Source organism: Rhinolophus sinicus, chromosome 8 (assembly GCF_057876585.1).
Source record: "Rhinolophus sinicus isolate RSI-liver-muscle chromosome 8, RSI-T2T, whole genome shotgun sequence".
NCBI classification, from domain to species: domain Eukaryota; kingdom Metazoa; phylum Chordata; class Mammalia; order Chiroptera; family Rhinolophidae; genus Rhinolophus; species Rhinolophus sinicus.
Genome location: NC_142508.1, coordinates 13,127,990 through 13,200,078, shown reverse-complemented (window position 1 = coordinate 13,200,078; position 72,089 = coordinate 13,127,990). Strand labels below are relative to the sequence as shown.

The window sequence follows — 72,089 nt, the reverse complement described above, 5'->3', positions numbered from 1 at the left end:
ACCTGCAAAAAAAAAAAAAAATTCTGTATGCCTTAATTCTCTCAATCAATTTCTTTTGTGAGTCTCTGAATAGTATCTTTTTTATGTTGGTTATTCTTAGCTTTTAGACATGCAATTTCATTTTTTCCCATAGCTGTTAATGATTTTTCCAGCTGCTTCCTGCTCTGAAATATCAGATGACAAAATCTGCCTGGATCTCTGCATTGCTAAGTGCCCAGTGATTTTTGGAGATATCCAACTGGAATCGTGCTCTTGAAATTTCAGTGTGTCCATTTATATAACTTTAGTGTATACCCTAGGGAATTGAAATATTCTATCCTTCTGCTTTTGAAAAGATTGTAGAGTTCCATTTGACTGTGACCAACATGGTATCAACTGCATCTCTCAAAGGGAACTAATTAATGTAATTTTTCATGGTTCTTGACTAGCTTTAGCAGTATGAAGGCTAAAGAGTATCAGATATTTTTTATTTTACCCTTTCCTGACTCTGATTATGTACTGCTTGTCGTTAGAAATATTTTGAACAACTTTTATCATCTTTCTCGTTTTACTACGTGCTGTTTGCAGGAGGAAAATATTGAGCAGTTATAGGTAAGGCTGATCGTCAACTGGCATGTGCTAGTAAGACTGTCCAGGTTGATAAAACATGGAAACACATCCACGTGGATTGGTAAATGGTCTCTTCTCTGAATCCTCTATGCAAGATGACTCATGGGAACAGAAGCCTTCACAAACTACTGTACTAACTATTAAATATTTTAAATATAAAAACCCTCTAATGATTTCCCTTTTAAAAATATCAAATACCCCTGCCCCCCGTTTAATAACTCCTTTTCTCGTAACTCAGTTTTGAATGTAACGTGATGTGCCATTGGCCTCTCTCTTCCACCTAGCCCTATTCTCAACAGGAGGTCGTTAAAGTTTGTCTTTTCTCAGGTTTCGTGGGAGGGGGACAAGGCTGAACAGGAAAAGGGAGGCAATCCTCTCTGGAAAATTGGGGAGGCAGAGAGTGGTCTCTGTGCCCTCAGACCCTTAAAGAATAGTTTCACTTTCACTAGCGTCATCTCATCTTTTAAAAAGTTATTTTTAAAAATGTTAGACACACTAGAAGATATAAAAATAATAGTTACAATTTCAGGCAACGTGGAGGAGATGCACTTTTCCCTATTTCTCCCACTAAGGACAGCTAAAATCCTAGAAAGTATCTATAAAGCAAGCATAAGAAGACTGAGAGGTGAAAGGAAGAAGGCAGACCAACTGGGGACCTTAGAACCTGAGTGATGGCACAGTGGTGAGTTTCCTGGGTTTCTTGGTTGCCTCCAATATCCTGAACTGGAGAAGCTCCAACCCCAAAACGCTAATGGTATAGACCACAAAAGCGTCAACAAAAAGCCCACTCTCTCTAGCTGGAGGACTAGGAAAGGAGCAGCTGAGCAAGCCAGAGACCTTGCAGACAGTAACTGACAGACTGCAGCCAAATACCATGAATAAAACTGTGGCCCCACCCTTATCCCTAACCCTGACAGCAAATCTTCCACTGTTTATTGGCTGGAATAATATTCCCCTTCTCCTCCCTGCTGGAATAATGTCAGAGAAATTCTTGTGGAGAGCCGGACTTTCATCACCACTCAGTATGAATAAGAACCTTCTCCCACAGTGGCACTGAGGCCACGTAGAGACCTGGACATCCATTGCCCACCTAGTAGTAATGAAGCCCCTCTTCCTCTGCCCACCAGGGAGGTATCAGAGAAGGTCTTGTGGAGATCCAGGATTCTTATCACTGACCCATCTCCTTGTGGAGGTAACCAGTGGAGGCCATGTGGGGGGGGCAGCGCGGTCTCAGTGGAAGTCTAGTGGGGACTCAACTTCCACCCTCACCCAGCATTAATAAGGTATTGTTTCCCCCTTTCCTACCCTGTAAAAAAAAGTGTCAAAATCAGCCAAGATTTGGAAAAATTCAACAACATCCTCGACCGATAGGATTTAATTGACTTTTATAGAACATTCTATCTAGTAACCGCCCAATAAACGTTTTTTTTCAAGTGCTCATGGGACATTTACCAAGGCAGACCATGTCCTGGGCCATGAAAGAAACCTTAACAAATTTAAAAGAATTGAAATCATACAAAGTATGTTCTCTGACCAAAATGTAATCAAACTAGAATAGCAGAAAGATAACAGGAAAGTCCCAAAACATATGGAAACTAAACAACACACTCCTGAATAATCCATGGGCCTGTGAAGAAGTCTCAAGGGAATTAAAAAATATATCGAACGGAACAAAAATGAAAATATACCATATCAAAATTTGTGGGATGCAGCTAGAACGGTACTGAAAGCGAAAGTTATAGCACTAAATGCATACATTAGAAGAGAAGGATCTTAACCTCCTCACTCAAGAACCTAGAAAAAGAGCAAAATAAACCCAAAACAAGCAGAAGAAATTAATAAAGATGAGAGAGAAAAATCCAATAAAAATGAAAACAAAAATAATAGAGAAAAATCAATAAAACAAAAAGGTAGTTCTTTGAAACGATCAATAAAATTGACTTCTCTTTGGTAAGCTGATAAAAAAAAACAAAAAGAAAAAACACAATTACCAATGTTAGAAATGAAGTAATGAATGAAACTACCTACTCTACAGACATCAAAAGGATAATCAGAGACTACTACTAATAATTCTACATACATAAATTTGACAACTTAGATTAAATGGACCAATTCCTCAAAAACACACTCTACCACAACTCACCCAATATGGGACAGGTAACAACCCTATAAATATATTAAAGAAATTAAAGAATTAAGTTGAATTAAAGAATTAATAATTGAATTCTGAAGAACAAATCTCCAGGCCCAGATGCTTTCACTGGAGAGGTCTATCAAATGTTTACAGAAGAATTCACATCAGTTCTATGTAGTCTCTTCCAGAAAATAGCAGAAGGAATACTTCCCTAATTATTTTATGAGGCCAATATTATCCTGATACCAAAATCAGACTTTCTTTCCAAAGAAAGAAAACTGCAGAATACTATTACTCATGAGTATAGAAGCAAAAATTCTTAACAAATATAAGCAAATAAAATTCAGCAATATGTAAGAAGAATTATACTCCATGGCCAAGTGGGGTTTAACCCAAGGATGCAAGGTTGGTTCAGTAGTTTAAATCAGTCGATGTTATCCACCATAATAACATGCCAAACAAGAAAAATCGATCATATCAATCGATGCAGAAAAAGCATTTGACAAAGTCCAACATCCATTTATGGTAAAAATTTAGGAATAGAGGATACCTTCCTCAACTTGATAAAGACTTTGATGCATATGCCTCTATCCCTAAACAATATATACTTTCGTTCACCATGATTTTCAACTTCATAGTATACAGATCTCCTCAACCTAGGATGGGGTTGCATCCTGATAAACCCATTTTAAGTTGAAAACATCGCAAGTTGAAAATGCATTTTTTAGTACCCCTGTCCTACAGAACATCATAGCTTAGCCTAGACAGTTTCTACAGGATGCATGTCACTTTCGCACCATCGTAAGATTGAAAAATTGTAAGTCAAAAAACCGTGGTAAGTCGGGGACCATCTGTACTGTATATATTCAGCAATTAACTTTAATATTGTATTTGTGGGATTAATCCGTGTAGAATGTGCTGTTTCGTTTTAGATTTATCCCTGCTGTATAATATGCTACTATAATACTATACCACAATTTATCCACTTTCCTGTTAATGAATGCTAAATTTGTTTTTCTTTTTTTTTTTTTTTTTTTTTTGCTACTACGAAGGATACAGCTAAAAACATTCTTGTGTAGGAGTTGAATTGCTGTGTTATAAGTACACAAATCTTAACTGTGCCGATATTGCTACATTGGTTACTCTAATATGCCCTCACCAACATTTTTCCGCATCTTCACCAACAAGTGGAATTGGCAATCTTTTTATTGCTAATCCAATCACTATTGACGTAAATTCATTGTAGTGTTTAACTTGAATTTCTCCAATTACTAGTAAAGTTGAATAATTTTTTATAAGATTATTGGCCACTTATGTCTTGCCTATTTATGTTTTACCTCATTTTAAATCAGATTTTTTTTATCAATTTGCAGAATTTATTTGTATATTCTGGTTATTAATTCTTTGTTAACTATGTGTATTGCAGATGTCTTTTCCAAGGCTGTGTCTTATCTTTTCACCTTTTAAAATATTATCTGTTAATGAATAAAAGTTTTTAATATGGCCAAATTTGTCAGTCTTTTCCTTTACGGTTTGTACTTTTTATGTCCTATGAATCATAAATATAGTGTCCTAGATATTTTTCTAAATGCTTTCTTTAAAAATAGTTATACTTTTCTAATTTAGGTCTATACAATACCTGGAATGGACTTTTCTGTATGGTGTGAGGTAGGAGTAAAACGTTTTCCTAGTTGTCTCATCCCTTTTCCCTCTAATCTATAAGACCATTCCTCTCATATATTGTTTCCATAAATGGTTGGCTCTACTTCTGGGCTATGTTACTGTTTTATTTACAATCCACTTATTATAAGTCTCAAGGGAATTTAAAAATATATCAAACTGAACAAAAATGAAAATATACCGTATCGAAATTTGTGGGATGCAGCTAAAACGATGCTGAAAGTGAAACTTATATCACTACATGCATACCTTAGAAGAGAAGAATCTTAACCTCCTCACTCTTGCAAGAACCTAGAAAAAGAACAAAACAATCCCAAAACAAGCAGAAGGAATTAATAAAGATGAGAGAAAAAATCCAATAAAAATGAAAACAGAAAAATAATAGAGAAAAATCAATAAAACAGAAAGGTAGTTCTTTGAAAAGATCAATAAAATTGACAACTTCTCTGGTAAACTGACAAAAACAACAAAACAAAACAAACAAAACGAAAAAACAAGACACAATTACCAATGTTAGAAACGAAGTAATGGATGAAACTACAGACTCTGCAGACGTCGAATGTGGTAAGACAAGTATGCATTTTGATATTCTTTAAAATTATCTTGGCTATTCTTCACATTTTGCTTTTTCAAGTAATTTTAGAATTTATTTATCAAACTTTATAAATCTCTTACTTGTGGTTGGTTAGAATTAAAATTTAATTCATACTTTTGGGGAAGCATGTCTTCTTTTTGATACTGGATCTCCCTTATCTATAAACACGCTTCATTTGTAACGATTTTCTTTAATTCCTTTAATAAAGTGGTATACTTTTCTCTATGAAGGACATCTGAATCTTTAGTGAGATTTATGCCTAGGTGCCTTTTATTTTGGTTATTGTAAATGGAATATTCTTTAAGATGATATTTTCTGGGATTGGCATATAAAATGCAATTCATTTCTCTAGCTACCATGTGTGTTAATTCTAACAATATATTTGTAGCTTATTTCAGGATTACCGTCCAGATAGTATCATCAAAAATGACAATATTTTTACTTTCTTTCCATTACTATTATTATTCTTTTATTTTATTTCATTTTTGTTGTTGTTGTTTTCAAAACCTGCCCTGAAAAGAACCTCCAATACAATGTAGAATAGAAGCAATAATAGTGGGCCTCTTTATTCTCTTCTCATTTTAAAAAGAATATTTCTTATGCTTTCCTATGAAGTGTGCAGTTTGCTGTAGATTTTTAGCAGATAAACTATGGAAAAAGAAGCTTCATTTAATTCCTGGTTTACAGTGAGTTTTACCATGAATAAGTATAGAAAAGAAGGTGTTTTCTTTGTAGGGTTACAGAAATTTGAGGTATGTATTAATTCTATTAATTGTATCAGTCAAGCCATTTTCATTTTAGTTGTTTGTTTGTTTTTTCCAACTTGTACTAACATGTTAAAAAAAACCTCCCACAGTGATTGGGTTTCTGTTCCTTCCTCTCCAGCTCTGTTTCTCTTCCTCTCTCCCTCCCTGTATTATCTGCTGACTGTAGAAAAGGTAGTGATACATAACAGAAATGCTTCTAGAAACCTCAAGTGTAGCATCACACAAATAAAAAACCAAGTAGCAATATTAGAATCAAAGTAAGAGGTCAAGACAAAAATCATTGAATGATACTTAAAATACCCTTTTACATAAAGCCAGGTGCATCCCTTTACTACTAAGATAGAGTAGTCACAAACCCTTATAGATTTTTTTAATTTGGCAATTATTTTATTTTTAATTTTTTTTTTAAATTGTAGTAACATTGGTTAATAACATTATATAATTTTCAGGTGTACAGCATTATCATTTGTTATCTGTATACACTAGAGGTGCTCACCACCAAAAGTCTAGTTTCCATCCGTCACCATACATTTGACCCTCTTTACCCATTTCACCTTCCCCCCTCTACACTTCCCCTTTGGTAACTACCAATCTGTTGTCTGTATCTATGAGTTTAAACTCTTATGAACTGAGTCATGTAACATCAAAGTATATAAAGCAAAAGGTGTCAGAAATGTAAATTACTTTCTATCTGAAAAAGCGTTAGAAAATGTAAATTACTTTCTAAATCAAAGCACTCTCATCCATCAAATTGGGATTCTAACCAGAGTACCTGTAAGGTGTCATGTGATGATTAAGCTAGATAATGCGTGTGTAGTGAGGAAGAATACCTCCTACCATAAACTCTTAATTGCAAGCTCAAAGGAGAAGAAACTTAATCTTATTGTCAGTCAATTCAGTGCAATCTCAATCAGTTCCGTTTCTCCTCTCTTGCTTTTTACCTGGGATTGCATCCAACTTCCAGGGGGGTTACAGAGTTCCACGACATCAGGAGGAGCCATCTGGTTCCTGCGTTAATGAGAAAGTCTTGGATCTTGCCTGCTCTCCAGGGTCCATGCCTGTAGCTGCTGCTGCATCCCCATCATTCTGACCACTCCAGGTAGGTCAACCCTCCTTTTTATGTAACTGGTTCTTTTCAATGAAAGCAGATGATAAACCAGCTGCTCCCTTGTGCCATTCTGGGTCCCAGGGTGTGTCTGAGCCCCTCTCTACCTTCATCCCTGCAGTTTTCTTTCCCTGATGAGTCCCCACCACGTGTTATACTGGAAACCTGGTGAACAGGCTGCCAGGTAGAGCTCTATATGGGAACCAATGCCCTTGCTCTGCCAGTCCCACACTCAGATGGGATTTCTGTTGTACCCCAGACCCTGAAGTTACATAGCGGTTCTCAGCCTGGTCTGCACATTGGAATCCCCATAAGCTTGGCAATGCCAAAGTCCGGGCTCCATGCCAAGTCAATTAAGTAAGGATCTGTGGAGCCGGGGGCTCAGGCATTGTATTGTTTTAAAGTTCCCCGAGTGAATCCATGTGTAGCCAGACTTGGGAACCACTGCTAGACAGGTAGGTGGGAGCAATCCAGAATGATTTTCTCAAGTTTTTATTATTTGCCTTCAGCGGTTTATAAGTGACCATCTCACCACACTCTCATTAGCGTGAAGCATGTTATAATACGTTATCACTGATTTGATAGTGGAAAAATATTTTCTATTGATTAGGTTGAACGTTTTTCACCTGCTGATTTTCTGTTAGTATTTCCTTCTTATGAATTGGGGGTTCATGTCTTTGTTATATATTTGTCCTGGGATATCAGTGTTCTATATTTTTGTGAGAGCCGTGTGTATTAAACATTAACTATTTGGTCTCCATGTGTGATCATGAATTCTATTTCCTAAAAGCAGCTCTGCCCAATAGATGATGGAAATCCATAGAAATATCTGCATTGTCCACTTGGCGGTCACCAGTTCCACATGGCTATTGAATGCTTCAAATGTGGCTCGTGTGATTGAGGAACCGAGTTTTCCATTTTAATTTAGTTAGAGTAAATAACCACATGTGGCTTGGGGCTACCATATGGGACAGTGCAAATCTAAGGGGTTTATCATCATAGTTGGGGCGTTTTATTGGCCCGACAGTTGTTTTCATAGTTTTTTCTTATAAATTCTAGGTTTGATGGATTATAATGAAGAAATGAAAATATGGTTTATATAATTATACTTCATAAGCTTTATTAATGTTCTTTATGCCTTGGCAGATGTTCAATTTTAAAAAAAAACTCATCAGTGGAATTGAAAGTCTATGGTAGAAAAATTTGATACATCTACTAATTCAATTTTCCTAAACTAGGGTATACCTAGATATATCCTCTTATTTTTGTCAACTTGTTCTGTCATAGATGAGATTGGTATTTTAGTATCTCACTATGGTTGTGTTTCTGTGTCTTTCTTTTTACATAGCAAATGGTTTTTCTGCTGTGTAAATGTTGATGTCATATTAATCAGCTCATAAATGTTCAGGACTATTATAATTGTGGATTTTACTTTGTTTCCGTATAGAAAAGTCCTTTTTGTTTTATGGATTCCTTTTTGCTTTGAACTTTAATGTGATAATATCAGTGCCACCTCTGCTTATTTTTGTTTGCCTGCTATATTTTGTTCTATCCTTTTTATCTTATTCGTTCTGTGTAATTTGATTTTGGTCTCAGTGTTGTAAGAAACGTAGTTGGATAGTCTTGAATTCAATCCAAATCTCTGCCTTCTATTTCAGTTGTGGAGCAAAACTATTTTTATTTCTCTTTCATACTGATGAGTTTAGTCCTATTTCTGTCATTTTGTCTTATATTTTGTGGTGAGTTTGAGACCGTAAAACACAGCCGTTTCACTTACTGGTTTATGTGTTTTGCTGTATATGTTGCTCTTTTCATTTATAGTGACTTGGAAGGTATATTTTTCCCTATTCTGATGTATATCATGAAATTTTCAATGTTTTTATTTCTCCCTGACTTTCCCGTTCCCAAAATTATAAATTTAATTAGGCATTATAGAATCAGTTCGTAGAATCTCACGCCCCCCCCCTTTTTTTTTTCCAAATAAATCTTCAGGGACTGTTTTGGCTTTACATTCAGTAGCTCTGTTATTTCTCAGTAGTTTCAATGTTTCCTACCAATTATTTTATATGATTACTTTCTCGTTGTCAAATTGGGAATCTAAAAACCTGGAGGGAATGGGAGCCCTTCAGAAAATAGCTCGACAGTAATGGAGGAATCTGTTTGATTTCTCTATTCTGGCAAGAGAGATAAAAGGTGAGAGGTAACTGAACTTTTTAATATTTTTAACATATATTCTGCTATTTTCAGGATATATTTTCTTTCTGCTCTCCCCAGGATGCCGTGCTCAGTGGATATACCAAGATTTGGCATCTGGACTTCACTTTAGATTTTATTTCTAGTGCCAGTTATTTTTGTTGTTTTCTTTGGATTTTATAAAGCGGGGGGAGTGCCTTTCATAATTCATTGAATGGGAAGTTGGGACATCTGCATTTAAGTTTCTAGAAAGCACTAACGTTTCAGAAGTTCATAAAGGTATATTCCAGGGTGCCAAAACAATGTATACACAGGACTTGTATTCATCTTTTGTTATCGGTATATATTGAGTACTACAATTTTAATACAGTTTTTTCCTTTCTTAAAATGTGTATACGTTTCTTTGGCACCCTCTGCATATAATATATATAAAATACCTCTCCATTCCAAAAGGTTCAAGGACACTTACAGTGGCGCATTCAATTCAATCAGATAAAACATGAAGAAGTAAGGATATTGGGGCAAAGACCATGTTTAATCTATGAGTTGCAAGCCCTAATTGTTAGAGGTGAGTCACAAAATTAAGCTTCCCAGTAGTCACAGTAAAGAAGGAAACATGATCAGTTCCACAGTTTCAAGATTCATGGTGACTTTCAGATAAACTCAAACAGTGGCCCAGGAGGAGCACAGCTTTTCTTGATGGAGACTTTTGGGGACATTTCTTTCCCAGTTCTCCTAAAGGGGGCGCTGTACGAACGTGTGGACCAGTACCTTACAGGCAATATATACAGTCCTGAGTTTGATACAGTCATTTCTTGAAATATCCTTCAACGTAGATTATATAAGATCATAATGTTTATCTCATTCTTAAAATTGTTTTTGAGGGGTACTGTCTAAATATATTTAGGGAAATGTTAGAAAATAATGATTAACTGTGTGAGACTGCTGTGAGAATTTCTGAGTTCAAATCCTGATTTAGCCACTTGCCAGGAGGCTGACCTTAGGAAATTTACTCACCTCTTTCTTACTTCAGCTGCGAGGTTCAGTCATGAAGGAACTGAGGGAGATGTTGGTTCACAGACCTGAGAGTGGGGAGTGGGGTGGGTGGGGGTATGTCATGAATCAGGTTGAACAGTAGCTGGCAGGTCTCCAGCCTCAAATCTCCAACCCCCAATGGTGGGTCTTGGGAGAAAATTAATAAGTGGTGGAAATTTTAAGGGAAAAAAGAAAGTATTTTATCAATTCTAAGAGTCACATTTTAATATCTTTAAAATCAGGGCACATTTAAAAATTGATGGCATGCCATAGTTGAATTGGCAGCATTGTTTTTCTTTCTTGGTGGAATATAAAATGAGGGTGTACATTTCAATTTATAACATCTTAGCGTCAGTAACACACTGTAGTGATAATTATTCTAAGAGACCGGCTTTTCCTCAGGGGCAGCCAACATCTGTTTGGTGAGATAGAATGGATCCCACTAAAGTTGTGGTAATCTAAGGGGGCCGTGGCTGTCGGGTTTGAGTTCTGTGTAACTGGTTAGAGTTCTTTTTAAAAAGCCCGTCTCAGGCAAACAGTCCTCTCTTCCAGGCCCCTCATAATGAGGGGAAAGAATTGCTTGTGCCAAGAAACTCCTTTGTCAATGAGGCAGGAGTTAAACCACAAACAAACATAAGAATACTCAGAGGGAGATAAAGGGTAAATGGATAGCCTGCGGTCCATTCCAGTGCTACTTCCTCATGATTATGTACTTTTTCACCACGTCAGCCAGGACTATGGAGAAATCATTGCTAGTAGACACTCCCTCTGACTTTTCCCTCTTGTGTGGCAGCGCGTTGTTGGCAAGACTGGCTCAAGGTCAAAATGGCTCAGCTCAGGTCATTACTATCACACTTGCTTGCATTTAAGAAGGAGAAAGTCCTGCAGTTTTATATTTTATCTTATTTATTAACACATGAAAAGCCCCAGGGATATTTTGTTAACACAGGTAGTTGTTTGCATGAGAGTTGAGTTTAGTAATTTGATGAAGTGAATTCCACCACATGTTAAATTAGAATCCGCAACACTAAAGCCCCAAATCTCATTTTCGTCTTAATTTATAAGATTCTCTTGAAAATTCTGTTATCCTAATGCACGCTTCTAATTGTGTAACTCCAACAGGAAATAATACTTTCTACCTATTGTAAAGTAAAAAATGTTCTCAGTTGCCACTGTGCAATATTTAAATTTGGTATTTACAGGCTCGTTGAGCTTTGGAACAGAGGTACAGTCTATTTTTCCTGAAATTGTGATGCTTGAAATTATAGCCAAATTCCTGATCTAACTAGAAATTCTGCCAAATAAAGAATTTGCTTGGGCCACTACATTTACCTAAATAATAACTCCACTTGCTTGTACTTGGGGCAAGTCTTTGAAAACCCAATTCATATATGATTCAGAAAGTCAGATGAAAGAAGGAAAAAGAAAAACAAATGCAAGGTAACTTGAAGTTGAAGGATGTTGGTTGGTCCCAATGCACCAGCATTATTAAGGTGACTTTCACATACGAAATTAAGCTACAGTGAGAGTATGTCCACTTGCTATAACTCTGTCCCAGACACTCTGGCCCCTAGATAACACATGGCTCACTTCCTCACCTTTCCAGGGCTTTGCTTTCCATCACTCTCGCAGGTCTTCCCTAATCATCCTATTTAAAATCTGTCTAGAGACCCATCGCACTCTACCCAATACTCATCCCCTTTCCCTGCTTCATTGGTCTCCAGAGCACATTTCACCATCTAGCATTTATTTTAAGTATTTGCCCTGCTCACTGTGTATTTCCCTTTATTAAAATGGAAGCCCAGGGAGGGCAGGGATCAACGCAATTCTGAATTTTCAGTTTGCCATTACCGTGTGTGTTTTCAGTAGTACATTATTATTTGATGGTGACCATTTTTGAGCTTTATGAAAATGCTGTCATTCTGTTTGTTGTCTTCTGAGACTTAGTTTTTACACTCAGCAAGAGGGTTTTTGAGATGCGTCTTTGTTGACAGGTGACGCTATAGTTCATTCCTTGCTTCTCCATTTTTCTATTTTCTTGTCAACGGCAGTTTTGATCGTTTCCATTTTTTGTTTTTCCCAAAGCAAGCAGCACTCTATGAACAGTCTTGGGTATGTCGGCTGCCACACATGGACAAGAGTTGCTCTTTGGGTTTAGCCAGGAGTGGGGTTTCTGGTCGCAGGATAGGTACGTTTTCAGCTTTAAAAGATAATGTCCAATTATCATCCAAATCGGCTGTATTAGTTTGCACCCCAGAAAGGTATTTTTTAAAAGTTCCTGTTCATACCGTCCTTGTGCTGCACGCTTGCTGTTTTCTGAGTTTTTACGTTGGCCTAGCTGATGCATGTAACATGATGCATCACTGTGGTTTTAGCATTCATTTCCTGAATTATTAATGAGATTGTGCATTCTTCATGTCTCATAGCTGTTGGGTGGTTTTTATTATGTGAAATACCGTTCATGTCTTTTTTGCCTGTTCTAGTCAGTCGTTTATATTTTCCTGATTGATTTTAGGAGTTCTTTATAAAAGCTGGATATTAATTCTTTATCAGGATATTAAAATACATTCTCCTAGTTTGTAGCTTAATTTTTCTCCTTTGGTCTTCCTTCCTCCCTCCCTCCCTAGGATATCTATGGGTTTGGAACAGGATGGGGACCCATCCATCCTCAGCCCAACCTATCATCACATTACTGTACAGAAATTCCCAATCAACTCTTCCTCATACTTTTTCCCATTTCTAGCATTTTTGGCATTTTTTTCCTAGGTAAGTTTTTGGGGGAAAAAAGTAGGCAACTGCTTTGACATTTGAGTTGTTTATTTTTAAGTTATGGAAATAAGACAATTATTTTGTTTTATTTTTCCCTCTGAGTACCATTTGGAGTTAAACCAATTTCTAATATTTCTCCATAACCTTAACTAACTGAACATATAATTGATGGATAATTGCATAATTTATGGGTACTTTGACAGCTGCTGTAATGCTTAGCAAATTTTAATACCATTTTTTGGAATTATTCGTTTAAATGATATTCTGAGAGTCAAAGTCTTCATTTTATTTTTCCCCCCTCCAAGCTCTTAACTCTGCATGAAATTTAACATTAAATCTACAAAGATTCCCCTTCTCAGGTTAGATCTAGATTCTCTTTTAGTCGACCACAACTTCTGTAAAAATAGAGACCTTGTCGATTTTGCTCACCACTATACCTAATGCTGGAGCACCATACTCAGTACAACGTAGCTTGCCTAATGAATTGAAATATTTGCCTAATGAATGAAAAAATACTTTCCTAATGAATTGTGTGAAGTATAGATCCACAAAAATTGGTCATATATCTTTAAGGATCTAAAACTGTTCATAGCCTATGGACCAATAAATCTACTTCTTGGGATGTATTCTAAGAAAGAAATCTGATCAACGTAGACAGGTTTATATGCAAGGATCACTGTTTATAATAAAGTAAGTTTGGAAACATTCAATGTTAAATGTTTAGCGATAATGAATTTGTGCAAACAATTATTGAACATCCACAGAATAGAATGTCATGAAGTCATTAAAACTCACGTTTTCAAAGAATATAAGAAATGCATACAAAGCAGTGTTCAGTAAATAAAACAGAACATGGAACTGTATATTTAGCCTGATCCTAATTTTGGTATACAGTTTGTAGGCATCAAGAAAACTGGAAAGAAATACACCAAGATTTTTCAGTAGTTGTCTTTGGGTGGTAGGAATCACCAATGAATATGATTACCACATTAAACTGTAAGTACCTTGAAATTGGTACCAAGATTTTTCAGCTTGATATGTGTATAGTTTAGCTCAGTGCTTATGAATTGTAATACTCAATGATTAATTAGAATTAATTTAAAAATACTTAAAAATAGTAAGAATTCTAATCCTTCATAGCCTGTTATCAACAACTTGTTATTGATCATGTACTCTAAAAGTTCATTTATCATCATATATTCCTGCTCACAAAACAGGTGGTTGGCACCCCACACCAGCCACAACTGCCAAAGGCATTCTGGGTACTGGAAATGGCAGAGGCACATATGATACTTTTCACCAGTACCTTTGAATGCCTGAAGCCCGTCACAATGAAATGTACTTGTGGAATCTATGCCTTAGATGTGTGAAATGAACTCAATATGCAGTGTCTACAGCAGAGTGTCTATGTTTGATTTGAAACATTTTTATTCACTCTTGGTGGGAGTGGTCAAGTACAAAGCACTAAGCATTGCAGAGCTTCGAATGTCTTCCATAAATGACCTATGGTTGTTACGTTTTGGCTAATTAAGGATGATTCACCATTTTGTTGTCTGTACTTCTGAATTTATTTTTTGATTGTTTTGTTTGTTCATTTGTTGCTGTTTTATATCCCATATATGAGTGAAATCATATGGTTCTTGTCCTTTTCTGTCTGACTTATTTCACTTAGCATGATATTCTGAAGATCCATCCATGTTGTCACAAATGAGAATATGTTTTATGGCTGAGTGGCATTCCATTGTATATATGTAGCACATCTTCTTTATCCAATCATTTGTTTAAGAATACTTAAATTGTTTCCATGTCTCAGCTACTGTGAATAATGCTGCAGCGAACATAGGGGTACATGTACCTTTATGAATAAGTGTTTTCAACATTTGGGGGTAGATACTCCCAGAAGAGGGGTAACTAGGTCATGTGGTAATTCTATTCTTAATTGTTTGCAGAACCTCCATACTGTTTTCCATAATGGCTGCACCAGTTTACATCCCCAACAGCAGTGTTTCAGGGTTCTGTTTTCTCTGCAACCTCATCAACACTTGTTATTACTTGTCTTATTGATAACAACCATTCTAACAGGTCTGAGGTGGTATCTCATTGTGGTTTTGATTTGCATTTCCCTTATAACAGTGATGTTGAGCATCTTTTCATATATCTGTTGGCCATCTGTATGTTTTCCTTGAAAAAGTATCTATTCAGGTCCTCTGCCCAATTTTTTTTATCAGATTTCTATTGTTGAATTATATGAACTCTTTATATATCTTGGATGTGAGCTTTGTTACCAGAGAGGAAAGGGGGAGGGGAAGGATGAAAGGGTCAAGTACATGGTGACGGAAGGAGAGTAGACTTTGGGTGGTGAGCACACAATAGAGTATACAGATGCCATATTATAAAGTTGTACACCTGAAATTTATATAGTGTTATTAACCAATGTTACCCCAATAAATTTAATAAAACTATTTAAACAAAGAAAATAGAATAATCCCATCTGAAGATAAAAAAGATTTTTTTTAAAAGGATGATTCGGGAATTTGGGACATGTTTTCATGAAGAACTATTCTGAGCTTGTCCTATCACCTAGTGACTGCCAAGATCTGATCTTGTATGTAAAGGGTGTGACTGGTGGTGGGAACAGTGGGGCCTGGTCTTCCTGGCTTCCTGGGCTGTTCAGTTATAGGATCATAGCCCTTCTGAGGGGATCTGAAACAAGGGTGATGGCTCTCAGACAAGATCTTCTGAGATTGCCTGAAATTCCTGTGACAACGCATGAGGGAGCAGTCCTCCTTCAGGGTCTAGAGTGACAGAATGGGCGTAGATGCAGCCGCAGAGGCCAGGGCGCCCCTCAGACCACACTGAGCACCTCTGAAGTCTCCCCGTGATGGAGGTGATGGGGGTGTTACGTCCTCCTGGAAGCTAGAAGAATACGAGGCAGGCAGGAGGCTCTAATCCAAGCCCCCAGTCCTTCCTCCCCCCCCCCCCCCAAGGCAGGAGAAACGAGATCTACAGCTTCACTGAGCAGGGATCAGCCTCTTCTTTCTCATCATTAAAAGCCTTTGCCTGGATTTAAGTCTCCTCCCCCGCCGCCACCCACCACCGCCCCAGGCCCTCTGTGCTCCCGACCCTGAGCTAAGCCAGGCACTTGGACCCAGGGAAATGCTAAGACTAACATACCAAAGAGGAAACCAAGACAGTGTTTCCAGGGCAGACACTGGAGCTGCAGGGTCACCAGGCTTCAGGAACCCCAATAACCAAGAATGGACAAAAAAGCAGAACCCCTCATTCATTTTCTAAACATCACATACGACTCCTGGATCTTTGTTTGACCCCAGGGCAAGGCAGGAGTGGTGGCAAAGACAGAGCTTGAGAGCCCCAGCAGGTGGGGGCTGGGAATCAGTCCTTTAAATCATGTTTGTTTTTAAATCCGTTATATGTGACATTCCTTTCACAATCCAGTTCGTGGTCTAAAAGTCATACCCATTACACGCACACCCTCTGAGGTGTGGGGGGTATGGTTTTAGAGCACTGATAAGAAAGTTGGGCTCCCCAAAGACATTAGGGGAAAAAATTCAGATCATATCAACAAATATTTGATGCCCATAAAGCAAGAATTTGTCTTCCAGCACATGACAGCAAAGTGCTAATCTTAGCGCTGGCGAAATACCTTCTGGCACTGGCAGCTGCCTCAGTTTTCTGTTGCCCCCAAATGCCAGTCATGGTTGTATATTCTACCAAGTACACCCCTCCTTACATAATTACCAACCTTCTGCAGTGGTTAATGGATGAGGAAAAAGCTCTCTAAGGAGTAGATCTTAATTTATCCTGTGTTTCCTGCAGGAAGACACGTGCTTCTGTGCCAGAAGTAGACATGGCATGATGGGGCATTTACACACGGCCCTTATGGGGTAATTTCCTGGCAAACTTGGGTGTGTATTATTATAAACTGCTGTATATCATGTGATTACAAGATTAAGAAAGAAGAAGTGAATTGCTAATCTTGTCAGTCCAACTGTTTTCTTCCTCAGTAACATTTGTGTTATTCCACTTTGGGTGATGAAAGGTTGTAATTGGCTGTTGACACTGATTGAAGGAAGGAAATGTAGCTTTTTCTGTGTGTATGTTTTTTTGTTTTTTGTTTTTTTCATAAAAAAGAATGAATTAGCTTGTCGAGGGCGGTAACAATTCAAATCTGCGTCCCTCACAGCTGCAAAACAGAAGTGAGCTGTCAAAGAGGGCTTTCATCTCTTTTCCCCCACCTGTTTTTCTCCTTTTGATGACATCTTTCCCTAGATTTAACACATTTAAAATTGGCCCATTAAAGAACGAGAGTGGAGGCAGCAGGAACTAGGGGGCCTTCAAAAGAAAAAAAAAAAAAGAAGGAGCTTTCAGTGTTTATACCAGAAATACAGCAAATGTGTGTGTGTGTTTTGCTTGCATGTGTGTCAGGAAGACGGAAGAGATACATGAAGCTGGGCCAACTCTTCGTGTTTCACATTGGTCTAAACCAGTAACAAACCCCTGAGAAGTGGCTGCTTGTGTGGCAGCCAGAAATAAAGGATCTGGGGAAATGGACACAGTCGCCATGCACTGGAAAAGCAGCTAAAATCTGCTGTCCTACAAGATGCAGGACCTGTTTGAACCAGCAACCAATGCACAGTCCCTTTTCACCGACAGCCAGAAAATAGGGGGCCAAGAATTCGGAGGTACATGTGAAGTGATTCATACCATTAACCCTAAAGCCCAATTGCCAAAATTTTGTTCCTAGTTCCTACAACTGTAAATGCTGCTGGTCTAGAAGTGTTAGATTCCAGGGGAGGAAGGCTTTCACCAAGGAATGCAACAAAAGTTCAGCGGAGGAGGAAGCTGAGACAGCCACCTGGTCACTTTTGACTCCTTGTGCCACTGAAGCAATAGGCCAAGAAAAGGATCGCTGCTTCTGCTGTCGTGCGGGGATCTGATCCTGATTATCAGGGAGAAACGGGGATCCTGCCACGCTGAGGGGCCGAGGAGTGTGTGAAACTCAGTCTTCCCTCGGAACATTTCTCAGTAGTCACATGTCCACAGGTCCAAGTGAGTGGAAGACACAGCACCAGTGCAGGCAGGAATAGGCTCAGGCACTTCAGGAATGAAGGTTTGGGTCATCCCGCAAGGTAAAGAACCCTGACCAGCCAAGTGGCTGGCAGCGGGCAAAGGGAACATAGCATGAGGAGTGAGTAAGCAAGTTATCAGTACCAACTGTGGCCTCATGAACAGCCCCTAAAATGAGGGCTACAAGAAGCCTACATATTTTGCTCCTTGCATTGTTATGAATGTATTAGTGTATTAACATTAGCAAATTAATTTGATTATCAGCAACAAATCCCCCCCGCCCCCAGCCCTTTTCATTTTATATAAGATGTGTGGTAGTTAACTTTTCATTTTTGGCTTCAGGTTACAGGATATCGAAGGGGAATTGCCATTGAACTTGGGATGGATATGGTGACTTAAGGGGAAAGAATGGTAGCATGTTCATTTACATGACGAACAGTCACATCACATGGTATGAGGCAGAAACATGCTGCTGCTTTACTCTGTAAACAAAAGTTCCACAGGACTCTTCTGAGGAATTAAAGGGAATTTTATTCTGATATGATTTGCAAATCAGAGAACGAAGCCTTCGGCAATGAACCAAAAATGGGCTCTGAGGTGGGAACAATTAGGCAAGGGTTTTGTTTGTTTGTTTGTTTGTTTTTTAAGATTTTATTGGGTTAGGGTTTTAAAAACCTAAGATGTAAGGAGCTGATGATCAAAGGGATGGGTTGCTAGGAAAACAAGACCATAACTTACACCATTAATTTCCTGATTGGAGAGGGCAACTGGACTTTCGGGTTGGCAAGGGGGTTTTGAAATAAGAACAATGGCTCATTTGGGTTGACTGTCTTACTAGGTAGTCACAGGATATGGCCAACAGTTGCAGTCATAAGACATGGTCAGCAGCAGAGGGGATGTCACAAGGCCGGGGCCAATACCTCCGTTTCCCTTGGATTCTGCAAAATACACTAGTAAAACAAGTTTTGTGGTAAAATAGGGACCATAGTTCATCAAGTACATTAAGAGTCAGAGTTTAACCTCCAAAACAGCCTAGTCACTGGAACAGGTCAGACACCAAAGTGCAGTAGGGTCTACACATTTGGTCACAGAATTATGTCAGAATCCTCAACTCCAGTTGTTTGTCTGAGAGTTAAATATTGTTGTTGAGTAGTCCAAAGAGTTCTGAGTCTTGGAATCTATAATCCCCAGAATCTTCTCCACCAGCGTTCAGGGATAGCTTCTTCTAACGACACACACTCATGTGATATGGAAGGTAGAATTGAAACAGAAGCCATATAATTGCTCCTCTGGCGACAGTGGGCAGACATGTTGCCTTTTGCAGATGTGTCCATTCAAAGCAGCTTTCACTTTCCTGGATCACTTCCTTGAGTGGCTGACCCAGCCCCAATCTGCCTACCTCTTGCGAAAAATAAACCATTAGGTTAAGTTACTGTAGTTTGGGTTTCTGTTACATGCAGTTACACCTAATCCTGATGAATTTGTATCAAAGGGACGACAGTTACGTTTTCATTTTCTGACAAAATTACACAGGTAAACAAATCTGCAGAGACAACTATTTTCTAGAACTAAAGTTTGAGCAACACCATAACATTGATTTTTGCTTGAAAGGGGGACGTCAGGCAATTATACACTGGCTATCAGGAGGAGATCCAGGGGATAATGGATAATGCATGAAATTCCATTTGTGCCAGATACTGAATCATTCAAAACGACAACTCTTGTAATGATCTTTGCATAATGGTTGCAGGTTTCTTATCAAAGTATAATTCAGGGATGGCATTTATCCAGGTAGAGGAGATAATGTCATTTAAATGCTTTCTAAGCCAGATCATCCAGAAACTAAAAAGAACAGTTAACGTAACATATACATTAAACGTTCTGTAAACCCCAGCTACTTAAGCAAATCACTGATAAAGGCTTTGTGATTTAATTGCCTAAAGGCTTTGTGATTTAATTAACTGCATGTTTGCTACTGTTCATTAACCTGAAGGTCAAGTGCTTTACATACCAGGAATAATGGGTACGTTCTGATGTGAACATTTAAGAACCAGGACTATTCCTGAGTCCCGTTTGCTACTTTCTGGATTTCATTTTCTTCTTGTTCGTACTGTACTACAGACCAGATCCTAAGTTCTTAGAGGAAAGGTACAGAATATGGTATGAATTCAAAGACACATGGTTAACATAATGATAGAAAAAAACAGATTCAAGAGTAATTGTTGACATTTCGCATACAGAGATCTACTCCAAACAGGGAGACAGAGGAAAGGAAGATTGTACAGTCTCTTACTGAAACTGCAGAGGTAGCCAAGTGCAGTGATTAAGAGAGTGTAGATTCTGGAGTCAGTCTTCATCTCCACGGGTTCAAATCCCAGTTCCAACACCTTACCAGTGGAACGATAATTTTCTAACTTTGATTTGTCCTATGGATTAAATACGTGAATATATAAGTCATGCAAAGTGTTTCACCCATGGTAAATATGTGTTCACCATTACTACTATGCCTCTCCATTTAATTACCGGAATGAAAGCAATAATTTTAACAATGTTAAAAATTCTGGGAAATCGATACAGATGTGTGGCCTTCATGAGAGGAATGGATGCATGCAGGCAACTTCATTTGGAGCTATTACAGGACATAATAAACCTCCAGTCATTACCATCTAAGCTGCCTTGGCTTTAGGAAGCATCTGTGCCCCGTGGAGTCACATGCAGTAATGAAGCCAGATGCTAAATCCTTGAAGTGCTGATTAAGAAACAATCAGACATGCACATAACATACTTTTAACGATGGGATGATTGTATTAAGTTAATTTGCCGGTAAAGAACATCACTGCGAAGCTTTGACTATTAACACATGCTTGCATAGCCAGATGTGCTTTCCTTTTTCATTTAAGGGGAACTTGCGACATTAATACGCACGCAATTCCCTGATCTGTACTCATGTCTGATCACTGCTTGAATGCTGAATGGAAGACAGGGACAAAGAAAGCGGGTCGTTTCTGATGTCCACATTGAGCCCTTATCGATGAGGGATAGCTCAGGCGAGATGCTGCTGTCTGCAGTTGTGTTTTGCAGCTAACCCTGGAGCCACAGGGCACCGTGTAGAAAACTGCTTTACTGATGAGGTTATACAATTCACTAAAAAGTTCAACTAAACCATGATTTAGTCTCCCAAAGGGTTTTCCTTTGTTTAGGTATGTGGTTCTTAGCATTTTTGAGTTCGACACCGATAAAGCTGTGCTGCGATTTTTAAAGAGATGAATTTTAATTATGTTATATTTAGTGCAAAACCTCTCCCTCTATTTTTTTTTTTTCCTCTTTAGTGTCCTGACCGGGTGTGGTAACTGCTGTGAATTTGGCTTTCGCTTCGCATTAAGATTTATTGAAAAGCAAGACTGACGATAAAGAAACCTGACCATTAGCAGCATTACAAAAAGCAATGTGTTTCTATTAAGGCTAAGAGGTTTTGAGAGATTTGCTACAGCAACTTACTGCCCTGAACCTCTCTACAGCCTCCAAAAGTAGGCTGGTCCTCTTTAAATTTTCTGAAGGAGAAACGGACCAGTCACCTGCCGATTGACCCCGCTGCTGGGCTGTGCGAAGACAGGTTGCTTACGATGGTCGGCAGTAAAATGCACCGCTACCAGTGACTACCAACCACACAAGGCAACAAACAACCAAACAGCTTTTGAAACTGCACACGAGCCCTTAAAAGGCAATGGTGATTGGAAACACCAGCAAGAAATGGTATCACTTTTATTAAGAAACAAGGATGGTACAATTCAAGATAAAAACCAGGGGTCCAATGAGTTGTTTCAGAAGGTAGAAAATGGCTCTTTATAAGAAATCGTGGTAAAAAGAGAGAGAGAAAAAAAAAAAAAGACTCCTGCAGTTTGTTTGGCAAGATATTTTACTCACAAAAATCTCCCTTTCCTCCTTAACTCTCTGCTCAAATAACTCCTAAAGCTGGAAGCTGAGGTTTGATATTTACACAGCTCAACACTGGAATACTTGCTAATGTCTTTTAGTTGTTCTACATGGTCTGCTGCTATTTAGTCCCCTCCTCCCTGAGCTCTGTTCTTAAAATGCAATACTGAAGGAAGAGCTCAGAGGCGGCATAAATCAAGTCCCCACCGCCCCTTCCCATCCTTAAGAATTTGTTAGGAAATCCTACTTTAAAAATCGTCCTCGGTAAGGGGGATCAAATATATGGTGATGGAAGGAGAACTGACTCTGGGTGGTGAACACACAATGGGATTTATAGATGATGTAATACAGAATTGTACACCTGAAATCTATGTAATTTTAATAACAATTGTCACCCCAATAAATTTTAAAAAATCGTCCTCTTGTTTTTAGGAGGGTGCTTGCTGTTCTCTGGAGTGAAAGCAACGAGCACAGAAATGACTTGTTATTGCATGTGATACACATATTTTTATTGCTAACAATTGCTTCTCTTGGTGGTTCACAGGAGTCTTCTTTACATCTCAAAAGAGATCAATAATTTAATGTGCCAAAGGAATTATTATAACCTTTTATCTTAAAAAGGATGGGTCTTACTTCTTCTAAACATAGACCAAGCTTTCCTCGCCTCACCCCCACCCCCCATCTCTGGTACCCTTGCAGCTTGCCTTATTTGATAAAATTGAGGGAATTTCGTAGGATGGCTAGTGAATTAAGTAAAGCTCAGGGGCAGTGTCTCAATATGACACTGGGAACAGACAGGTAGACAGTGAGCTAGCAGCCAGTACAAACCCACTACACCTGCTATGGAGATTTAAGAGTCACGCCAGGCAGCTTACTTCAAAAAATTTTAAGACTCTTTAATGCTACCCTGATGCTCCTTGCAGTGAGCATCTAATAATGCAGGGTGCCAAATATATAATGCTTTTCCCTCCTACCACCAGGCAAAGAGCAAAAATCCCTGTACCCATAGCAATCCCTGTGTGTGTCCTCCACTCGCCCTTCGTTCCTTCTCTGGCTGGGAATCTTAGGGCTGTTTCCTCTTAATTGCTTTGGGAACAGGTATCAGGGATTATCAGAAGATTTCTCCAACTTGAGGGAATAGGAGATCTTGGCAAGCAAGCATTCGTGTATTCATGTAACGCAAGTCAGATGCTGCTGGGCTGGCAATACTGAACTGAAAAAGATGTGATCACTGCTCCCTCCCTTCTCTGCATGGTCTACTACGAGGAAGCTTCTGGAAAGGGAGAACACACTACAAGTCTCCCACCTCAGTTTGGTTCGTATTGAACATACCCTAATGCTTATGACTAGTTCTCCTACTTACAAATATTATCTATACTCCTTCTCAAATGTCACACCAATCAGTAATAATACTGGATTTTGTCTCTCTTGACAGTTTTCAACCTAAGAATGAATAGGTAAGTCCCACTCACATTTTTCAGGATAAAGCTATTAAGACCAAAACGCTTTGTTTATCTAATAAGGGCAGAATTACTCCTAATTCTATTTACTCGAAACCACCGAGAAACCAGTTACAACAGAAGCAGGCTCGTGATTCCCAATCTCTATGGTGTGGTTCTTCTCAGTGTGTAGTGATGTATCTGCTCAGGCCTTGGCTGCATCCTCTAATAGCTCAGCGGGCCCACTGCTGAGCGTGTCCACCAGCCCAGAGCTAATTCACTGCTTTAGAATTACTCCTGACCTAATGTTCTCCACCTCCCCTCCCCACAGGCATTTGGCACTGCTGAGTGAAGTCAGCTAGAGGTAGCCTACGAGCGAAATAAGAAAACTCTCGTGCTCCAAATATAGAAGGAAAAGGTGGTAACGATTCTCAGCCCCCTTTGAGCTGTAACAAAATACAGACACATTTTCATGTTCGTGCTCATGTACACATACATTCACTACTCTGTCAGAGAGTCTCATCCCCAAAGACGCAGACCTCTACTGTCAATGCTTGTAACAGTGTCTAAAAACACACACACCACACAGACATACATACTCTGTAAAAAACATCCAAAAGCCCCAGATCATGGAGGCATGAACAGAGAAAAGATTATAGGTGGTGCTCAGTAGAAAATTACACAAGTGAACGGAGATTGCAGCGAGGAAACTGGAGGTAGGAGCAAGAAAGTGGAAAAAAAAAAAAAAAAAAACAGGGCAGAAAGGAGGAAAGGTGCTCAGGAAAGATATTTATTAGAATCTTTTTTTAAAAGTCAGGTAATTTTCCCAGAAGAGGTTTGTTGTGGGTGGCCCAGATCAACTCAGCTTTCAAGATTTTCCCTCACTTGTAGCACTGACCAAATTAAAGTACTGTAGCATTTCACCTTGGAGAACTGGGCAGGAAGAAGGAGAAAAAACTATTTGGATTGTGTCTAAATACTTCAGAACTTGATAGAAACTCATCAAGTACATTAATGGTTGTTTCAGTTGGATGAAAAGGAAAGGATCCAAAATAAGTTACTAATAAAAAGGGAAAAGATAGCATATATAATGTGACAATAGAATTTGGGTAAAGGATATGTAGACATTAATTAATATAATTCAAATAGCTACCGCTTTTCTCCTGTTGCCTTATATTTCTGACCCTGGTTCAGCTGTTAAGTAGGCACAAAAGTGTATACACACACACACAGACATACACACACTACTTTTTCTGGCTAGTGTGATCTATTTGATCTTTGCTCTAAGGGGATAGTTTTGGATGTCTTAAACACCACTCTCTTTTGCAAACAGCCTATATCCTCTATTTGGGACACAAAATGACATGGTCTTATTTAATAGATATTTCTTCTCCAGTTAGGTATAAGTCTGACCCTCTACAAGATGGTTTAATCTGCCCCTTTAATAAAGGTTGAAATCAATTTCAACCTGGATTGAAAATCAGTTAATCAAAGGGAATAAATTGTTTTTAAAAAGTGGTTTAAAAAAGGTATTAACTAGTATCTGTTAGACGCATTTCCTTACCTCCAACTACTAGAGAGGAAAAACCATTCCCAGGGCATTTCAGGTATTCCGTTCTTACATGTACTGGTTTCATTGTACGGGTGCCCTAATCTGTCTATACATATCCTGTTAACAAGCAGAGGTGTTCAGACTAAGAGAACAGGCCTAAAACCAGAATCTAGTGGACCCAGTTAAATGCTGTCTGTGTACATCAACGTATTTCAATTACTAAAATTGTAATATTTCCCATCAATGTATAAAGGGTGATAGATACTATGTTATTATGTAATGCTCTGTCCTATTAAGAGGTCTCCCGTTAAGACTCCAGATATGTAGCAATCAAATAGACCTTGGGAACAGGTTCTTCTATTAAAAAAATAAATAAAGGTAGATTTTGTTGTTTTTGTTTTTAAGAGGATATTTACCGTATGTCCCTGAAAAAAAGACCCAGCTGGACCATCAGCTGTAATGCGTCTTTTGGAGCAAAAATTAATATAAGACTGGGTCATAATATAATTAATATAATAATATAATAAATATAATACCAGATCTCATATTAATTTTAGGGAAACACGGTAATACATAGTATTTAGAGCACCATCAGTCTGAGGAACTCCACATATGTTCGAAGATTCCACAAATGGGTTCACACCTAATTCAGCATCTTTTAGAACAGACCCTTACTGGCACTGGACAGTTGTCAACGTCCAGAACAACAAATCAATCTAAAAACCTTGTTACTGAAGTGGAGAAATAGCATCCATATTTTATGTGACAGGAAAAAAAAAAAACTGAGGCAGCTTTTTAAAAATTTAAATATAATTGGTATACATTATATTAATAACAGTTTCAGTTGTACAACATAGTGATTTGAAATTTATGTACTTTATGATGCAATCACCCCATTAAGTCTAATAATCATCTGTCATCATGCAAAGTTATCACAATATTTTTTACTATTTCCCTTTCACCCTTTTTTACCTATCCCTCTACCACGCTTTCCTCTGGCAACCGTCAGTTTGAGTTCTGTTTCTGAGTCTGTTTTTGTTTTGTTTGTTCATTTGTTTTGTTTTGTTTTTTTAGATTCCATACACAAGTGAAACCATATGGTATTTGTTTTTCTCTGTCTCACTTATTTCACTTAACATAATACCCTCTAGGTCCATCCATGTTGTTGCAAATGGCAAGATTTCATTTTCTATGGTTGAGTAATATTCCATTGTATATATAAAACATCTTTATCCATTCATCTGTCAATGGACATCTAATTTGCTTCCATATCTTGGTTATTGTAAATAATGCTGCAGTGAACATAGGGGTGCATTTCTTTTCAAATTAGTGTTTTCATTTTCTTTCGATAAATACCCAGACGTGGAATTGCTGGGTCATATGGTAGATCTATTGTTAGTTTTCTGAATAATTTCCATACTGTTTCCTGTAGTGGCTGCACCAACTTGCACGCCCACCAACAGTGCACGAGGGCCCCCTTTTCTCCATATCCTCATCCATACTTATCTGCTGACTTTTTTATAATAGCCATTCTGAGTGGTGTGAGGTCATATCTCATTCTGGTTTTGACTTGCATTTCAATAATGATTAGTAATATTGAACATCTTTTCATGTCTGTTGGCCCTCTATATATTATCTACCCTGAGTAAGAAAATACCTGCCAAGGACTCCTTGTGGTTAATCCGTCCAAATTCATAAAATGACTCCAGCAGCTGTTGTTTACAGAGGCTGCTCACGCACCACAGAATTTCAGTGAAAACCACAGACTGGACTGCCCAGTCTCCTGCACTGTGTTCCTGCCATCTGAGCCAACCCTTATAAAGGAGTTCCTGGAATCGTATTTTGACCAATGCGCTGAGACCTGCCCCATCCAGTCAAGAGCTGTGCAGCTGTATCTTCATTTGCTAAAAACGTAATGTGGATCCAGTTTTTCTTTTCCGTTTTGTGTTATTTGCCTGGGACACGAAAGCTAGCATTTTAAAATGAAAGCTATGAGATCTCTGTGTTTATCTGTTTATGTCTGTATGTGGTAGATACGGCATATTTCTACTGATGAATGGAACTGCCCAGATTGAACTGTAATTTCAGAATTGGGTAGTAAAGGAACTCACTCAATTGGTTTAAAACAAATAAATGCTTATATTAGAGAAATAACAGGCACTCACCCAAACGCTTTTCAAGTGCACGTAATCTAGAATCAATCTTCAGTGAATAAAGAATAGCTTAGCGTTGTCAGTTTAGTTAAAACAGGCATGTCTTTAGATGTAATGACTAATCGCTTTGAGGTCTCGTTGAAAACTTCAGGAAGTAATCTCAAATTAATTGTTAAAAACAGATGAGATAAATGGAATGAGTTTTGAGGTGAAATTTGGCAGATAGTTTACAAAGTTCTTTGGTTACTCAGAACCTTAAAGCCTGCTGTTAAGATCCAGACACTTGTGACAAAGCCTGATTAGGATGTTATGCTGACTAAAAATGGTTGTATATGGGAAATCAGATGTGTGCTTGGTAAAAGAAGGGGTGAGGAATGGAAATACTTTTGTTGAAAGAAAAGAGTAATTTTGGTCTAGAGTCAGATGATTGTTCTAGAATAAGAAAGTAAAAACAACAAAAGCTGAAAGATTTATGGAAGTTGAAAAAGGTATGTGGAAAAGGAATCTTGAAGAAATCGTTCTGTATGGTCAAGCTGGCTAGGATTGAAATGGGTTTATCTAAGTTTCTTTGCTTTCAAAAGTACATTGATACAGAATTGGAATTTAGGGTTATGTTTCTGTTAAAAAGGGTTATGTTTCATGTTTCTGTCACAAATTTTCCTGTACTAATGGTGTGTTCTTGGTAAGAAATTATAAAGGGAAAGTAAGGATTTTGTTTTTTGTTAAGATTAATTCCTAGTATGCTCTGCTGTATCATCAGGTCTTTGATACTTGGGTAAACCAAACCTTAATATTGAAAGAGCTAAGTTTTGCTTCTAACCATTTAACTTTCTATAATTGCTTGTGAAGTCTTTAAATGGATGACTAAATGGTAACTAAAATAAGGGAATCTTATTTTACAAAAGGGGGAAATGAAATTAATGGGGCCTATTTGCCATGCTAAAATTCTCAGGTTTGGAAAGTGGATTTTAATCCAATTGCCCCCTTCTCAAGGATAAAAGTGTACTAGTGATAATTTATATGTATTTTCATTGGGTAAAAGCATTCCCATGTTGAAGAGCTACAGCTGCAGCAGTTACTAAAATACTTCCAGAAAGGATTTTTCTCCTGCTTGGGAAATCGCCAGAGCTTGGTAACAAGTGGGGAATCCACTTTATGAGACAAATTCCACACCAGGTATGCAAAATTCGGCCAATATTGCAGCATTTCCGTTGTGCATGCCCAGTCCTCTGGTTTTCTAGAACTGATGAGGTAGTCAAACTTCAATTGGTGAAACTTGTTGAATCTTTTAATCTGCCTCAGCCTAAAGGCCTTCCTTTGGTGCTGCTTAAGGTCTATTCCCTTTGGTAAATATATGTTATCCCCTTTTAAAATCATTTTCAGAAGACCTATGATGCGAGATCAGGGAATGTATGAACCTGCCTTAAGGAGACCTTCTGACTTATTGCAAAGAACTTTTATAAAAGTTCTTGAAATTAATTCAAAGCTAGTAGAGAAAAGCTTTTCACAGCATTCCCAGGAGACTAAGACATGGCACATCATGGCCTATAACCTTGAGATACAGTCTACTGAAAAAGACATCTCTACAAGGATTCTCGTCTCGCTGTAAGGGACCATACCAGGTATTGTTAACTGTGCTGCAAAGTTAGTGCGTATTAACTCATGAATTCATGTTTCTTATTTAAAAAGGCTCTCACTCCCACCTCATTCGCCTGACTAAACACCCAGCCTGTAGGAGACCTCAAAGTTAAGTTACCCAGAGCAGACAGCCGCTCGGACAGAAAGCAGACAACCCGTGAAGCACATGACCTTTCCCGAGATCTAGGACCAGACCAGTAAAGTCAAATCCTGCTCTACACAACCCTTATGCTTATTTCATTCTCATAATGATTACATATTCCTGGGTATATTAGCGATCTTAATTTCTTGCAACAGGCTGGTCATCTTACGTGTTTTATGTTGTGTGTTCTAACTCCATATCATTAATCTTTGACTATATAGTACTTAATTTTTGCTGTTTTAACCCTTGTAAATGGGAAACCTTGGCACAGAAATATTATGGTACAATACTCTCAAACCTTAGCCTCTTCAGGGAACCTGTCAGAATGCTGGATTTGTCATCTGACGCCTGCTTCTACCTTTGGTAAAATTGATGATCCCACAGTTACTCCTGTTAGTAATTTCTTGACTGTCTATAACTTAACTGTTGATTTTATAAACTCCGATCTGTGAAGATACTATGGCAGGAAACAGCACTACTCACCAAACTCTGCCTCTCTACCTTCGAAGTTGACGTTCCAGTAATTTCACACACCACCTAATGGGGAAACAGTTATTACGGAAAAATTGTAGCCTTCTACGTTTTCCTTGTACAAGGAGCTACCATGGACCTGTATGTATTTGCCTTTGTTCCTGACCAGTCAATGAAGCCAAACTGGCAATATCCTGGCAAATGAAGTGCTGCTAGTTTATGAAAGGTACGTCATTTTCAATGTGAATCATTCCTTTTATCTTACTAGGACTTTTATCCCCAGTATTGATAGTGATCAGTTTTTCAAGTGGAAAGGACCTCTATCTCAGCCGAGGTGATTTAGAGCAACACGGTAGGCAAAAATTGATGGCTAAGACACACTGTTGTGTACAATCTTTATGACTATCTTAGAATGTATGTTGTCCTTTTCCCAATACCGTAAACTGAAAGGTGTAACTTCAAATATAAGAAAATTTCCTTTAAAGAGGAGCAGTATCTTGGCAGTAGTCAGTCGGCAAGCTTTTCTTATTTCACTTTCGGTGCTGATTATATTGACGAGTTCAGTATTTTGAAGACTGAAGACTATGGGTTCCTTATCTCCACCTCATGGCAGTGGTTAAAAACTGAAATACATTTTAAGTGATGTCATAGAGAATAAGCCTCCATATCTACTCGTATTAATACGGACAACATTTAACATAATTTTCAAAAGTTAATGATTCTGTAAATTGTGTTGTTGGAGTTAAAATACACCATGTGATGGATTGGTGTTTTCTTTGTGGCAGAAGGAGAAATCCTTTCCCAGGTTATCATCCACCAAATGCTACTCATGCCCACAGCACTTTAGTAGATGCTAGAAGGATAAAGGCAAAGAATGAGACCTGGTCCTATTTGCTAAGAAATTTTATTTTGACAGAAAAGATCAAACTGTTATCTGACAATTAGGGAACAGTCTTACTTCACTGGCAGCTGATGTTAACTCCTCAATCACTGATCCAGGAAATGTTCCAACCAGAGACATGGCTTTCTGGAAGACAGGCTTATTGTATAATATCAGCAATATTCTAGAACCTAGAAAATAACTGAATTCATTGGATTCTTTAGAGCACCTACCTTCGCCTAAGCACCATAACAACATTATATCAGATTGATGAGACTGGGCAAAAAGAAAGGTGAAGAAATTGAATTGTTCCCTTTCCATCTCTGAAAGTATAATGATGTATTGGAAGGGAAAGAATATTCAAAATCTTTTTTTCCAATGGGGTAACATTTAGGTGAAGACAAGTTAACACTGAGATGTATGAGTGTGCTTGGAAATTCAGGGATATTGGGTCTTTACCCTTATAAATTTGAGCTGCTTGCTCAATTGGTGTAATCTGTTATATATTAGTATATGTTCATAAAGATTTTGTCCTATTAACCATTACAAATTTCACGAACAGCTAGTTGCATGGCAAACAAATGATTATGCCTCTCTGTAAACCTGAGTACATGATTCTGGTACTTCTGTGGGTGTAAAGGGTACCTTTTGAAATTCCAACACTAGCTGGGCTTGGTGCCGCTCAGTTAGACATAATGATGTGAAATCTAACCAGACCACTAATGGAAGAGCCCACCCATTGGAGTCCAACAGACATCTTTCAATTCCCCAGCTCAAGTAGCCTTTGACACCAGGATTGCTTGATTATTTGCTTGCAGTCCAGGGAGAAGTTTGTGCCATAGCCAACACCTCCTGCTGTTCATGGATAAATACATCCTCTCAGGTAGAATCAGAAACAACCAAACTCCTTAAACTTGCAAATGCTCCTAAGAGTAATTCCAGTTTTCCCTTAGGCACCACTGGCTGGTTAGGACTTAAAGTCTCTGATATTTTTAGATGGCTCCCAACTGGGCTCAGAGCTATTTTAAAGTCTGGGTTGCAGACTATTTTATTCATTGCTATTCTAAATTGTTCAATATATTTCATTTCAGGCTATTGGTATTCTGTATAACCAAATATTTAAAGCCCCCTACAAAAATTCAAGCAATGGTTGCACAAAGGATGGAAATGATCCATCACGGCACTGTACCACCTCCATATTGAATAACAGTGGTGAGAATGGACCTCCTTGTCTTGTTCCTGATCTTAGAGCAAAAACTTTCAGCTTTTCACCATCGAATAAGATGTTAACTGTGGGCTTGTCATACACAGCGTTGATCGTGTTGAGGTAAGTTCCTTCTATACCCACTTTGTTGAGTTTTTATCATAAATGGATGTTGAATTTTGTCACATGATTTTTATGCATCAATTGAGATGATCATATGATTTTCATCCTTGGTTTTGTTGATGTGACGAATAACACTAATTGTTTTGTGGATGTTGAGCCACCCTTGCATCCCTGGTATAAATCCCACTTGATCGGGATATATAATCCTTTTAACATATTGTTGGATTCTATTTGCTAGTATTTTGTTGAGAATTTTTGCATCTTTGTTTATCAAGGATATTGGCTTGTAACGTTTTTGCCTGCTTTTGGTGTCAGGGTAATGCTGGCTTAATAGAATGAGTGTAGAAGCGTTCCTGTTTCTTCAATTTTTTGAAATAGTTTAAGAAGGATAGGTATTCATTCTTCTTCGAATGTTTGGTAGAATTCACATGTGAAACCATCTGGTGCCGGATATTTGTTGGTAGTGTTTTGATTACTGCTTCAGTGTCATTGCTAGTAATCAGCCTGTTTAGATTCTGCATTTCTTCTTGGTTCGGTCTCAGAAGGTTATACACTTCTAGAAAATTTGTCCCTTTATTCTAGATTGTTGAATTTATTGGCATATAATTGCTAATGGTCCTTTTTATTTCTGCGGTGTCAACTGTAATCTCTCACGTTTCATTTCTGATTTTATTTGGGCTTTTTTCTGGATGAGCCTTGGAGAGGTTTGTCAATTTTATTTATCCTTTCAAAGAACCAGTTCTTAGTTTCATTGGTCTTTTCTATTGATTTTTTTACTCTGTATTTCATTTATTTCCACTCTGATCTTTATTATTTCATTCCTTCTACTTACTTTAGGTTTTGTTTTTTCTTTTTTCTACTTCCTTTAGATGTAAAGTTAGATTTTTACTTGGGATTTTTTTCCTACTTCTTGAGGTAGGTCTGGATAGCTATGAACTTTCCTCTTATAACTGCGTTTGCTATATCTCATAAGTTTTGCAAAGTTGTGTTTTCATTTTCATTTGTCTCAAGGTAATTTTGATTTCCTCTTTGACCCATTGGTTGTTTAGTAGCAGGTTGTTTATTCTCCATGTTATTCGTTTCTTCCAGTTTGCTTTCTGTAGTTGATTTCTAGTTTCATGCAACTGTAGTCAGAAAATATGCTTGATATTATTTCAGTCTTCTTCAACTTATTAAGGCTTGATTTGTGGCTTAATATGTGGGCTGTCCTGGAAAATGTTCCATGTACACTTGAGAAAAATGTATAATTTGCTGTGTTTGCATAATATGTTCTAAAAATGTCTATTGAGTCAATCTGGGCTAATGTGGCACTTAAAGCCATTATTTCTTTATTGATCTTCTGTCTAGATGGTCTATCCACTGAGGTAAGTGGGGTATTGAAGCTCCCAACTATTATTGTATTACTGTTAATTTCTGCCTTTACGTCCATTAATATTTGGTTCATATACCTGGGTGCTCCTATGTCGGTGCGTAGATATTTATCATTGTTATTATAGCCTCTTCTTGGATTGACCCCTTTGTCATTATGAGGAAATAAAAGAACCCTTTCATGCTCTCTCCTCCAAAATGATCACACACAAGCTACACAAGGGCACACACTCACCTACACACACCGCACTGACATCATTCCTGTCCCAAAATTGTGTCATGGGAGGAAAACCAAACATTTCAAATGATTAGTAAAAGCCAGGGAGCATATTTCTACCTGTAAGAAAATACATACAACCCCCACTCCTGTAAATACCCATCAAGAACATTACAATACCTTACAGGAAAAAAAAAGAAAAAAAAAAAACCTTTCCATTTCAGTTATGATTTGACCTGATTTATGCACCACACCCACTGTACCTATTAGTCTACTCATTAGCTTGTTTGTGACTGTCTCAGAATTGCCAGGCAGAGCTGAGTCCTGGTTAAGAAGTTTTTCAAAGATTTAAGCTTCCCACTTGGAAGCAGTCCTGTGAGTGCCTGGGGTGGCGGCAGCTGGAGCTCTCTAGGTCCCAACCAGGGCCATCCTGCCATCACCATCTCAGCTCTAGGCCCATGGGCTTCATGCAGAGGACCGAGGGAAAACATCTCTTTCCCAGTTCTGTCTTTCTTATTAACACTGTGCCGTAGAGATATGCTGCAGGCTTGTTCTAAGCACAGAAAGCAACAGATGTGAGAGCATATAACTTTTGCATAGAGAACAGAAAAAGCAAAATATGGAAAAGGGTTCCCACTGGTCCTGCTCCAGTGGCACCAGGGCTCAGCTCACAGGGACAACTGCTTCTTTCCCAACATGCGGGACAAAGTCCAGCCCTAATGTCACCATGGTTTCAATTCACTTGGTCACTCAGTTATTCCTGATGATGCTGCCTGGAGATCTGACTGAAAAGCGCTGCTGAATAGTATAAGGGTGACAGAACAAAGGGATGAGGCCACAGGATGATGATAACTGTTATGGCAGAGAATTATCAGAACAGCGACAAAAGGGATAATCTTGTCCAAGACCGTGAATATCAAGCCAGTAGCTCTGGGGACTCAGAATTCCGTAACCAAGTACAGTACTGACTATTGTGGTAAACAAAACAGAAAAAAACCCATGAACTCATCGAATTCAGGGTTGAGGGGTTTCTAAGCACAGCCCACAAATGTTGGTCTGTGTCGCCATGTGAAATCTGAGAAGCCCCCTCCTTCTGAGGAATCTCTGGTATGTGGTTGGCTCAATACTGGGGGTAATTCAGCATTAACAAAAGTGAAATGGGAGCCAGACCTTCACCGGACCCTGGCTTGTTGTGACACTGGTCTCCCAGCAGACCTCAGTTCTTCTTGTCTGCCTTCTGAGGCTGGCTTTTTGGGAGTCCCAGGTTGTTCCACACTTCTGTGTACATGAGGGTCCCGATGAAGACAAACAAGGTGCCCAGCCAGTGCCACAGAGTGAAAGGATTCTGGAAGTACAAGATGGAAAAGATGAGGCTCACAAACTTGCGTAGCGTCACGACGAGGGTGACGGTGAGGGAGGTGCACTCCGTCGTGAGGATGAAGACGCCCCGGATGCACACGTACCTGGGGGGATGGAGTTAAGGTGGTTTTCTTTCGGCAGAGAGAGCAGCCAGGGAGAAACTTCTGGCGTGGTTCTTGGCTTAAATGCTCATATGCTAAGTAGAAAACACGAGTGTTGGCTACGGCTGCTCTGAGGCTCCTTCCTGGTAGACGAGCCTGCAGAATTCCTGGTCTACCATTCCATTTGTGGATCCCAACTCGAAACTGCCTGAAACCCCCCACTATACTTATTCTGAATTCTTCCCTCGGTTTACAGTGGTCACCTCCCAAGTAATGACAGAGGGTAACACTCTCAGAAAAGGCCATCACACCCACCTGTATTTGATCCGGTCCCCAGGCTTTCCACCACCTCCTCCGTAAAAGAACTCTGTAAATCCTCTCAGAATTTTCTGGCAGCTTGTGAAATACCCTAGGACACTAGAAAACTCCAGGTGGATATTCCAGAACATTCGTGCCCTGTATTAATTCTTAACTATCCACCTCCAGCCAGAGCGTGTCCGTCAGTGTCCCTGGGACTTACTGACCTATGGCACCTTCGGCGCTCCACAGAGGAGCTCATTGGATGGGCGTCTCTGTGTCCTACTTACTGCAGAACAGACCAAAGCAAAAATGAAACTCGTGTCAAAGCATCAACATTCCTATGGCAACATAACCCCGAGAAGACCGTACGGCAAAGGATACTGAGTGACGACATTCATGAGGAGGTAGAACCACATGACGGGCATTGTCACACCAACGACCGGAACTTGATATAATTCTGCAGAGATTAAGAGAGGAGACAGTGGTGTCACTTGCGACAGCTCACGTTTTCATCTGTTTGAACAAAGTAATACAGTCTGAACCTCACAGGGACGACAGCGCTATCTCCCCTACGAGTACACGTGGACCCCATACCACTTCACTTGCCTCGCTTTCAGGCGGCATCAGCATCAAGAGTTATTACACTGTTTTCTTAAAACAAATGATAATTTATTTTAATTTAAAAAATTATTTACCATTCCCCTGAATAGGACCCCACTTTACAGAGAAAGACAGTGAAGCCCAAAGAAGTTCAAAATGGTATGGTCTTAACTGACGACACAGGAGGTAAGAGAACCAGTAACTGAATGCCATTTGGAAATACGTTCCATCCTACCAGTAATCAAAGAATTCTAAATTAAACAAGGCTGTGGCATTGTATATCTATTAAATTAGCAATTAAAGATTTATAAATAATATTCTAATCTGGCAATGTGAAATGGAATTGGCAGTCATTCATTTGGTGGTAGTATAAGTTGGTGTTTTTAAAGAAATCAATCTCACAATTCTTATTATGGGGCCATACAAGTATTAGTAGTTATTCTTAGAAATTAATTCTAGATAAGTCGAAAAAGTTCTTCATTCACTGCAGCACAATTTATAATAAGGAAAAACTCTGAATTAATTTAAATATTCAATGATAGAGCAATGGCTATGCAAGCAAAGGTACTTTTACTAGATGAGGCATTATACACCTCAATTAAAAAATCATAAAGATTACATATAGTCACACACAAAAATACCACCTCAGAATGAAGGTAAAAAGGAGGCAGAAAATTATATCCACAGAAGGATTACAACTATGTAAGAATTACAACTATGTAAATTGTGTCTGGAAGGAAACTGGTAAAATGAAATTAGTTGATATATAGGGTAATGGAACTTTAACTTTTCTTCCTTTAAATACATTCTTATGTTAGTTTTACATAATGAGGTGTTTACACAGTGAATATTTGGGAGAATATAAAATACCCAAGATTGAAGAGAATAAGTACATAGTAATCCTCTAAGGGCATTTCTTTTATATTGCTAAATTGTTTTCAGAGTTTGAGATATACTGCATGACTTGAACAGTAATTTTCTTTTGCAAAAAAAAAGTAAGCCCTCTAGATAAACAGAGATAATTTGTTAGAACTGTATGTCTGGATTAGTGGGAAATCCCAATAATCTGCTATTGTCTTTGAAACACTCAATAAGTATTGAAATGAAAGAAAGTTAAATGTTATTACTGTTGAACGAGTTCAGAGATCCAGTGTATCACTTTGCTGAGGGAAGAGACAATCAGTATGACGTAAAATATTTAGGTATATATTCAGCTCTCTCAGAAAATTCAGGATAACAGGTTCATTTGACAGACTAAAACTCAAGACAATAAAAAGTATATATTTAACTCAGGGATGATTCAGAAGAAGCTGAAGGCAGATTGCTACTATTTGTTTGCATTCTCAAAACATCAAACCTTCCACATTCGAATGCAAGCACACAAATTCCAAAGTAAAACAGAAAATGTGAAGCTATCCTCTCACGTCATTTGCAAATAATTGAGGGGCACCTGTAAAAGCTTGTGCAGCTGCAGCTACGGCTTAACAGCACTGTCTTCCTGGAAGGGGTATGGTTTCAAGTGGAGAAATGATTTGGATAAAAAATCAGTAGTCAAGTCAAGAGTAAAACTGAAACTTTGCCTCAGAAACTCACCAGACTTATTGAATAGAACGGCGTGGTCATAAATATCAGAAGCCAAGAAGATGAATCCAGGAAGTGGAAGGGCATGCTATGGGAAGAAATATTTCACGTAAATTTAAATGCACCAACACTGAACCATTGTAAAGCTGCTCTCGTTACTCTAAGTCTTACACGTTATTTGATAAGCAATATCAAGAAAAGCAAGTTAGACATTCAGTTAGATGTATCCAGTGCTTCTAACCCCCAAATTACGGGTGATGATCACCACCCAAAACAAAAAAACGGAGTCAGCACCCTTTCCTCCACAAAAGGGAATGGAAAACGTAAAGGCACAGCCATTCTGCCCAAAGGATTGGCTACATTTTACTACTCTTTCGGAGGACTGTTAAGTAAATATAATGGACTTAAAAATTATAAAGAATGTCAAGGCAAATTTCAGGGAGTTTAGAAAACTAGTGGGAAAAGAGACTGGAGGACAATATGAGGTCAGAGAAAAAGAAATGAAGACAAGGATAAAAAGAGGTTGAAGAAGAGGAAACAATAGAAAAGCAAAGATGACTGTACCTGAAAACCACCACCACCACGCCACAATAATTTAATGCGGAATCACTTATTTACTGAGCAGTTACTATGTGCCTCACATACTGTTCTAAATGAGAGATGTGGAACAAATGGAATGTTTATTTTTTTTTAATTCCTAGCCGCATGCTCTAGCTCCAATTAAATATATCAGATTGCTTGTCTGCAACGTCAGTACAACAAGTTGGCAGGGAAGGAATCCCTGAGGTTACAGAACCGGGAGGCAATTACATCACCCTGACCTTGAGGGGCTGTGCTTTGGGCATTCCCTACCTCGACAAGAAAAAAGGAGGAGGAAAAGAAAAATTAGAGGAGGTAGCGCCAGATCAGCAGTTTAAAACAAAGCAGCATAAATTAATGAGCTACGGAAACTCCCCATCAAATGAATAAAGCCCATCTGAGGGACTTACTCCTCTCACCCATCCTCCCCAACTCTCAAATGCCCGCCTGCATATATAGAGGGAGCCAAAAAATGTATACACATTTTAAGAAAGGAAAAAACTGTATTAAAATTGTAATGTTCAATATATAACGATAAGGAAAGATGACAGCAAGTCATGTGTACACATTGTTTTGGCACCCCTGGTATTCACTCCCCTTGGCATGCTGTTTCTGTTACGTATTTTCCTGTCCAGGTTCCCATACTGGTTTGAACCTGATTTTATCTGCATGAGCACTGGGGGTGAGGGGTCGTTGTCCCTGCGGTAGTTCCTGGTTAGCAGACATGTCCTGTGTACATGGAGCACCAGGATCGCCTCGTGTGGAGACCTGTGGCCCGCAATGTCCCCAGCAGCCTGTTAGGAGTACTTACTTCCATCTGTGGGGTCCTAAGCAGTTTACCAGATAATAAATTGACCCTCCAAGTCCATCAGAAGGAGGGCATATCACATTTGAAATAACATACCACAATAACAGTAACTCAGTCATTTTTATCTTCCCCAGGTTCAAGAAATTGCTTACATTATAAAATAAAGCCTCTTTGGAGTGTTTCCCAAATTGTTTGTAGAGAGTCTCTTGGAAAATACCCATCCTTGCTGACATCAGAAGAGCAAACGTCAGTGCTCCAATTCCTAAAAAACAGGTCAGGTTATAGGATACCTGCATTTGCTAATTTCCAGATATTTTCTTAAAGAACATTTATTGTTTAAATAGTCTGCCAACATTACAAACTAATTGTAGGACATGTATACATTTTAAAAAGAAATAAAAATCAATCACAGTATTACCATCCAGTCCTTTATATAGTTTCCTACCTCTCTATTTACATTTATGTACATGCTAAGACAGATTCTTAGTGAGTATAAAATTTTATATCTTGCTTTTTCACAACATCTTTTTCCTGGATTTTCCTTCAGGTCATTCATTAAAATTTTTTCAAAAGTATGATTTAATAGCCGCATCTTACTCTCGTGTGTATGAACCATACTTAAATGTCTTACAATATGAGAATCGTTAGATTACTTCCAGTTATGTACATCCTTCTACATAAATCTTTTTTAAACACGTTTATTATTTCCTTAGGATAAACTCTCATAAGTGGAATTAAGTCAAAGGTTGTAGACATTGAAATAACTCAACACATAAAGTTTTTTCCACTAAAGACTATGTCAATTTATACTTGAAACAGTTTATGTGAAAATGGTTGTCTTACTGCACCCTCAGCAGCAATGAGAATAATCATTTATTATCTTGCCAACATCACAGACCAAAAATAAAAAGGTACCGTATTTGGATTTCAATTTGCATTTCTTTGACTATTAGACTAGAGAGGCCGAACATAAAGTTATTGGACATTATTTTTTTCCCCATGAACAGTATGTTCACATCCACGGCAAATTTTTCTTTGTGAAAAAGTATTTTTCTAATAGCTCATAAAGCTCTATGTTAAGAACAGCAATCTAAAGGGATCAAGTTTCAGAGCCAAGAAGCAAGGAGAAGATGGTTCTTCCACGGCTATTTCTTTTTCGCGTGGTCAGTCTCGATCTGTTATGGCCACCACTGAATGCAGGGGAAAGAGCTTCCTTCAATAACACACAGACTGAGCACCGCACTCTACGGGAGTTGACTCATTAATTCCACAAAGAGACACTTGTATTTTAAAAAATTCCCCAGGAGATTCTGCTGAGCAGTTGGGTTTGGGAACACTGATGTCTAAAGAAAAGAAATAAAGGGTTTAGCAATGGGTCCCTTGGAAATGCAGAGTCAACGGCTGCAGTGCACCCTCCTTTTGAAGAAGCCTCGACTCGCAGACTGCTCATGAAGAAATGAATGGTACTCTAAGCACTGCTCCCTGAGAGCATGCTGGGCCAAGGCGGCATGTCCATGGCAACCAAGAAAAACACGGACCCCTGTTACAGAACATACTGCCACGATCCTGGACATTTTCTTGAACACTAAAGTTTAGACATACGTGATCCCAAGTGCCTCTGTCTTCTGTGGCATCATTTGTTTAGCCGAAGCTTCCTGCCAAGAAACATGTCCCTGAGGAGAAAACTCAGCAAACAGAATTGCAAAGGCAATTATCTTTATTGTAATTACTGTACTTGCCTAGTAACCACCATGCAAATGCCTGGAATCCATCATCCTCACTCAAGCTCGACTGGGAAGTCTAGGAAATAAGAAAAAAGACTAGGTATAGAGACCAGAACTACACGCAAGGGGCCCAGCTACAAAGGAAATATTTGTTACCCATTTCCCACCACTCTTCTTTTTCAGAGATCTGAATGCGTGTATTACAAAAGCATTTAATTTATTGCATCATTAATAAGTACCTGGGTCCCCATGGCAATGCGTGAATATAAATGATTTGCGAGCCGATACTTACCACCTGCTTCGCAGACATGAAAGTGCAAATAAATATCCCCACAGACACCAGGGCAATGGAAGTGTATTTGAATACACTGTATCTGCAAAAATAAGAACAGGAACGCCTTAGGAAAGCAAGGACACTGATTTCCACATGATGTTTACAGCCAGATGATGCAGAAGAGTACAAGTCACCAAAATATAATTGAGAGGGTCATTTCCCAGCAGAGTCCGTGTAAGTCTGTGTGGGAGAGAATCAGGGTGCCGCCAAAAGGTTATACAACACCCTTTCTTGGTGGTATTTCAAATACTTTGATCGTCTGTGAACTGATTGTTTCATCAGAAAAAAAAAAAGAGAGAGAGAGAGAGAGAGAGACCAGACACGACCTTCCATTCTGCTCTCAAAAAACCAAATGAAACCCTGACTCAGACCTTCACGGTCATCATGCTTTTCCTGTCTTCAGGGAGCCCAAACCTGAGTGTGAAGACACATACCACGCAAGAGGGAAAACAGGATGTGAGGTACAAGGTGCAGGATTCAATACTCTGAAAATAATTCAATCGTCCATTTTCAGGGGAGGATTTTTTTTTTTTTAACTCTGAAAAAGTGTTGTTTTTTAATGTTGGCATAGTTGGAGAAAGGGAGGAATATTAAACTAACTAGCACTATTGACAATAATAACAGTGACATTTCACATTAACTGAAATAGTATCATTCACATCCCTCTCGGATTCTTGATGATAAAGCAAAAGGCCTCAGGCAAGAGTGAAAAGAAAGTAAGCTCACAGGATGAACCAACCACCCGAGGCTTATGCTCAAATACTTTGCATAGTTCTGGTCATGGCATCTCATAAAAGGCCAACAGAACTGGCTAAGAAGCAGAGTGAAGGGCCCAGAGCACTGTGCTAGAGAAGAGGGTGTGGGCGAGGGAAGGCACTGATGGAGGCAGCTGTAAAAATAAGGGAAGGCTTCAGTCCGGAAAGATCAAAATAGAGAGGTTTATAATTCAAGCCTGAAAAAGAATGAACGGCACAAGTAAGGCACATATAGATTTGGTTTTCAAATCCTGGGACGAGGAGAACACTATGAACCCAAGGGGCTCTACCCAGGATAAACAAAAGGAGATAATAAGTGTAAAAAAAGAATAAACAGGGCCACATTAAAATAGAGTCAGAGTTGCCATCCCAGAGGAACTGCCCTGCATATATTATGCCTCAAACCTTCGGAAAGTTAAAACAGGGCAAAGTAACCTGTGAGTGGGCCTAAAGCCACACTGTACCTCCAAGAACTGTTTGTAAAGATAACAAGAAGGCAGATATTTATGAATACCGGGCTGATAACTACTGGACTGATAATTTTAAAACATGGTTTAGAATTAGTGTCACTATGTTAGCTTATCTGCACCAATAGAAATGCCTTCCTCCTACAGATGTAATTGTTCCCCTTCCCTTTCTCATAAATACCCCTTGCCTTTGTCTCCTAATCAGAACACTGTTTGGGTTTCTGCCCAAATCAGTGCTTCCCAGATAGCTTTTTTTTTCTTTTTTTGATCTCACATAAATGCTTCTTGCCTCTCATTTTTTAGGTTAAGATAAGTTACTCATCCATGATATTAAATAGGGAAATTCCTGCTCTCTGGGTGACACACACTAAGAGAGTCAAAAAAGCTGAGAAAGATAAGATTCAAGATGACAGACCCAAAACAAGTTAAGGAAAACTGAAATGTTTGAGAAAGGCGCCTGACATTCCGAGGCAGTATCAAGAGAATACATTCTTTTTATAATGTGTTGTTTTGTATCCCTGTTATGAGCCCAAAATCAAAGGTTGCAAGGACCACAGGTGTGTCCCAAGGTGAATTTTACACTAAGATGCACGATGGTTACTCCAAACATAACAAAACTGACCATTATGTATATATGCTTAAATGCAGAGGACCTAGGAAAGCAATCACCTGCAGTGGTGCTTAACCGGAGAACACATAAGTCTCAGGGAATAACGGGGTCATGATAAGGAGCCTAGTAAGACAGGACAATTGTCCTTTTTGTCCTTTTTATGACACAGCCCTTATTACTTCAAAACTCTAGGTTCCCACACTCTGCCCTGAGAGCTCCTTTCCAAGTTAGTATAGAGTTCTAATACTGGGGCCGGATATTAAATACATGGCAAAGTTGGCATCAACTTGTACAATGTGGGTCTTAGCAGTAAGGGTGAACTTCCCCGGGGAATGTTCCAGACTGTTTGTGCTGTCTTTCCTCATGACCCTCCTCCTTGGGAGTGAGAGAGGAGGCTCAGAATGAAGGTGGGAGACAAATACTTTTAAAAAGCATCCCAGGTACTTTTGATGTTTTCCACCCTTATCCCACAGCCAGCCACTGGTGACAGGTGCAAAGAACAATCCTGAAGCTTTTCATTCCGTCTTCTCGGCCATGAGGGCCTCTGTCAGGAATTGTCTTTGTAATAAGCATGATGATTCCTTAGTTCGTTACTTTCTACCGATAAGTTCCTTCTATGACAGCACTGTCCCACAAAACTGCGACGTTGGAAATGTTCCACATCTGGGTTCTCTGATATGTCACCACCAGCCACATGTGCCTACTGAGCCCATCAAATGTGACTAGTGAGACTGAAAAACTAAATATTTAAAATAATCCAAATGTAAAAGTCACATGTGGCTAGTGGTGACCCTAAGGGACAGTGAAGTTCTAGATCACCTGGCTTCGTAGGTTAGTATGGTTCTAAGGAGGCAATGATGACATGAGCTAATTCCACAGAGAGAAAATGCTGCTCCAAAGCCACAGGTGGGATCTCTTACCTGGTCCACTGCCTCAGGAATATACGTCACCGTCACATAGGAAACTGAGAAACAAAGTAGAGGCCAACTACAAACTATCTCCCCTACGAGGGGCTCAAGATATGCTTCCTATACATAAATTATAAACACGTATGGTTTACCTTTTCTTCAAAATTATAATTCCTAGAACCATGTTGGCAATTAGAGAACCCTGTAAAAGGAGACAAAAGGAAGTTTCAGTGCACTAGGAAAAGACAATAACATAATTCAAGATAAATATGAACATGAATAAGGGGACAACAGCTGGAAAGGACGTGACGATGAGTAATTAGTAAAGGTCAGGTGTTCTTATGATGGCAAAAAGTATAAACCATAAAAATTAACTTTTAAAGTAATAAAACCTTTTAAAGATGACAATGAAAATATAAACCTCTCAGTAACTGGTTATAGCTGAAGCTAGGGCTAGCAGGAATAAATTATATTATAGACTTATTTTTGTCAAGTTTTCTATCTATCTTATATTTATAAGAGCTTTTAATAAGCTTCTCCTCACACATAGTTTTAATGAAAAAATTTGTGCAGGGGCTCTCCTCTGAAAGGCTGTTGGTCAATCATCAAGTTCCTACTGAAAGTCTACTACGTGCTCAATGCTTTGAAGGTCATCTTTGAAGGTCATCTTAGTAATTACAATTAGGCTCCACAAAGTCCTTTTCGGAATAGCACATTCGAGCTCACAAAAATCTCAGACCACACAGAAATGTTGTAATTTCAATAATCACCCATATTGTATTCTTCTGCAATCCTAACTACATTCTCATGTTCCCATTTATATACAAAAACCTCTACTGCTTTGGGAGAAACGCACCTTGGTCAAGAATTTCCCTTTAACTATCTCAAGTCTCTGCTTAAAAAACAAAACAAAACAACAAAAAACACAGATATCTGTTTCATGTACTAGAAATAAATGTAATTTTATGAAAGAAACAAAAGGTGAGAGAAATAAGTTAAATAACAGTCATAGTAAGTTTGACCATAAAATCAACCAGACGAAGGAAATTAAAGGTAAAATCTGTTTCCCGGGAATATTTCAACTTCCCTTTTATTAATTATCTGTAAGACCCCAGATAAATAAAAGTAAACCATCTCCTTTCACATTCCCCTCTTTCCGCCTTACTCTTCAGGTGAAAGCCAGCCTCTGCTCACCCATCCATGAGATTTGTTCTTATGCCCTAAGTGTCACTTATTACAAAGCCTTTCATGGCATGTGCTCAATCTACTCCCTTGGTTTCATTCTCAGAGGCACACAGGGTGTGAGCCAACAGTACTTACGGATCGAAATATCATGTGCAGAGGCATGGCAATGTTGAGATTCAAGGCGTAGTTGTTCACCACGCTGACAGTAAAGAACATGGTTACCATGACGACGTAGTACCTGGAATGCAGAGATAACAGCTCATCGTCACACAGGCTCTACTATTTCAGGAAAATCAAGGATAGAGGGAAATACATATTTTCAGTTAAAAAAAATGTATTTTGCTTCTTTCCTCTGTAATGAAGACTATGTCGCCATTATAATGTGACATCCTTCCCAAAGCCAAACGAACATGGAAAAAGTTTGAATTCTAGGATACGTTTCATGAAACCCTAGTTTAATATGTTTCAAGTATACAAAGAAACTGAAAAACTAGGCTTCATAAATGTTACCTAATAGACATCAATTGGTTTTTACAAAGTGAAAGGAGAGAGATGACATGAGCATCCCGGCAGAGTGAGAAGATGCCAGTGTTTCTCCCCTTAAAGGTAAAAGTCAGACAATTCTAACTCAACAAAGGATCCCCTGCTCAACACACAACAGGCCTAAAAGATCCACGCATGGGACATCTGAAGGTGGGAGTATTGGAACAAGGAGGAGAGACAGGATGGGCCGAAGGACAGGGACAGTGGCTGCAGACGCAGTTTGGTGCCCACCCTGGCTCCAGGGAGCATGGTAGTGGTGGTGAAGTTGGGCTGCAGACCTCACACTACGACCTGGAGTGTAAGAGGGGCAGAAGCAGTTTCCTTCCTGCAAAAGGCATCTCCCTCCCCTCCCCATTGTGGCAGAGCTGGGTAGAGGTACCCGGGAAGCTTTAAACAATACAGCTGTTGCTGTCAGCCATTACTGTGAGGTGTGGGGGCAAAGCCATGAGATCACAAACTTGCCTTCTCTGCCCCATATGCCCCAGAAGAGCCCGGTAAAGTCAAAAACACAGTGGGAAAAGGAGCTAGCTATGGAGGGCTCACAAAACCAGTTTTCCACCACCCACAACATTCTCCCACCACAGTAGTGGTGCTCCGTAAACAAGGCAAGTTGGTCACAGAGGGGACACCCACCATGCCAGTGAGTATGTGGCATTTTCCTTAATCTAAGCAACGCCACTCCACCATGATCCCAGAGGTGCAAACAGTGCAGGTAAAAGAAAACAAAAACTTGTACTATAATACCACCTGTGGGAAAACAAAGAAAGTACCCTACCTATTAGCCTGCTGAATTGTTGAGAGTAAAATAGTATCTAAAGCGATCACTACTACCTCAGTGCACACATGGAGAAACAATCTATCAAATACCAAGACAACTTGGGAGCACAGAAAGAAAATGAAGTCTCCAGAAACCAAACTCGAAGTCACAGAAGACTATGATTTAAATGACAAGAGAATTCAAGGTTGCGATTTTAAAGAAACTCAATAATTTACAAGAAAACTCAAAAAGGCAGTTCAATGAGCTCAGGAATAAAAAAATTGATGAACAAAAGAAGTACTTGACCAAAGAAATTGAAACTACAGAGGGTGCCAAAAAAGAGTATACACATTTTAAGAAAGGAAAACACTGCATTAAAATTGTAATACTCAATATACACCGATAACAAAAGATGAATACAAGTCATGTGTATACATTTTTTTGGCACCCCTGGTATAAAAAGGAACCAAACAAATTCTGGAGCTGAACAACTCTAATACATGAGATAAAAAAATTCATTAGAGAGCATTGGAAACAGAGCAGACGAGATGGAAGAGAGAATTTGCGAACTCAAAGATAGAAACCTAGAAATGACCCAGGAGGGAGAAGAGAGAGAACTAAGAGTTAAAAAAAAAAAAAAAATTGAAGAACTCCATGAGAACGATCTGACTATACTTGAAAGAGCAACCTAAGGATAATAGGTATCCCAGGAAAAGAAGAGAGGGAGAAGGAAACAGAGAACCTACTTAAAGAAATAATTGATGAAAACTTCCCAAGCCTAAGGAAAGAACTGGACTTAAGAATACAGGAAGTTAACAGAACACCCAGTATATTAATGCAAAAAGACCTTCTCCAAGACACACTGTATTCAAACTGTCAAAAGTGAATGACAAAGAAAGAATTCTCAAGGCAGCCAGGGAACAAAAAAACTGTAACCTACAAAGGAAACCCCATTAGATTATCATCATCATCAGATTTCTCAATAGAAACATTACAATACAGGAGAAAATAAAAGGAAATATTCAAAATATTGAAAGAGAGGAACAATCAGCAAAGGATAATATATCCACTAAGTTATATTTGAGATATGAAGGGGAAATAAAGACTTTCCCAGGCAAACAAAAGCTGAGAGAATTTACCATGACAAGACCTGCATTACTGGAAATATTGAAATGAGCTCTTTTACTGGGAACAAAACACAAAAATATACAAAACTTTGAGTAAGATGATTGATTGACTGACAGAAGCAGGAAACTGCAAATCTACTTCAGAACAGGTTATTAAACAATTATAAAGGTTAAATGGGAGAAAAGGGCATTAAAATAATTATAACTACTGGAATTTAGTAACGAATGCACAACATAAAGAGGGATAATTTGTGACAACAAAATCAAAAGGCGAGGAAGAAAAGGACTGAACAGGTACAGTTGAGTGAAGATAAAAGGCAATCAGAAGAAAAAGGACTATTGTATGTGTGAGACATTTACACAAACCTAATGGTAACCACAAAACAAAAATCCAGAGCTGAGACAAAACGAAAGAAGAGGAAAAGGAGAAAAAAATAATTAAAAAACCACCAAACTGAAATAGCAAACAGAATCGCAAGGGACAAAGAAACAATGGAGATACAGAGCAACAAGAAAACAAAAGGTAAAATAACTAGTAAGTCCTCATATATCAATATACCAAATATATTTATATGATATAAATATACCTCATATACCAAATATATTTAGAGTGATTTCGAGTGATTACTCTAAATATAAATGAACTGAACTTACCAATCAAAAGGCACAGAGTAGCGGGATGGAATAAAAAACAAGACCCAACTATATGTTGCCTACAGGAGACTCATCTCAGCTACAAAGACAAACACAGGCTCAAAGTGAAAGGGTGGAAGATGCTACTTCAAACAAATGGCATCCAGAGAAAAGCGGATGTATCAGTACTTATATCAGACAAAATAGATTTCAAGATAAAAAAAAAGGTAACAAGAGACAAAGATGGACATTTTATAATGATAAAGGAGACAATTCATCAAGAACACATAACGCTCATTAATATATATATACACACCCAACCTGGGAGCACCAAATATATAAAGCAATTACCAACAGACCTAAAGGGAAAAACTGAAAAACAACAAAAAAAAGAGTATATTAATAGTAGGGGACCTGAATACCCCATTGACAGCAATGAATAGATCATCCAGGCAGAAAGTCAATATGGAAATATTGGCCTTAAATGACACATTACATCAAACGAACTTAATCAATATCTGGAGAACTTTCTATCCCAAAACAGCAGCATACACATTCTTTTAAAGGGCATATGGAACATTCTCAAGGACAGACTATATGTTAGGGCACAAAAGTAGTCTCAATAAATTTAAGAAGACTGAAGCATATTTTCCAAGCACAACGGTATGAAACAAAATTAACTACAAGAGATTAAAAAATACACAGAGACACATGCAAATGAAAATATGACCTCCCAAAACGCAGCAAAAGCAGTACAATGGGGGAAGTTTGTATCATTACAGGCCTACCTCAATAAACAAGAACTATCTCAAATAAACAATCTAACATTACACCTTAAAGAACTAGAAATGGAAGAAGTCAAAGATGGCAGTGGCGTAGGAGGATGCTGAACTTACCCCCTCCCATGAGCAAACTCAAATACACACAAATACAGAGGACAGTTACTCCTGTGAGACAACAGGACTGAGTGAACAGCTTCTAAAAGACAAACTTAAACATCTATCAGCTTAAAATAGACTGCAATAGATATAGAATTATCTATCTATCTATTGCTTCATCTATCTATCTCTCTCATGGTAACCACAAACCAAAAGCCTACAAAAGATATACAAAGAATTAAGAGAGAAAAAAAAGCAAATTGAACACCAATGAAAACTAGCAAACCACAGGGAAGAAAAGATAAAAAGGAGAAAGGAACAGAGAACTATAAAAGCAATCAACAAAATGGCAATAAGCACATACTTATCAACAATTACTTTAAATGTAAATGGATTAGGTGATCCAATAAAAAGACACAGGGTGGCTGAATGGATTAAAAATCATGACATCTATATGCTGATTACAAGAGACTCACTTCAAATCGAAAGATACATACAGACTGAAAGTGAAGGGATAGAAAAAGATATTCCATGCAAATAGAAACGAAAAGAAAGATGGGGTGCAATACTCACATCAGCCTAAATAGACTTTAAAATAATTTTTTTTTTACAGACGAAGAAGGACATTACATAATTATAAAGGTGTCAATCCATAAAGAGGCTATAATAATTGTAAATATCTATTCACCCAGTATAGGGGCACCTAAATATATAAAGCAATTATTAATAGCATAAAGGAAGAAATCCACAGTATTACAATAACAGTATGGGATTTTAATACTCCATTCACATCAATGGATAGATAATCCAGACAGAAAATTAATAAGGAAATAATGGCCTTAAACGTCATATCACATCAGATCGACTTGATAAGCACTTTTGGGACATTTCATTAGAACAGATCACATATTAGGCCATGAAACAAGCCTCAATAAATTCAAGAAGACTGAAGTCACATCGAATATCTTTTTCCAACCACGTGGCATGAAATCAACTACGGGTATAAAACTGGAAAAAACACAAATACGTGGAGCTTGAACAACATGGTACTAAACAACCAATGGATCAAACAGGAAATCATCACTTCTATTCAACATGGAATTGGAACTCCTACCTATAGCAAACAAACAAGAAAAAGAAATAAAAGGCATCCAAATCAAAGAGGAAGAAGTAAAACTCTCATTATTTGCAGATGACATAATACTATATATAGAAAACCCTAGACTCCAGAAAAAAACTATTAGAATTAATAAATGAATTCAGTCAAGTTACAAGATGCAGTGTCAATATACAGAAATCAGCTGCACTTCTATACACTAATATCAAATGATGAGAAGGAGAAGTTAAGAAAACAATCCCACTTACAATTGCATCAAAAGCATAAAATTCTTGGGAATAAATTTAACCAAAGAAGTGAAAGAACCATACTCTGAAAACCCTAATACCTTAGAAAGATAAAGGAATACATACAAATGAACAATTATGAACAAATGAATTAAACGAGTAATTTTATATTTTCATGCCCCCAGTTTGAACTAGAAAATACTTAAGATGCCTTTTATATATACCAAGTTAAACCAGATAAAATTAAGATGCCTTTCATACATGTCAGGTTAAACCATATAAAATTACCCATTTTTTGCAGGTCAAAAAGGGTTGAATATCAGCAATTTCATTTGATTGAACCTAATACATTCAATAGAAGAAAAAACTATTTAAAATAAATGGCGTAAGAATGCAGGGGAAAGATACATACACGGTTCCATATTCTTCAGGAAATGCTGATCTTTGCCCACAGAGCCCCACTTTTTCCTCATCTTTACACATCGGAAGAATGTGACAGCACCAGTCTCACTTTATCTTCCCTAACAAGAACCAATTTTGCGTTGCTGGTTAGGTATGAGCCTGTATGTCCAATAGGCAACAACACCAGGGCTCATCTGACACAGTCTGGAAAGTCTGAGGAGCTGTACAATGAATGAGAACAGAATCTCACACGCACAATCACTGGCCATCGCTGTTTCACAGCAGAGAAGTGATATAGTACTGGCGACTTCACAAGGTTTCTTGCCAAATGTTCTTAGTCCTGTCTTGACAAGATGCCATTTAGAAATAAAGTGAGTTCCTCAAGGTCTTTCAGGGTAATTAATGCCAACTGCAGCCCACACCGTTGCCTACAGAGCACTGCCTGGAAAGCACTGGTGGCGATGAAGGACATGAGCACGACCCGATTACGGCTCCACAGATAGAAAATAAAAAGCCAGCATAAACGGGCACACATGGGGGTATGGCGGTTAGGGCCAGATCATGGGCCACTTCAAAGGGCAGGGTAGGGATTCTGGGCTTCACTCTGATGCTAATGGTGACCCCTGAGTGCTTGTGAGAGAGAGTGCCATGATCCAAACGTAGGAAGTTGAAATGGAGGGGTGAGGAGGTGCTAGGCAGGTCAGCCCCTAGGAGACTACTGCGGAAGTTAGGATGGGAGTGAATATGTTCCTGAACTGTGCTAATGGCAGCCAGAACGGAAAGAGACAGGGCGAGGAAAGAAAGGGTCAGAGGAATCGAAAGATGCTGCAGCTCCTACTGTGACGTACATGATGGTCTTGGCAGCAAAAAGTTTTAGGCAGATACTAACACCACTGGAAACAAATAAAAATATTCAGAATATTTAGCATCCCATTGGGAAATTAAAAAATACAATGTTAATAACAAAATTAAGCCAGATTTTCTACAGCAAGGTACTCAGGAACATTGCAAAATGATACCAGCAAGGCCAAGCCTCCACCAGTCCCTGATGCATTCATACCAGGATGTCCCTCTCAACGGGACTAAGTGACACTACCCTACTAAGTACTCGCAATCAGATGGATTAGACGTTTATTTCAAGTCTCACAGCAAGAATGCTGAGTTTTCAATACATTGCTTATTATAAGAACTGCTGTTTTCTTTTTGGCCTCATGAGAACAATTATGTAAATGTGGACTAATGGATGGGGGTCTGGAATCAACAATTTTGCCTTAGTTTGCCATTTATTTTCCTTTAATTGAGGTGAAATTCACATAACATGAAATCAATCATTTTAAAGTTAACAATTCAGTGGCATTTAGTACATTCACAATGTTGTATAACTACCACCTCTATTTATTTCCAAAAGCCTTTTTTTTACGTTAAAAACTTTTTTTCAATTACAGTTGATACACAATACTGTGTTAGTTTCAGGTGTGCAACATAGTGATTACATTTATATCACTTAGGAAGTGATCACCCCAGTAAGTCTAGTATACACCTGACTCCATACATAGTTATTACAATATTATTGACTCTATTCCCTATGCTGTAGTTTACATCCCAGTGACTGTTTTTATATCTGGCAATTTGGACATCTTAATCCCATCCCCCTTTTCACCCATTCTTCCAATTCCCATCCCATCTGGCAACCATCAATTTGTTCTCCGTATCTATGAGTACTAATTCGAAAAGACATATGCACCCCTATGTTCATTGCAGAATTATTCACAATAGCCAAGATATGGAAGCAACCTAAGTGTCCATCGATAGACAAATGGATAAAGAAGATGTGGTACATATATACAATGGAATATTATTCATCCATAAAAAAGAATGACATCTTGCCATTTGTGACAAGGATGGAGCTCGATGGTATTGTGCCAAGTGAAACAAGTCAGAGAAAGACAAATACCATATGATTTTACTTTATGTGGGAAAACAAAGCCATTCGTTTTTTAAAAGGAACAGTGATACCTCTCTTACCCTATTTGATAACATGAGGATAACACACATCACTCTTTAAAAAACTGGTGGTCACACTAGGCCTTTAACTGAACATACACCACACACACACACACACACACACACACACACACACAGAGTCACATTTAATACATTTTTGTCTCCATCATAGTTATTTAAGTGTCGTGGCAGGCATTTTATTGTAAATAGAGGCTCCCTGGAGTTTCACAACATATTAAAGTCAGAAAATGAATTATTATTCTACTGATATCTTGATACAAATCTTGTAAAAGGATGTCTCATATTCCTTTTATATAAACACCACAAAAGCTCTTAACTTTAAAAAAGGAAAAAAGGGCTAAAAGAGACTTCAATGTACCATACCTTATGGGGATAACTGGCTGCTTCCTTCCCAAATCAGCTTCAAAGAGGAAGCCTTCTACAGCGATAAATAAAAATTGTGCGAATGTCACAATGTTCCCACATCCTGGATGCTTTCTGTGGAGTGAAAAACAAAAAGGCACAAAACACTGAGATAAAAGCCATTATGACTTGTTATACTGATAGTACCCACTGTTCCTCCGCTGCCTGTTCTCATACTGAAGGGATCACACACATTTAACAATATACCTCAAAGAGAAGAACGCCAAGCACTCTTACCTCACTCTTCTATATGTGCAGCAGGCCATGAGTAAGAATCACTGATACGTCGTTCCTAGAACGACGATCCGACTTTCCTAGTAAATGGTATGAGCTAGTCGTGCGTTCTTAGTGGGATCCCCACTTAACTGAGAGGGCGTTATTCAGGATCCTAGTTGGCTTAGGCTTAGGGAGCAAAGCCATGGGCGGAAATACGCTGGGGTCTCCTAGAGATGTTTACACATCCTCCCGACCAGGCATCTCCGACACTGCTGTCAATCAGGGATGCGTACCCGGTGCTGACGTCAGGGACAGTACCTTACACAGTGCTCCCCAAAAACTGGTTATTGGAGGGGGGACTCTTACTATTTTTATAAGTACAAAGCCCAGCTGTACATACAGTACATAAACCCATATGTAGTGTATTCTTTGTGGGGGGAATGATTAGGAACAAAATGCCTAAAACAAGGTCTTTGGGGGTGAGGGTGGAGGTGGTGTAAGAAGTGAAAACGAAAAGGTTGAGGACACAGCTGTAGTGAGCTGTTCTCCCCAACCCTGACACAATGTACGAGGCACTCGACACGTGTTCCTGAACCCCCGTCGCAGCTCGGCAGTGATCCGTGTGAGCCTTGGGGTCTTTCACAGTGACCGCTAGGAACACAATTCCAAGGTAGAAATCTTCTTCCAGACATCCCCCTTGAGGCACTCTGTGAAAACTAGTTACTTAAAACGGCTGTGCTTTTCTTGAGCTGGTCCGCCATTAGGCTCTGTTCAATCACTGGAAGAAGTACAAAGTGAGCAGCTGTCTTTCTTTTCCTGAACCTTCCAGGTTTCCCATATTACCAATATTCCCATATTACAAAATACAGCCTTCATAGTCTGTGTTCGCGTCTGAACCCAAAGGCCATTTACCCAAAGCTGGTGACTAGAGGGATTTAACTATATTATTATGTGAATATAACGCTTTTTATTAAAAACAACTCCATTCTCTATTGGTGGTGTTAATATTAAATAACAGTGCCAAGTATACAAATTGTTCAATACACCCACCAGGCATAAAAATAAGCAACTCCTATCATAAGCCATTCTTGCCAAGCGATGCTTACTGTCTGAGGCAAAACTGTTGCTACTCATAAGAATCTACAGCCTGTGAAGGTTGGCTTGAAAACTACTGCTTTATATTTAATTCAGTGACTTCTTTTAGCACGTCTTACGTGCAAGGGACAGGGCTAAATGTTGCAGGAATCCATAAATAATCATGTAAGACATTTGCCTTATTCAAGGAGCTAATTAAAACCATTCACCTACATATGAGTGACAGGGGAAGGAACTAGATCATTCCCAGTCCAGTGTTTTTCCACTCCGGCCAGGCCATCTTTTATCATGTGCCTGGGGAGCCTCACCCTCCGGTTCTGACTGGATTGGTCTGGGGTAGGGCCCTGGACTCTGTACTTCTGAAAGCTTCCCACTTGATTCGAATGTGAGGCCAGTTGAGAACCACTAGCGTAGGCCACTGGGGAAAGGGCCGGGAGGGGTGTGCAGGTGTAAGATGCATCAGTAATTCTTATGTGCTGACCCCCAGTTGAGAACCACTGGGCTCCTCGGTGGTTAAAAGTACACAGTGACATGCAGGATCCAGCTCTGTCACCTACCCTGTGACAGCGCAAGCTAATCACCCTCTCTACGTCTACTAGTTCTCTTATCTTTAAAATGGGAACAGTATTTACTAGTGCCCATCTCATTGGTTTACTGCAGAGCAAAATGAGCCAGTCCCTGAAAAGCACTTCCCATAGTGTCTGCCAGGCCAGGACGACCAGAATTTAGAATCTTGCATATTAGAAGGTCTTCAATTTGAAGTCTAGTAACCCTTTTGAAGATATTTACATTGACCATTTTTCTCACCTATCAAATGGAAGTGACATATTTTTTAACATTGTAGTGAGGATTCAGTGAGAAAATATCAAGTGCCAAGCACAAACTTAGCCCAAATGGGGCTCAGGAAGCTTCCTTGCTTTCCCTTCCATTTTCTCTTTACCAAAAGCTTAGGTCAACTCAATTAAAGAACAATTATCGAGAAAGTATTATGCAAAAAGTTAGGTGTTAGCTGTCAGGGAGCTCCCAGTGTGAATGAGACCTTATCTCTGCTCTCAAGGAGATGACAGTATCGTGAGGGAGCCACGCGAGGAGTAAGACGAGCACAGTGCCACAGAGGGACGCTTAGAGGATCGGCCATGTCCTATTTACCTGTGTGCCCCCACTCTCGGGGTACAGTGTCTGGCCTTCACTCAAACCCCTGAATGAATGTGGGGAAGCCTCACTGTAAGCAAACTTGATCTAGAATATGAGGATTGTACAAAAGCTATAAAGAAACAATTTATTTCAAAATATGATTCACTTTACGAGTGTACTCGCCATACGATTTTTAAAAAGGCATCATAATAACTTTTAATTTTATCTCTATTTTATGGAGGTAGGTTTCATTACGGCCCAGTTCATAGCTAAAGATAAGGAGGGTCACGTGGCACTGAGATAACTCTCCCAGGGCCACATGGCAAATACATGGTGTTTGCATCACCATCATTACTATTATTTATAATTCAGTGGTTTTGAGTCCTATCTTTAGAGTTGTGCAGCCATCACCATTATTTAATGTTAGGATACCGCCAAAAGAATTCCCATACCCCTTAGGAATCACTCCCCATTTCACCCTTGACAACTCTACTTTGTCTTTATTTCCCTAAGAGTTTTACATGAATCTTATATGCTCATATAATTCAACTCTTTAAAAATCAACTTACAGAGCTTTTTAGGAACACACAGTTGTATAGATACCAATGGAATTATTTTATCTTAAATAATTCATTTCAAAACTTCAGAGCAAAAATTTGGACCCTTTTCCCTAAATCACTTGTTTTCTTGAAATTCGTTCCTCAGGAATTATCAGTTTCTCTAACTTTGAATTCTCTCTGGCAAGATCCAATTTGGTTTTTTTTAAAGCAACTTTGAAGAAAAAGAATTGGGCAGATCGTTTATGCCTTTTGTAACTCTTATTCTAGATTTAGGAAACTTTCCTATTTGATTCAGCATTCGGCACTTGATGGAAAAGTAAAATGGGAATAAGGAAATTTTCAGATTGTTTTCCGCATGTAAGACCGTAATACCCTGCCCAGTTAGGGAGCATATCTTGCTTCCAAGAATGTAAGCTCCTTCAAGAGGGAGACCAAGGCACTCATGCAAGATTTTGCATCTTTTTTACACTGCATTGTGCTTTATATTTTATTACAGGTCCCAATTATAGGTATGAAAATAAGAAAAACCTAAATTTGTTTTCCAATTTGGAGAAAATGGTTAAAAATGTTCACTTCTCCCTGCAAGTCACTTTAGCATTTCCACTTATAGTTAGTGTTCTACTTGCCACCCAATGGTTCCAAGGAAGTCATATAAAAAGCACAGGTGCCGCTCTATAAAAATTTATGAGCTCTCCACTGTGACGTCCCAAGATAAAGTCACAAATTCTGAGAAGGCCAAAACCAGAGACAACTTTAAAGACCACTTAGTCCAAACAGCTCTAATTTTATCGATCTGTAGCATGAGAAGTCGTGAGTTGTCCAAGCAAATCAGGAAAAAGCTGCTATTCAGTCTGGTGTACCAGTCATTAAATTAATAAATGTACCCCTCACCACTTTATTAAGACATACTGCTGTGAGCAAAACTCCACATTTACAAAAAAGATAAATGAGTGATGATTTATTTACAAAATACTCAATGTGTTCTAAATAGATGTTCCCACAATGCAGGAAAACATTCTGTAAAGTTAGATATATCCACCACTTCCCAGGAACAAATTCATAAAACACGTATACCTGTATTGAAACAAAATGGTTAGAGAGGAGGGAAAGCTGACTAGAAGTGTGCTTCAGGCTTTGCACATGAATCTAATTTATTCCTTCAAAATCATGTAATGCTGGTAGAGCCATCAGCCCCCTTTCACCGTTAAGAAAACAGACTAGGGAAGATCAAGTAATTTAGCCAAGAGCTCATAACTATTCAAGAGTCCCTCCAGTGGCTAGCATAACTGACGTCATATAGCCTCTGGCAAGATTGAACATAATGGCATATTCAACACAAATATTACACCATTACTCTCTGACCTTCATTTCCATGGCTGGCCTGTTTTTATCACTTTTTTTTATCTTTTAAAATCAATTTTCAAAGTAACCTTCCTTTGAAATGTACCAGCAGGATACACTTCTTTTCTCATTTTCATATCCCTCACCACCTACTCTCACGAATAACAAAATGACAGATCTTTATTAATACTTTCTGCAAAAAAAAAATTCCAAGCTCTGTAACTGCAAAAATTAACCCCACACGGAGTTTACCCTAAATAAACTGGTTGCTTCAGAACGACTTAATCAAGGGTATCATGAAAATAAAATACATCTCTAGTAGGCACCACGAGGAATGGGGTGACCAAAACCTAGAGGCCGCTCAAGTTCAAAAGTAACAGGGAGGCTGAAAAAGGTATTGGACTGGGAATTTAGATATCTGTCTCTGCCACTTGCAAGTAGTAAAAGATCCTCTAACTTCTTGGGACCTGTTTCATTTTCAGCAAAACAGAGATAATAACTCTTGATCTATCTTGTCCACAAGACTGTTCTGATGGTCACGGAAACAAAATGTAGATTCAGAACCTTGGCAATAGACAGCACCAGAGATAGATAGATTTCACAGCAGTAAAAAGGAGGCCAGAGAGGCTAAATGACTTTAAAACGTCACCCAGTGGGGGTGGGACAGAGCCAAGACTGAAATTCATAATAATTTTGAGATTTTCAGTCCACCTGTTGTCTTTCCTGCAACAGTTTCTACCCACTGAACTTTGCACTTTGTTACTCAACATTATTTGGTTGCCATCTCAATGAAACTAACCTGGTCTCCCTTTGGTAAACTTTCCTAGCCATTTTTCCTCCTCCCCCCCCCCCTTTTTTTTTTTTTTTTAGATAACACTGGTTTATTGGTTTATAGCATTATGTAAGTTTCGGGTGTGCAACATTAGAATTTAACATCTGTGCGTAATATATCGTGCTCACACCTGAAGTCTAGCTTCCATTCTTCACCCCGTTTTGCCCTTCTTCCATCCCCCCAATTATTAATTTATAAAGTCACACCTTTAAAATACACGCTTTTCAGTTTAAAGACTAATATCTTAAAGCTGGCAATGCTCTCTCTGGTCAATGAGAACGACCTTTTGCATAAATAATCCGCTCTGTTACATCACTAAGAGTCATGTTTGGGCAAAGTACTCATAACCATCTTTCTAAGCGTCATAAAACAACCGCTTTGCGGGCCGCTTTAATACACATGAAACTTTCTTCGCCGCGTGTACAAAATCAGACTGACTTATAAATCAAAAAGCTTTGTGACATTATTAACGGGATGGAGAAAAGAGCTGGAGGAACCCTTGGCTTCTGTCAAGAGTTCCCTGCCGGCCTGGGACCCCATCACGTGAGAAATTCTCCCGGATCAATACCCCCAGTGTGTGTGTGCAAAACGAGTGACGACAGCAACACCCCGTGTCCCCCTCCGAGGGATGCTGTGCAACTATTGGGCGGGATAGGAAACGGTGCGCAGGATGCAGCAACAGCGGGCTCAGCAGGGTCCCGGGCAGCCCAGAGCGGACTCGGCTCAGGCCGTCCACTCCCGGCCCCAGGGCGCCGCGTTAACGCCCGTCCTCCGACTTCCTCAGTGCAGCGCGGGGAACCCCGCTGCGGCCTGCGGGGCTCACTCACCTGGCCAGGAGCTCGAGGAAGATCACGTTACTGCAGCAACCTGCGAAAACCAGGCCCACCGCACAGATCGGGCGCATGGCCAGTGCAAGGCAAGGGGAGCGAGCGTGCAGAGGGAACGCCCGCCTATATCGCTACCCCAGGAAGCAGGACCGCCGCCTCGGCCACCGCACAGAACATCGCCACCGTCCCGGGGCGCTGCTCTTCTCCGGGGCCGCCGTGGTCTCCGGCCGAGGAGCTGTAGTTCGCAGTTGGCCTCGGCCCCATTCATCCGAGGGGGCGTCCTAGTCGGGGTCAAACTACATATCCCAGGATGCCGCGCGCCTTTACGTCAGGCTTTTACGTGACCCTCTTCTGCTGAGCGGCTCCGCTAGAGAGGAGGGACCGGGTGCCCGCCCTGTGTCGCACGATGGCAGCCGCGGGGCTTGCTGGGAAGTGAAGTTCTAACGCTGTCAGTGTTGTTTTTCCAAAGCCAAGGATTCAGAGAGGGATTCGTCCATCACTGTCTGAACAAACTCGCAGCTGGCGGCGCTAGGGCTACAGGCCTGTGATTGATCGTCGGAGGCGTTCTAGCATCTGAAACAATTCTCTCGAATTGAGTGCAAGTAGAAATTCCTCTGAACTTCACTTTTCTACCGCTTGAAAAGTACACTGGACTCCGGACGTTCTGGACTTGAATCTTGGCTCAGCTCCCAATCAGCTCTGCTATCTCAAGCAACTTCTTTGAGCCTCAGTCCCATCATTGGTAAAGATGGGAATCGTAATGCTGTGATCACAATGGGATCTAATTAAAATGCGGATTCTGATTCACTACACCTGCGGTTTGCCCCGAGAGTCTGCATTTCTAACAAGTTCCCAGGTGGTGCCGATGGACCACGCTTTGAAGAGCATCTGCCTATAAAACAGTTGACCCTGGACACTTCTCCACCCCACCCCTCCCATGGGCTCGGAGACCTCTGGCCATCCATTTTTTTCCCCTCCTCCTTCCCCTTAACCTACAATCATGCTCAAACTGATTTATCCTGCGCCTTCACTTTACCACCAAGTATCTTTAAAGAGTAGTCTAAATTCACAGTCCCTGCTTTTTACTTTGATCAAAGCGAGATTTTAGAAAATAGCCTCAGTTCGAGCCCGACTGACCTCTTAATTGTAAAAACCATATATAGCAGGTCTTCGTATAACATCTTTCTGTGAACTTAATTCTTGCTTGTATCAATTAGCCTATGGCAAAATTGGTTTCGTTACACACCATTTCACTTAAAGTCGCAGTTTCCAAGAATTCATCAATGACATTGAGAACTTACTGTACCCACAGTCTCATCTTGCCTGATCTTGCAGTGGCTTTTGACAATGAAAACTCCATTCTCCTGACATTTTCTTGTCCCTCTGATTATAAGACATGAGTCTCCTGTTTTTTTTTCTACTTCTCTGACTTGCCTTTTTCAGTCTCCTCTGCCCACTGAATTCCCCGTCCAAAGTTCCATCATTTGTCCCCTCCTTTAATTGCCCTGAACACTCTCTATTGGTGATTTCATCTCCATAACTTCAACCATCACCATATGTAACTGTGACCCTACATATTCGTATATGCACAACCCCAGTCTCGCTTGGGTCTTCAAGTTTCCAACGGCTCAGTTGACATCTTCACCAATCTGATGCCTGAGCAGGGGACCTTTCTGCTCACAAAAGCTTCCTGTGTAGCTTTCTCATGCCCCATTCATGGCTCCCTCCTCTGTATCTCCAGCACTCCATTCATACCTAAATTATTCCAGGAATCATGTTGCATTGTAGTGATCTGTTTTCATGTCCCTCCCCCCCAGTAGTAGAGTGTGCCTCTTTGTAGACAGGAACCAAGAATAAGTAATTCATCTCTAGATCCTTAGCATCATATACAGCAACTGGTATGTAATATGCACATATAGTTTTTGTTGAATAAATGAGCTTGACTTCATTGTTTGAGGAAAATATTTCACACCTCATAAATTCAATAAATATGTAATATTTTTCAGCTTGACTAATTTAAAAATGTAAACATCAAAAAGGCGCTGCTCAATGAACTGGCATAAACAGTACATAGAACCAGTCCCCTAGCCAGGAAACAGCACTACCAGCATCCCAGAAACCCCCTGCACCCCCTTCCTATCACTAATCCCCTCCAGGAATAACCACTTTTCTTACTTTCTAGCACCAGAGGTTAGTTTTGCTGTTTGGAGACTTTACACAGATGGAATCAGAATATTTTTTTTTTGTTTCTGCTTCTTTCACTCAACATTATGTTTGTCAGTTCCTCTGTGTTGTTGCATGTATTTATAGTTCATTTATTCTCATCACTGTATAGCTTCCCTTGTAGGAATATACCATGATTTATTTGTCTCTTCTCCTGGTGATGGAGAGTTTAGCTATTATGAACAGCGCTACCTACTATGAACTGTCTAGTACATAGCTTTTGGTGAACATAAATGCATATTTCTGTTGGATAGCAGCATATTAACCAAGGTCCAGTCAGAAAACAAAAACCACCCAGTGATTTGAACATGGAAAGTTTAATGTAAAGAACCATTAACTACTAAGAGAGGATGAGTTTCTATGGGGGGGTTAAATCCCACGATGATAGGAAGAGCAGATTATACAAGGAGCAGCTACTGCCTAGGACTGAGACGGACGACCCAAGACGGAGAGGGCCTTCTTCTCCCAAATTGAGATTCGGGCCTTATTGATGAAGGTTTGGCTGTAGCCCTCTGGCTGGCAGAGAAGTTCACTGAGATGCTGCTAAAACTCACTATGAGCTACACTCTGACGGGCCAATTCATCAGGAAGCTGCTGGTGGGGACACTGTACTCTCAGGAAGATGACTGGGGCTCCGGCAGAACTTTCTAATAACCACTACCCACCTGTACATACTGCTGAACTCATTGAGGTGAGTGCCACAGGATGGCCCTCCCAGGTGCTGCAGGAACAGGAAGAGAAGAAAACACACCAGAACCAGGACGAGAAACCACCTCGTCCTGTGAGGCTCATGCAGCACCCTCCCTGACTAACCTCAGCATAGTGCCACCTGGCAGAAGACAAATGTCCCCAGGCTCCCGTTCCAGCATCACAAGCGACCAAGAAAGGGGGTCTTGGAGCTGAAAGGCTATAAATTGACAACTGGGACACCCCATTTTTTTAGGGGTTATTTCCACTTCAACATTTTAACTGTTTCATCGTAAAATCAAAGTCATGAATTGTAAGCATTGCTTCATCTCCCAGACTTTTTTCTTCTTTTTCCTTCTCCAGAGTTCAAACTTCTAGCATCTTTGAATGAATAGCATCTTTTTAGACAGCAGCTGGCTGGGCTCACCCTGTTTAAACCGTCACGTAGTCCTCTCCCCTGGTGAGGAAGGACCTAGCGCTCTGGGAGTATTCCTCGTCTTTGACATGCCCCAGTGTTGTCAGCAGGCAAAGCTGTCAAGGTTGTTTTAAAAACCCTTTTTGCTTCTCGTTTCAGACACTCAGACATATTTTGAATCATTTATAAAATCCACTTAACCAAGTTGTTGACAAAAAATTAAATAAGATGACTCCTGTGGGATCCTGCTCGACAAGTGTCCTCAAGTTGACAATCCTACAGAGATTTGTCACTTGGTTTTTTTAAAACCTTGTTTTCCATATCTATCACATGGAGATGATTTTCTCCTCTCTGTATCACATAAATCTCGAGATGCTTAGAGCTGTGCGCAGGAAAGGTACCCTATGAATATACTTAAGGTATTATACATAAAGCAAAAATATTTTTGTTGCTTATTTCATAGGCCAGACTCAAGCAATGCCCCAGTGTATTGGTAGATTTATATAATCTAACTTCTTCAAGGGTATTATTCAAAGACTGGTTTTCTTTTTCAGAGTACTAGAGTTAAGGCACATAGAGTTTTAGCTAGGAAGGAAACTTTCTCGTCCAGGATAATGATACAAGGTCAAGGACTTTATCTTCCAGCCATAGTATCTTCCATATCTGGCTCATAGCGAATGCTCAGTACGTAATGGTTGGAAGGTAGGAAGGAAGAATTGGAGGGACAGAGGGTCAGACGCGGGTTGCGGAGGTGAGGGTAGGGAAGGAGGAAGAAAGACCTTTAGAAAAGCCAGCTCCTTTTCAAGGGACTCTTGTACACAAAATAGGAGAAGGGTTGAAAATGGCACCTGCCGTGGTAGAAGGTACTAAGTAGAATAATCACCTAAAGAACAAGCTTTAGTGCTGAGGCTGTGGGTGAGCCCCCTAATGACAGGAAGCACCTCTGCTTGATCTACGTGCCTCACGGTTCCCTCTTCATTGCTGCTGAGTTGATGTTTGTTAAATTGTATGATTGAGTTGAGGTGGCAAATCTAACTAAGACACTGTCATATCACCTTTCAAAAAAAAAAAAAGATGTCAGAGAACCAAGTTTTCCACATCACTGTGACATGTCTCAAAGTTATTTACTGAACTTCAACCCACCCTCAATAACTTAATATTTTTAAGGAGAAAAACAAATCCATGGGATCATTTAATTTTAGATTTTTTACACTGGTTCTGTCACCTTTTCCCTGTCTCAGGTATTAAGTGTATGTGAAGATGTCACTAACCCATATACTGAAACATGCTTTGATCTGTTCCAGGAGGTAACTGTTTCAGGTTGTAAATGCTCCCACATATAGCTCATGTACCCCTCCATCAATTATATGTGGTAGACAGGAGTTGTTATTCCTAGGAGAAAATCTGAGGGTCAAAAAGGTTAAGTGTATTTCCTAAGTGTCAGAAATTTGAATGCATATAGGGCCAGGCAGGGAAAGTAAATGTATGGAACTGATTTTTAAGGGAAATGCGTGAAACTTGCTGCAAAACATTTGAGTTTTGTTGGGGAAATGGAAAGTGTAAGCTCTGTTTGGATGCATTCAATTTCACAGGTAAAAATTTTTATTTTTAATTGTGGTGACATACATATAACATAAAATTTACCATCGCAACCAGTTTTAAGCGTATAGTTCAGTGGTGTTAAATACATTTACATTGTTGTGCAACCATCACCACCATCCATCCCCAGAACCCTTTACATTTTGCAAAATTGAAACTCTGTACTGATTAAATAATCACTCACCCTTTCTTCCTCCCCTCAGCCCCTGTCAACCACCATTCTAGTTTCTGCTTCTACGAATTTGACTATTCTAGATATCTCATATAAGTAAATCGTACAGTATCTGTCTTTTTGTGACTGGTTTTTTCACTTACTACAGTGTTCTCAGGGTTCATTCATGTTGTAGAATGTGTCAGAATTTCCTCCCTTTTTAAGGGTGAATAATATGCCATATATACCACCATTTTGTTTATCCATTTATTCACCCTTCAATGGACACTTGGGTTGCTTCCACCCTTTGGCTATTGTAAATGATACTACTATGAACAGGGGTGTACAAATATCTCTTTGAGACCCTGCTTTCAATTCTTTTGGGGTATATATCCAGAATTGCTATTGGTAGATCACATGGTAATTCTATGTTTAATTTTTTGAGGAATCATACTATTTTCCACAGCAGCCGCTTTATATTTTTACCAACCATGCACAAGTGTTCCCTTTTCTCTATATCCTCACCAACAGTTGTTTTTTTATTTTTTGTTTTTTTAATAGTTGCCACCCTAATGGATGTGAGGTGGTATCTCATTGTGTGTGGTTTTGATTTGCATTTCCCTGATGATTAGAGGTATTGAACATCTTGTAATGTGCTGCTTGGCCATTTGTAAACCTTCTTTGTGGAAATATATGTTCAAGTCCTTTGTAGTCACAGTTTTAAAGCATGGAGCACACCATCCTTTGAGCCAGATTCTTTCTGGCTTATGGCCTCTTCTGATAACCTAAGTGACGGAGCCAGGCAAACAAAGAAGGAGGGAGCCCTAGAACAGCCCTCCTTTGACACCTGCTCAATTTGGTCTACCATCTTACCTCCACATGTTCCCTTTGGGATTGGGGACACGTCTTCGTTTAAATTTTTTCTGTAGATTTATTTTTGAATTTGTAATACATGCCCATGGTACAAAATTCAAAAGACACAAAGGGCACCAATGTAAAATAATTTCCTTCTTTCTCCTGAACCCCCATCACCCAGCACCCCTACTTTATGGCTACGGTTGTCACGAATGTTTTGTGCATCCTTCTGTTTTCTACTAAATATGTAGGGTTTTTTTTCACTCAGATACTATTTTTCTCCTTAACAATATATCTTGGAGAATGTTCCATATTAGCACAGTCTTGTTCTTTTTAATGAATGTAGAATATTCTACTTATGAATGTACCACCTTTTATTTAATCGGTCCCGTATTGTTGGATCTTTAGATTGTTTTCACTATTTTGCTCTAACAAACAGCACTGCTCTGAATATCAGTGGCATGTATTTTTGAATAAACCAAACTGGTGGACAATTGGCCATAACTTAGTATGAAACATTGTCAAATTAACTGATTTACTTATGTTTTAGATTCAAAATTGTAGAATTAATAGTACCAAACTTCCATAGGACTCCCATAGCTAAGGATACTTCTTCCTAAACCTTCCCTGTATAACCAGATAGTTTAAAGAAGACCAAAGTAGATACGTTATTTAATACTTATGTACAAGACAAAATATTATATAGTATGCTTCATGCATTGTCTGAAAACCATGGCCTAACAATAATTCCTTTTAGATCTAATATCACTAGGAAATACATGATGGGAGAGACCAACTCAGCAAAAACTTACAGTTAGCACATCAATTTTAGAACAGAAAATTGTACAGAAGTAATTTTGAATGAAAACCTTCATATAATTCCCAGCTTTATCAACTATAATACAGGGAACGTTGACTGTCCTTACCTGTGCACTCAGCATCGTAGTTTTGAGCATCCGTTACTGCCCTGTGATAATTTTCACTGAGTCACTGGATGAACCAAGGCCTGGCAGCCCCGATACTAAACGGCCCTCGTTTCCTCCAGAAAACAGTCTCTGCGGGTTCAAGACTGATCCGTGCTCCTCCAGCGCCCTCTGCTGGCCTGCACTCTGGTCCATCACTTAACACTACGGAGATTGTTTATTGCCTGTCTACCCCACCATGCCCTGATCTCTGAGAGGTGATGTACCTGTCACTTTTGTGTACCCAGCTCCCAACAATAGTGCCTGGCCTCCAATAGTCACCCATGAATATTTGTGGAGTGAATGAATTGTTGAATAAGTGAACGTAAGGAATGAGTGAATAGATTCCTGTGTTCCGTTTTTGAACTCTCCTCTCTGCTGTTTATAGTTTTAATTTTGTCTTCTTTTGCGCGGTTGCTCTCTTTCCATTAAGCACAGTGGCCTTTGGCTACTGTCCCTTCCAACTCTCTGTAACCTGAGAAACCTGACTTACCAAACACGTGATTGGGTTTAAAAACAAGTAAGGAATGTAGAGTCCCTCGTGATTTCAGTTTATAGCTTTAGTGTATAACCTTTCTGATAGGCGTTTGGGGAATTCTAAGACATATTTTGTTTGCTTTCTGGTTCTCGGGTTCTGAAAAGAGTTGTCAGTCAGCTGATTCCTGGTTTACAAAGTTATTGCTGTATTGTAAGCCTACAAAACTTCATCAAGAGTCAAGTTATGTGGTCAACACAATGCTCGCAAGTGTGAAATTATAGATCACAGTGTTTGATAAGGCTTCATACGTATTTGTTGACTGATAAAGGAAACATGTACAGCATGGACCTGCTGACCTCAACGATAAAACCGTATTTCCCTGAAAATAAGACCTAGTCAGACAATCAGCTCTAATGCGTCTTTTGGAGCAAAAATTAATATAAGACCTGGTATTGTATTAAATTACATTATGTTATATTATATTACACCCAGTCTTATATTATAGTAAAATAAGACTGGCTCTTATATTAATTTTTGCTCCAAAAGACGCATTAGAGCTGATTTTCCAGTTAGGTCTTATTTTCGGGGAAACACGGTAGCTAATGTATGGAGCATTTACTCAACACCCGGCACTTTACTCATATTATCTCATTTCATTTTCATAAAAAATCCAATGAAATAGGCACTATTATGATCTCTATTTTATAGAGGAGGAAAATGAGGCTTAGAGAGATTAAGAGACCTTTCCAAGGTGACATAAAGTTGTTAGCTTGGCTGACACCCAGATCCGTCTGATACTTGAAACTACAGTCCTAACTGCTCTGCTCCACTGACTCAGGAGATTGTCAGTTTCATCAGAGAAGCTAGATAAACACGAATGAAACCACCAAGACGTCTCAAAACACTCTAGCTCATGCCCTGGCCTCTGGTACGTCTCTTTCATTCATCTACCACTCTTTCCCTGTGCAAACTGCTCTCCAGCCTCACTGGATCACTTGTTGGTTCTGCAATGTGCTGAGCACATTTCTGCCCCAGGGCCTTTGCACTTTCTGTCCTCTCTGCCTGAAACACTCTTCCCCCAGGTGTACCCATGGCTCTGTCTCTCATTTCATTCAGTTCTGAGCTGAAACGTCACTTCATCAGAGAGACCTTTCCTGACTACTCTATCTATATAGCATCCTCTGACATTGGACCTGAGCTTACCCTGCTTTATTTCTTTATTTTACTATTATCTAACATGATATTAATGATCTTTATCAAGATTTATCTTTTTGTGTGTTTTCCACTAGGCAGATAGTAGATTCTAGGAAGCCAGAGACTTGTGTGTATCTCTAGCAACTAGAAAAGTACCTGGCACATAGGCAGTAGCACTTCATATGTACCAATAATTTGAATGAACGAATTCTTTTATTATACATCGGGATTCTTTAAGATAATTGACAAACGTCAAACAGCAGTTCTGTGCCAGGCACTTTCCAGATGTTTTACATTATAGTGTCTCTTATATTACTTTGCCACACACCTATGAGTGAGACATATTATTTTCTTCTCCTTTTATAGACACAGATAAGGAAACCGAGTTCAAGATGGTTGAATAACACGCTCCTGGGCAGTTAATTAATGGCTGAGCGAGGAACTGGACATGCTCTTTCCCACTCTGGATTACGTCCTGAGAGCTCATGGTTATTTTTCTTGCAGAACTACTCTCCATGTCGCCAAAGCTCTTAGAGGCAACTAGTTTCTCTTCCATTTTGCACTGATGGTGTTTTGACAAGTCCTAACTGAACAGAGAGGAAAATGGGATCAGGGGCTTTTCAGATAACTCTGAGCAATAACGAGGAGAGTGGTCAGCACAGCCCCAAGGCTGAGAAGGTTTTATGTTCCCACCCACGTCTTTGGTACAAGGAAAGCCTGTTCCTATGCAGACTGTTTTTCAAAGTTTTCCATAATGTGTCAACAGGTTTTTTTTCAAGTGTGGTGCTTTACTTGCACTGCTCTGACTGCTGGCACTGGCATTTTACCCTTAAAAAGTGGAGAGGCCGTCCCTGATCTCCTGCTGGAGAATATTCATATTCTGAACGTGGAACCCGGAGAGTTCCATCTTCAACAAACCTACCCCATTGACTTTAGCTTGTTCTTGGGGGAAGGGGTGAGGGAAGGCGGTTCTTTCGTGCAAAACCAAAACAACTCAGAATGAACACCGACTCGGTTTCCCAATGTGGTGGTCTGGGTGTTTGTTACAAATAGAAGTTTTGGTATTTCTTTATTAACAAGCCCTCTAATGATACCAATGCTTGTTTTGTTTCCTCTCCCAGGCCCCCAACACCCACAATTTCATGAAACAGTGTGGGGGTGTTACAGAGGAAGGTGGGCAGATTCGAAAAGAGGATGCTCTAGTTTGTATAGCATCCAGCTGGTGGTGGTGACAACTGAGCAAAGGAAGCTGCAGCACACCCCAGATGCCACGTGTTGCCGAGGCAAACCCAGGGCTGGGGGTTTATGTGAAATTACTCTGCTGCAGGAAAGGTGGGCCACCCTCATAGTTCACAGTTCCCAAAATATGAAGTAGAAGCTTAAAGAGGTTGATGTTTAACCCAAGCTCACATGCCTAGGTTCGCTTCTCTCTTTAAAAGCCCTCTTCGATCTCCTATATCTTTACAGGGATCCTGGCTATGATAGCATCAACTTCTACTTCATCTTCTTGGGGGTCGACCTGTTCTCCAACTTAGTCATTGATTTTGTTGGCAAGACACTACATAGAACAAGAGTTGGCAAACTCTTGAGAGGGGAGGCAATGCAGATCTATCTACTTTTTGTAAACAAAGTTTTATTGGATCCTGGTCATGCTACAAGAGCAGAGTTGAGTCGTTGTGACGAAGCCTAAAATATTGACTATCTGACCCTCTACAGAAAAAGTTTGCTGATCCCTGCGAATGACAATATCTCCTCTAGCCTCATCCCATGTTGGAATTAGTATCTGTGCCCACAGCCTCGTGTTTAAAAGCCACACAGCCTTTGCACATGCTGACCCCACCCCTGACTCTGGGGCCGGTCAGCGAGCATTTCACTGAGCACCCTGGAGTGTGCGGCTCGGACCACAGGCTCTGGCAACAGACAGACATGAGTTCAAGTCTCTGCTCTGACATCTATTGGATGACCTTGAGCAAGTTTTCAGAATTCTTTAACCAGTCTCATGCTCTTAATCTGTACAAAGCAACAAATGATACTACCTTTCTCCCTCATAGACCTGTAATGAGAAAAGAAAAAGATGACATGGTGTAAAACGCTTAACACAGAAGCCGGTGCGTAGTAAATGGTTCAAATCTCTTAGCCCACTGTGCACCAAGCCCTGTGCCAGGGGTGGGAATACAGAGATACATTAACACATAGTGTTGTGCCTCAAGGAACTCACAGATATAATGAGAGAGAGAAATGGCTTCATCGTAGAGATTTGCTTACGTTCAATTTGAGACTGCGGTACAGCCTGAGCCATCCCTCCCCAGGCCCTGTTCCTTTTTAAACCCCCAAGACTGTCCCTTCTAGTCCCAGCTGAGCAACTGCAGAAGCTCACGGCCTTCATTATTGCTGCGGTCCTGTTTTCATCCTATTAGGTGGCTGAGGGTCCCTGCTCGAGTAAAGGAGATTTGTGCTCTATTTGGCTGTTATCATTTCCGGGCCATAAAATTTCATTGGTTTGAGTAGAAAGATACAGCTATTGTAGAATGTTCTTTACCTTCTATTGACTTGGGACCCCATAAGTCATCTGCAGCAGCAGCTTTCATACTATAATACCATCAAAGAGATCTCTGTGTCCTTATTGGCAGTCCATAGGCGCCTTCGTGACAATACTGAGCTGATGGAAGGGTCTTATGAGTCATGAGTATGAATAGCATTATTCAAATGAGTGGTAGATGTCAAAGATAAAAGGAAATGTTTTATTTTGTGTTCATTAAGCACTAGAGGGTATTTTTCCCTGGATGCCGACTCATTATGCCTGTTCACAGTTAGCGGGAGTTAAATTCCAACATCACATCAAGGGGAAGAGATGATCCCTCGTGTATTTGGAACCGCCTTTCCCCAAATTGCAGATCAAAGCTAGGTTGTGAACGTCTATGCCATCTTGCTAATGGATGAGAATAACCGTATTTGAATGGTTTTTCCTCCCTCCACACACTACCTTTCCCTAAATAGACGTGATTACAGAAACATTGTAAACTTGAGGGATTGTGAGACCTGCCAGAGCCAGCCGCCATGATACGTGTTCTCTCCTGGGGAGAAAAACTAACTGTATAAAAATGCCTGTTATGTATCCGGGGCTTGACGTGTGCCCTCTCACTTCTGTGTCACGAAACCCCAATGAGATGCTTTTGCCTTAGATGTGAGGAAGCTGAGGCCCGGGATGATTAAGGCACCTTCCCCCAATCAGACGGCTGATAGGAGCATGAGGCGACACGCCCAGTGCTGTCTGTTTAAAAAACACATTCAAATCCACTGTTTTAGGCCATCTCCCAAGTGTCTGACAGATACCTACTCTATGATAAATATTATACATGGGGCTGGGGTGGGCATACAAGATGAGGAAAAGCTAACAAAATTGCCAGAGAGCTATGATTCATTCATATGAACTCATACAAGATATCTGATGACGTGATCTCCCCACTTCCATAAACTTGCTGATGAAAAAAATCAATTAATCCCAGATGGGCGTGACTGAGTGGCTAGGAAAGTGGCCTTTGTGAAGGGAGCATGTGCAGAGGTGAGGGAATGTCGGTCAGAAAGAGCCAGTGGCCGGGTCATGCCCTCAGCATGCTCATGGAATGAGATGCCCCTCCTTGTGTCTCATCTCACTATCCAGAGGCTTCTAGTGGCTTCTGGAAGAAAAGAAAGCCCAGAAAGCTTAGCCCACGCAGGTTTTAACACCATTTAAGACAAGCGTCTCTGCTACCGTGGAAAACCCGTTCTCCCGTTGACACTAAAATGGAGGAAAAAATGACTCCCTACCCTCTCTCTGTCATCTTCCAGTGTCTGCTTCTGGGCTGTCTGTAAGGAAAATGTGGACTAGCTTTGTCATCTTTCCTCCCAGGACCCGTTTTCTCAGTCTGGGTTGTGTTGTTCCCTTTGTGTTCCCTTTGGCTTATCCTACCTGGAGTGAAATGTGGGGCCCAGGAGGAAACGGAAATGGATCTATTAAGCAATACTCGGAGCTACAGATGACCCTGCAGAGGCCCCACCTGGAGGGCTGTGCTCAGCTCTGAGCATCTAATTACCAGGCAGGTACAGACAAATGGGGTGAGTGTTGGGGGGAAAGCAACCAGAGTGATGGAGGGGGACCCCTGGATTTATGAAGAAAGATTAAAAGAGCTGAATAGGCAGAGCTCTGTAAATGATGACCTGGGGGAACTTGGGGACCATCTACTTATATCTGAAGGTTGTAAACGTTCAGCAGTATAAGAATTATTTTGGTTAGTCCTAAGAAATATAACAAAGAGTAATGAAAAGAAATATATAATAATAATGGACTGTAATTTCACACCTATTCCCACCCCAAGAAACCTCAAAACATTTTATGGCTCAGTAAAATTTACACACTACAGTGGGGTGTATTCAGACTGTCAAGAGGCTTGTCATTTAGCTAAAACCTTTGCAAAAAAATAATATTTAGTGAGAAGGTAATGAGCACTTCATGTATAAAGTGCAGGGCCCCAGCTTCTGTCTGTTGGCTGCCCACTCCAGCCACAGTGCAGGTGGAAAAGAGTGCTGCTTTGTATAAGGAAGTCTACTCATAAAGCTTGCCAACGCCATTTTCAGAGGCACACACAATTCAATCCCCACTTTTCAGGAAAAAAGTAGAAGGATCTTCACCATCAGAGAAATATGGGTCTCAGAAAACCGTGAAAGACAGCTACAGCCTACATCCGAACAGTGTCTCAGGTTGTCAGCTACCCGATGGCGTCAGCAGGACCGCAGCCAGACCTCCTGTGTCTTCATGCTGCTCCTGTCCAGACCGGGAAAACCCGGTGGATTTGGCGGGGTCTCCACCTCTCTCCGGACCTCGGCTTTCTCAGCCTCTACTCACGGAGGCGAATCTTGGTCTCTTCTGATTGTGATACTGAGGGATGGGTGAGTCTTTGCACTTTTTCAGTTCCCTCTGTTTCTAACGCACCTTCCTCAAAGATCCACATCACTCACTTCCTCAT

At 39.6% G+C, this 72,089-nt stretch overlaps 1 protein-coding gene across 1 annotated transcript; it reads right to left on the bottom strand.

Annotated features, from left to right (window-relative positions):
* Positions 1-30,188: 30,188 nt before the first annotated feature.
* Positions 30,189-58,827, bottom strand: SLC35B4 (solute carrier family 35 member B4). Its single transcript, XM_019750951.3, has 10 exons — positions 58,523-58,827; positions 52,479-52,592; positions 44,542-44,644; positions 43,374-43,423; positions 40,440-40,521; positions 40,163-40,223; positions 38,576-38,685; positions 37,049-37,124; positions 35,237-35,312; positions 30,189-34,558 (listed from the first exon to the last, which is right to left on the bottom strand). The coding sequence occupies exons 1-10, from the start codon at positions 58,597-58,599 to the stop codon at positions 34,312-34,314; spliced, it is 996 nt and encodes a 331-aa protein (XP_019606510.2). The 5' UTR covers positions 58,600-58,827; the 3' UTR covers positions 30,189-34,311.
* Between the last annotated feature and the right edge of the window lie 13,262 nt (positions 58,828-72,089).

Excerpts from the sequence above, each read along its gene's own strand:
- SLC35B4 (XM_019750951.3), bottom strand. The coding sequence starts at position 58,599 with ATGCGCCCGATCTGTGCGGTGGGCCTGGTTTTCGCAGGTTGCTGCAGT. Across the intron at positions 52,593-58,522 it reads TTCCTCGAGCTCCTGGCCAG|AAAGCATCCAGGATGTGGGA; the intron begins GTGAGTGAGCCC and ends TTCACTCCACAG. Across the intron at positions 43,424-44,541 it reads TGCACATGATATTTCGATCC|GGTTCTCTAATTGCCAACAT; the intron begins GTAAGTACTGTT and ends CTCCTTTTACAG.